Source organism: Ceratocystis lukuohia, assembly GCF_044167205.1.
Source record: "Ceratocystis lukuohia strain C4212 chromosome Unknown Supercontig7_pilon, whole genome shotgun sequence".
In the NCBI taxonomy this organism is placed as follows: domain Eukaryota; kingdom Fungi; phylum Ascomycota; class Sordariomycetes; order Microascales; family Ceratocystidaceae; genus Ceratocystis; species Ceratocystis lukuohia.
This window is the reverse complement of record NW_027263526.1, coordinates 307,438-379,202: the sequence shown is the minus strand read 5'-3', so window position 1 is coordinate 379,202 and position 71,765 is coordinate 307,438. Positions and strand designations below refer to the sequence as shown.

General features: G+C 44.7%; 8 protein-coding genes across 8 annotated transcripts in view; 3 read left to right on the top strand and 5 right to left on the bottom strand.

Annotated features, from left to right (window-relative positions):
• HOO65_070053 (uncharacterized protein) overlaps positions 1–2,472 on the bottom strand; it is a gene marked incomplete at both ends in the record, with an annotated part of 5,692 nt that extends 3,220 nt beyond the window's left edge. The window contains 2 exons of the mRNA XM_071004772.1: positions 1–2,186; positions 2,248–2,472. The exon at positions 1–2,186 is cut by the window's left edge and continues 610 nt beyond it. Coding sequence (XP_070856771.1) covers positions 1–2,186; positions 2,248–2,472 — 2,411 coding nt within the window. The remainder of the gene's footprint in view (positions 2,187–2,247) is intronic.
• A 15,759-nt stretch (positions 2,473–18,231) lies between these two features.
• On the bottom strand, positions 18,232–21,095 carry HOO65_070052 (Copia protein; the record flags this gene model as incomplete). The annotated part of the gene is made up of 3 exons (XM_071004883.1): positions 18,232–18,418; positions 18,526–20,554; positions 20,627–21,095. The coding sequence occupies 3 exons, from the start codon at positions 21,093–21,095 to the stop codon at positions 18,232–18,234; spliced, it is 2,685 nt and encodes an 894-aa protein (XP_070856770.1).
• A 971-nt stretch (positions 21,096–22,066) lies between these two features.
• HOO65_070051 (uncharacterized protein) lies at positions 22,067–23,356 on the top strand (the record flags this gene model as incomplete). The annotated part of the gene is made up of 1 exon (XM_071001235.1): positions 22,067–23,356. One exon carries the CDS (start codon positions 22,067–22,069, stop codon positions 23,354–23,356), a length of 1,290 nt encoding a protein of 429 aa, XP_070856769.1.
• Positions 23,357–24,951: 1,595 nt separating this feature from the next.
• Positions 24,952–26,688, top strand: HOO65_070050 (Copia protease; the record flags this gene model as incomplete). The annotated part of the gene is made up of 1 exon (XM_071001234.1): positions 24,952–26,688. The coding sequence occupies one exon, from the start codon at positions 24,952–24,954 to the stop codon at positions 26,686–26,688; it is 1,737 nt and encodes a 578-aa protein (XP_070856768.1).
• A 2,889-nt stretch (positions 26,689–29,577) lies between these two features.
• On the bottom strand, positions 29,578–31,953 carry HOO65_070049 (Vegetative incompatibility protein HET-E-1; the record flags this gene model as incomplete). The annotated part of the gene is made up of 3 exons (XM_071004905.1): positions 29,578–30,362; positions 30,447–31,176; positions 31,312–31,953. 3 exons carry the CDS (start codon positions 31,951–31,953, stop codon positions 29,578–29,580), a joined length of 2,157 nt encoding a protein of 718 aa, XP_070856767.1.
• Positions 31,954–32,022: 69 nt separating this feature from the next.
• On the bottom strand, positions 32,023–33,707 carry HOO65_070048 (Vegetative incompatibility protein HET-E-1; the record flags this gene model as incomplete). Its single annotated transcript, XM_071004998.1, has 5 exons — positions 32,023–32,435; positions 32,495–33,045; positions 33,108–33,389; positions 33,458–33,596; positions 33,653–33,707. The coding sequence occupies 5 exons, from the start codon at positions 33,705–33,707 to the stop codon at positions 32,023–32,025; spliced, it is 1,440 nt and encodes a 479-aa protein (XP_070856766.1).
• A 25,348-nt stretch (positions 33,708–59,055) lies between these two features.
• HOO65_070047 (Vegetative incompatibility protein HET-E-1) lies at positions 59,056–62,542 on the top strand (the record flags this gene model as incomplete). Its single annotated transcript, XM_071004841.1, has 7 exons — positions 59,056–59,110; positions 59,167–59,305; positions 59,374–59,655; positions 59,718–60,268; positions 60,328–60,379; positions 60,440–61,850; positions 61,910–62,542. 7 exons carry the CDS (start codon positions 59,056–59,058, stop codon positions 62,540–62,542), a joined length of 3,123 nt encoding a protein of 1,040 aa, XP_070856765.1.
• A 4,258-nt stretch (positions 62,543–66,800) lies between these two features.
• HOO65_070046 (Vegetative incompatibility protein HET-E-1) lies at positions 66,801–71,023 on the bottom strand (the record flags this gene model as incomplete). Its single annotated transcript, XM_071004805.1, has 5 exons — positions 66,801–68,315; positions 68,375–69,912; positions 69,972–70,522; positions 70,585–70,866; positions 70,935–71,023. The coding sequence occupies 5 exons, from the start codon at positions 71,021–71,023 to the stop codon at positions 66,801–66,803; spliced, it is 3,975 nt and encodes a 1,324-aa protein (XP_070856764.1).
• Between the last annotated feature and the right edge of the window lie 742 nt (positions 71,024–71,765).

Genomic DNA, 71,765 nt, shown 5'->3' with positions numbered 1-71,765 from the left:
CTGCCTCTTTCACCGCACAAAAATAAACACGTCAAAAGCATTCCAGCCTGGCGTCTCAACTGCGGATGGCACCTATATAGCTTGACGCGCTTCATATGTTCGGCTAAAGAAGCAACTGCGTAGGTAATTGCAAACCTCTCATCCTCGCCGTCAAAGCCTTGGTGTTCCATTGCATTTTTGCCTCGTCGGAAGCGGGGGCGAAGGTTTTGCTTGCTATCGTATAGGCGAGTCAGAACACGCAGACAGTAGACGGCGATTCTAAGGTTGTCGTCATGGTCATTCCGGATAGTTGGATCGTTGAAGGCTTCGTTGACTGCCTTCTCAATGAGACTGGCAGGATGAGGGTCCGTCTTGAAAGCCTCTTTGATACCTAGGATAAGCTTATCGTGCATATCGTACATGGCCGCGTTGCATGGTATCTTAGTTTGCCTGAAGCTATCGGCAAGCGTGAAGGACTGGCAGGATGCTCCAACCTGCCAGGTGAGGCAGTCTGAATCTGGGTCATGTTGGAATATGAGGTCGTATTCTTTCAGTCGTTCGGAGATGGCGGTGTTGGATTGGAGGCTCTGGGTTGGTGTTAGGCTTCTAAACAGAGCAAATGTAGTGACCTTGAGTGATGGCACAAATGCGCAGGTGAGCCACGCTATCATAAACTTGACATCACTCATCCGGTTGGTGTGAGAGCAGTTTCTCATAGTGTCGACAATTTTTAAACGGTTGCCTCCGAGATCTCTAATGGCACTCTCTATACGTTCCTGGTTAAAATAAGGGCTTTTGTGAAGCATGTTGAAGAAGTCGGTGATCTTGGAATAATCGCCCTTGGAGTTTTCGCCTAGGAGATGGCGAAACTCTTTCTGTTTGGCTTCAGACAAACTCTTGCCAACTTTCTTGAGCTCATCCCATTTCCCCTTGATAAAGGCCTTGCGTTCTTGCTTATTTTTAGAAGCTACGTCGACAACAACTGCAAGTTGATTCAACGCTTCAATATTGGGGGTTTCTTGGGGAAATCGTCTCGTCGTAAAAATGAACCGGGTATCGGAGCTTAGAAAGGGTTTAATGATGTCACTAATCGACTTCCAATCTTCGCTGGTGAAGCTGCTTTTGTTTTTCTTGGCGTAGTCGATAGCAAAAACGATGTTGCCGGGCCGAAGGGCAAGGCTCTGGGCTATTTTGCTCCAGATAAACTTGTGGTTGATTTGAGACTCTGGGAGTTTCCCATCTCCTTGCTTAAGCTGGCCAAAGAACTCGGCTTGATTGCTGTTGTGGGATAGATATCGATAGAGTAGAGCCTTGGTTATGTGAGCCACGTCAAAGGGGCGGGTGTCCGAGTTATCGCGGAAGTACGAGAACACCCTAAACTTCTTGTCTTTGAGGTGGTTAATTAGGCCTTCAAGGGCCCATGATTTGCCACAGGAGCTGTCCCCCGAAAGGATCAATATCTTTTTAGCTCTAGGCCCGGCTGCCTTTGGCTGGGGGGGTGCCTGTTGGCCCGACTTGACCGTGATAGAATTGGCGTCAAGGCTGGGAAATACGTCTTTCGCTTCACCAAGAAGCCAATTTAGAACCTTCCGGGATTCACTCGGAGAATAGCCAACGTATGGATTGTGGGAGTCAATTTCAAGATATTGGTAGAGTTGGTTTGAGTTAGTCTCAACCAGATCTTTCAACCTGTCGATATTGCGTCCCAAGTCCTTTGTCAGCTGATAGGTATTCATCAAGACTTCTACAGAATGAAAGTTGGAAATTTTGATGAAGTCGGCATGGATATTTTCTAGAGCTTCCTTCCATTCTTCGAAAGGCGCCCATATAGACGTCTTGACCATTTTTGAAGTAGGGTTTGGCGCGATTTTGGATATGATGTCTGTCCAAAGGTCTCTAAGTCTATTTAGACATGTGTCGTAGAGCTCAACCCAGTTCCGATCCTCTACTTGAGATTTGATGTCTATGGTTTTGATCTCTGAGGGTTTGTTGTTTGCGGTTTTGATGTCTGGGGATTTGGCGTCTATGGTTTTGGGGGTCTGGCTCTCAAATTCCCTGTTGGTTTTGATGATGGCATTGAGGGGCTCGAAAAGTTTAACAGTTTGGGTGAGGAGGTCTAAGAGGCATTGGTTGAAATGCATGAACTTTAGGGCAAATCGACCGATACTCTCAATAATAGAAGCAGCTGTCCCGGCTAGTGGGTAGAACTATCAGAGGCTGTTAGCTGACAAGCTAACCACGAAATCATTCCCATATCTGGAAACTCACACATCCACTAATTGTGACGACGACACTACAGATTGGCAAAAGCTGTTCAAGAATTTCTGCAGTCTGGTTTTTCCAATCGTTTCTTACTTCCTTACTTTTCAGGGTCTCGATCAAGTCTTGGATCCTGTTTGCGTCTTGGGTACATTTCTCCTCACGCTCACGCTCTGCAAGCTCGTTAGACTTGTTTTTAGGATCTGGCAAAGGGCCCTTAAGCCTATGTGACATGGTAGATAGTTTCCTTTGAACTTGGATGGACTTTTTTAGTTCTCGTTTCGTCTTTCGCTCCGGAAGTAAATGGAATTTAATAGATACCGGCTGTTGGCAAAGAATGAAGAGTATAAGAGCTATGATGGTTGAGACCGATCTAGTTAAAAGAAAAGTAGCGCGGGCTCCTTTAAAAAGATTCTTTTGCTAGCTTAAGATGGCGCGAGCAATGTAGCATTGTCCTTATCTGGAATTCTAGATTTAATGCCAAAAGGAGCTATGATCTGAAAGTTAGACATGTCATATATGGTTTTAGCGACAGTATAGTGGGGAAGGGGATAGTTGACTTGGAAGCCGGGCAACTTTAAATGCCTGTCAGGGCGTATCTATAGTTAGTCATGCGGCACATTATGGGCTGATTGTATAATACGTACGGCCTCAAATATTATGCAACATTTCATATTAGGGACTATTTGCTGTTCATAAAGGTATGCCAAGAGGTGCCTTTGTACATCACTGACAAAGCAATACTGAAACGGGAATACTAGGCGAGGAAGCGAGGATTACTTATTCAAGAAATAATCCAGTTCTCGAGTCGTCACGTCTCTCTAGGAGGATAACCTAGTGGGCGTGTCTAGCACGCTGGGGTGCTGTAGAGACATTTATTTAGGCACTGCTGCCTAAGGGAGGAAAACTATGCATTAAGAATATTCTGAGGTTACAATTTCGTACTCCTTGGTATCGCACATAGTAGGTCATTCTTGCCTTTTAGCAAGAGATGTGCTCACTCAGCTTATTGAGCCAAGGTTCTTGTATCTGGATCTCTCACAGACCAACGCCTGAACAGGTTACACAAACACACAACCCAAGTTAGCTTGTACGACCTCACAAAGGCCATCGTGAATTAGAGCAAACGTACTCGACGTAGAATAGGCCAGGTAGCAGTGACATTTTAAATATATAGCCCAGAGAGGACCTCTCGCCGATTTCATGTCCCAGAAGCCTCTTATATTGTGTTCCCGCCCAGCTGTCGTCTCAATAAGAGGCTTGCATCAGTTGCAGCCTAGTGAAAGACATGAAGGTCCTTCTTCTAAGGTCCATATGTTTGGTCTGGACATGGTAGTGATGCATATATAAATCGGCTGAGATCGGCTCTTCAAGCAAGAATTAGATAGACACAGAACAGCACCAATCATCACTTATTCTCCTCCTTCTAGGACATTCAGTACATTCTTCTAGTATCTACTGTTTGGCTGAAGTGAAAAGCTTGGTGTTTAGAGGATCGAAATATTGTTCATAAATTAGCATGTGATTCTAAGAAGCTACGTCAACAAGTAGAAAACTAAAACTCTTTTTGAGCTGTGAAATTAGGATAATACCCTAGATTGTAGATGCAGACCAGAGCCACTCACTCAAACAAGATAAACCCTGGGAGAAAAGCCTTGGTTTACGCTAGCTTAGGCAAGGGGCTTTGCCCTTGGCAACGGCTATAATACACTGGATTTGTTTTCTGTGCTGAGCTTTCAAAGGTAGTGACTATGTTCAGTCCCTGAGTGTGATGTTATTCTCTCCTATCAACGTATTTTCTTAGCGCATTACCATCCTCTAGTACTCTAGATCTCGTTACAGTTTATTGGCCATTTGTCTCTCGCAAACTACCCACCTTTTCGCCTTCCTATTCAATTCTACCATCCCGTGAATCATGTAATACGGTAAAGTGTCGATGTTTCCTCTCGCTGAAATTTCTTCCCAGCGAGAACCTATCAGAGCTCCTGGAAAGTTCCTTGTGCAAGGCTACTGTGGTCCAAGTTCTAGACTGTATCTAACATGGAAAGAACTCCCAGAACAATAGTTTGAAGCTACTTTCTGCTCAAGGACGAAGGAAAAAAAGTACCAAAAGCTACAGCGCCAGGACTTGTAATGGAATGAATTGGGACTACGAATAATTGCGGTAAGGGGACAAAATCTAGCACGAGGATAAAGAGTAACGAGTAAAGGCAAGGCCAAACTTCAGACAAAATATTGTAGAAATTAACCAGGGGAATAGCTCGATGTAGGGACCTTCCTGTTGTAATGCATTCACGGTGAAATTTACCATCTTGTGCATAGGACCTAGTCCTAATGCTAGATTGTTGCACAAGCTAACCAAGAGACCTAGATGAGGCGCTTGTGTAACATTTCAATGTGATGACCAGGGTCCACCTTTTATTCATGTAATGAATATTCTACTGGTAGCTACCCCAAGCCTTTTCTGCTTTTTGTAAAACCCTTTTAGGGTTTCATACTGGACCTTTTTGTGGGGCCTTCAGCCACACTGGTTTTTTTGGAGGCGTGGGGCGCGTGCCTAAAACGCTCCATAACGATTCGAGGGTTCGAGCTACGTGATAAAGAAAATGTTGCGTGGCGGACTATAAATATTAAGTGGCGTCCCATACATGCCCCTTCCCTTTTGTGGCTGAACACCCATGATAGGGACAACACCCTATCGTGAATCCTCATGAGCACCATACAAAAGGAATGAAGTCCAAGGACGTAGTGTAGAAGTAAAACCTTTAATAAATTAACTGATTCAAACGTTAAGATCTATTCTACAGAAACTGACCAATGACTTACTTGCCAACCGCGACACACTGGCAGCTGGAATGTATTGGGCTTCATTTGATTCATTCCATTTCTTACTCGGATGAAACATGTAGCTTAAAGCACTATTATCTAAGATCATGACTTTGCTGAGATCAGGCTTAACGGCGCTCAAGTCTTTGAGAAATGCATTTTGCTGAAACGTAGAGTGCTTGTGATAGAAGTGAGCAGCAAGACACTTGTGTTCTGATCTTGGCTAGTTGAAGACAATAGGATTGTACTACTTGCTAATCTACCGAGTTCTAAGTGCAAAATTAAAAAGCAATGCCATGTAATGGTTAGTAAAAAGTCCAGAGAAGGCTATAGAGCTAGAAAGAGAAGGTAGAAGCAGTTGCCATGCCCTTCATAGGAAATCGTCGCTGCCCGGTTGCTTATGCACATAGTACAAAATTAGGTGTTGTGGCCTAACAGCCGTTTCGACGCTCAAGCCCACAAAGACCGTGTTGAGACGAACTTCGACCATGTGGCGGGATTCAAGACGGTTGCCCTCAGATATGATGTGCATCAGAGCTGCGTCGAGATCGAGGATCAAATCCTTTTAGTGTTTTGATATCGGCCCTTCGAAATTGAGAAATGAAGGCTGGCGGTGAGGTATCAACGGTAGGCGCGGAGCAAGGGCTTGGGATACTTTGCTATAGAACTGCTAGCCTGAATTTTAGGGGGCTTGAATTGCGCAGAGATGTCGGCAGAAAGGCAATTGCCACTGACCTTGGCTCCAGAGACAGACGAGCTAGTCTTTATGTGTCGGCGCTCTTTGTGGGTTTCATCGCTAGCTTGTACATTTATGCAGATCGAACAAGAGGGCATTGAGATATCTTGGGGGCCATCACGCGAGCGGGAAGCTGCGGACCATCGGCGGCGCAACGGGGTATCGGAGTCGGAGGACATGCTGATGCTAGATTTGCGTTTGCTTGTGCCCAAAGTGCGGATTTGCGAGGACAAGGATGTCGAAGTCGATGTCGACATCTACCTCTATAACCCAATCTCAAACCTATGTTTCGTAAAACTGTTGATGGTGATAACCCTCACACTCAAATATATGTCCAACAGGTAACTGGCCCAATACCTCTGCAAGCACATACCAATAACAAGTGATAAACCTTAAGTCCAATGGGCCATCCATGTTAGGATTGAGCCTGTGAGAGGAGGTTACACGAGCCCCATAGAATACACGGACAGAATAGGCGCACAAGACATGCCTACAGAACAGCCTCACTGTGCCATGATAAAAATCTCTTGCTCATTTGGGCAACTTACATGGTTTCTTCCGTGTCCTCTTGAATGTTGAATCTCTGGACATCTATGAACCTGGTCCTGTAAAGTATCTACAGCTAACCTGTGATACTGACCAAAGCACTTTTGGCAGTGTGGAAAATTGCCAACCTTTGGGAATGCAGAGGCTTGAATTACATGGCCATTTCCTTGTTTAAGATTTTCCGGGCCCCGCTCCGAATTCGTTTAGAACATTACCTGATTCAATTTCACGAAATACCTAAGACCATTGTGCCTACATCATTAAACGCAAGTGATGAGTCTGGTCAGGCACTAGTGAGGGCAGTAGCTCATCAGGGTGAGGGTTTTCTCAGGAAGGAAAGGATGTAGAAGGACCACAGATCTACACATTTTCAGGTGGCTAGGATGCCTGGCCTCGAACGATGCAGATTTTATGACTGCAAGCAATATCATGGTCTAGATAAGTATCAATGTAGAAGGGAAATCTAGATGCTAGAACCTGAGGATAACCGTTGGTGTATGATGTTGCGTGGTGGTAGTTGTGGATGTAAGTGGTGTAGAGGATGTTACTGTCACGTGACATATAGACCCTAGCGGCAGTGTTGTCGCGTGTGGGTGTTGTTATGGATTGTCTTTTGTTAAACTTAATTATATTAAGGGAAGAGTTTTCTCTCACGAGCCACATCGTGCTATACATATCTACATAGTGTATTTACCCGATGTTGACCCGGATAGTGGCGGAATATCCACAACAGGTGTTACGCCTGCGTCTATGATACGGCAGTTGTAACCCTGCGACTATTGACCACAGTAAACAAGCGCTATAATCACTCACGTTGATGCATATAAATACGTGAGTCTCGTATGAATAGCTATCATAAAATGTAGGTCGATTCTCTGATTCTAAAAGCTTGATGAAGAAGGAAGCAAACTCTGTGACAAACTTCCGAAGCTGGCGCTTCGTAAGTCTATCTCAGAGCGGGGTCAGGGTCCGATTGTCATGTGACCCTGAACCCTAAAACCTACACGTGCTTAAACTAATAGCTGGGTTAACACCTGGTAAACCCTGAGATACATAGTTCTGGCATGGTCAATTAATTTCCAAACAAATCAATAAAAAGGAAAATATCAAGAATAATTAATACACAGTAACCCTTGACATGAGAAGTGCCTATAACTCCTCTTTTAAAAGTAGTCCTTGTGGCTTCCACTTCAGCGTCGGGTTCTGCTTTGACATCCAATTCCGCTTCCGTTCCAGCAATGTGCATTTTCCATCACATCAAAGCTCACTTGAGGCTCTCACACTAATTGTATACTGCAGAAAGACTTCCTTTAGAGGAGGTACTAGGCAGTTAGTGCTCTTGCTAGTTTGCAAGGTTCTGGTGTCTGAACCTTTTTGCTTCTATCGAGATCCATGTAGACAGTAGCCAAGGGGGTGAAGCAGATGAGATGAATGAGGTGGTATGTAAAGCTTGATTATCTTGTTCTCCTTACAATATCTCAAATTCGACCAAGTAGTGACTTCAATGGCCATAAAGGATCAAAATACGATAGACACCAACTGACCTATTGATTATGTACTTGTAAAGGTGCGTGAGCCACTCAAGACTGGCCTCGTTATTAGTCCAGTCGTTTCGGGTCGTCACAATGGCCCGATCGCTGGGAAGGTTACTTCCTCAGTACTAGCTGGCAAGGCGATAGTGGCCCACACCGATGATAAATGGCACGATTGATTAGGTTTCTCCATTGAGCTCCTGAATGACTGAAATCCATTCCTAGTTTCTGGGCGGATATGATTTTGGCTTTCCACACTTATCTGTGCCAGTGGCAACTATTCCACTCCGAGTCATGCCGGTAATAAAGCTAGCCTCATTAATGTTATAGATGTCACCTGGTTGAATACCACACTTTGTGATTGTATTCACCACAACTTTAAACCAGCTTTAGACAATAGCGAGTCTTCATACTTAGCTTACCGGTAGTCGTACTTCAGAAAAAGCAAATCTAGATCTTGAAGTGTTGTGTGATGAAGTTTGAAGCCCAACATGTGCTAACTGGTGGCATATGACAGCCTGCAAGCAAGCGATCAGCCGCTTCTTTTACACCACACAGATAGGGGAAAAGGTCTCACGAATCTAGGTCAAGAATGAAGTGAATAAAGATTTCTTTCTCTAGACCAGATGGCTTGCATGATTGAGAGATCATATAATCCTGGGCTTGAATACCCTTGTGTTGATGCCATGGTGTTGTTAGGTTGACTGTATGGATCACTACAGCACGTCAGACCTTTCATTCTACATCGTTTTGAAGGGCGTGAAGGGTGAGAAGTTTCTTAACTCCATATTTGGACTCTGATACACTAGCTTGTCGAGAATCAATTGGTCAAATAGAGAAGGTGTAGGTTAAGGGGCTTTTATTTCATCTAGGTATATCATCACATACAATAGTGGTATTATTGTATCCATGATCTGTGTAACAATTTGACCTGCTTTTGTGTAGGATCACGTAAATATTACTACATTAAGGCTAGGTTATACACTACATTAGTAATTCAACTACTCCAAGTCCACTGAATTCTATATGAAGAATTTCCTTGTATCGTATCTGAAATATCCATTTTCTCAATCCGTATTAATAATCACAATAGCCCCCAAAGCTACGATGCCAAGACCGGCGTAATGATAAACAAACCTTAGTAATTCTAGAACGAGCTACGTTACATGACAGAAAAGTAAGAATGAATTTTGGGCAAGATATTTTAAGGTTTTGGTCTATTAGTTAGCTAATAACTTATAACATAGACACCTTTATGAATTAAGCCGTACTCAAGAGGCTTGTTGTTAGTGTTTATGTCCTCTTTTGGACAATGAGACTATCAAGGGCTATGTTGCTCTACACTGATTTATGAGCTAGTGAAGACCATATACAATATGTGAAGCTTTGGGGTAGACGGTAGGAATAGAGGCGTTCGCATGAAACAGAACATTATATAGTGATGATAAGATGTTAAATAGTGCTGTAGATTCCCAAGCAGACAATCATTTACTCAGAAATCTATAGAAGTGTTCTTTAAGAATGCTCTAGAGATAAAGTACAGCATATTGGTAGGCTCTAAAGTATACTCTACCTTTAGTAGATATAGAAGGAACTGAGATCTGACAGATTCATTTCCAAATAAGGGTAAGCTACTTGTTTTGGTAGATACAAGGGATCAGAAGCTTAGTCGACTTGACGTGGGGTGATAATATTAATGAGATATCTATACTACAGGCTCCTTAGCATTTTATGTTTATTATTGGTGATATTTGGCCATCAGCAGTATTTCAGATGTATTTATAAGTCACCAAGATAGGTATAAAAGGGCATCGACATCTCGTCTTGTCGAGAAAAGCTGTAGTGTGTCCTCTCACAGTCTACACTGGCATTCATAGATCAAATCTATCTACAGTCTTTCTCAAGATATCAAGTCTCGAACTACCTCACAAGATTCACATTACTTCCAAGCCTTCCATTGGCCTCTCTACATTACTTTATTCATCTTAAATTTTCAAGTGTACGATTCCCTCCCTATACCATCATCTACACAACGTCAGACTCTAACATAGCAATTAACAGTTGACAAAGATGCACCCTTGGTCTATTACCCTTCTATTTGCCTTGGCTGGCAACACTATTGCATCTGCCATTAGAAACGATGTCGAGTCTCTCAAGCCAGACTCAAAGCTTGCTGTTAGAGAACTTAATTGTTGGTGGCAAAATGATATTTGCTACTGTATGTTTGGCGATGAAGTAAGCATTTATGATGATGAGAACTGCGAAGGAAAACCAACCATTTATTAGTTAGGATATTGTTTGTTTCTCATTCAATAATACAAATGTGGATTGGAGCAGAGTTTTAGAATGAAGAAGATTGTGTCAAGCATGAATGGTAATATGAGGTCAAGGTCAAGATGAGGGTTATTCAAGGCCAGGTAGATAATGAGTTGACTATAGTAGTATTAGTATGCAACTTGAAGGACAAAGCAGTATAGTTGTGTGAAACTCAAGTTGATAGGTATAATTATTGCATTCCTAGTCCTTAAAAAGTAGAAAACCTAATTATAGAAACAAGGACATTGGCAATTTGATTCACCTAAACTGAATATCACATACATTTCAATCCAAAACTTGAGGAGAAAACCAACTATGAACAATCACATTCGTTTCCTTGTTCAACAAATTCAAAACTCCCTCAGTAGATTGGAATTCACAGAGCCAACACCAGTGAATCACCTCACCAAACATAACACTGTCTACAATGCCAGAATTCTTCACTACAAATCAAACTATGAAATCCTCACGCTCCATATCCTCACACAGCTTCTGCCTTGTATCAAGCTGCGAAATGTAGGATCCAAGAGTAAACAATCCAGCCATTACAATACAACATAATTTGTCTGTCTTCCTCTATCTAGTAGGTAGACAGGTACACTTTCTGGGTTATAGGAAGGTTTTCCTCAAGGGAACAGTCTGTGAAGTCAGCAATCTAGAGACCTAAATTGGTGTTAAGAAGCATATTAATAGCTTTGAGATATGTGTTAGTCACACCATGAGAACAAAGGGGGCTACACTCTGCAATGCTTAGACTGTAATGGGTTAAGTGCAGATATTTCATACAAGCAAGCTCAGAGATGTTCAGAGATTCGACATTACAAAGGAAAGGGAAGAAACCATCCGAGTTGCCCAATGACCAAAAGGTTTTTATGATGGCGTAGTGGAGTTCTTCTGTGGGGGGTGTCTTATGCCCATTTAATGCGCGTGCATCCTGTGGGCTCGTGTACCCTCCACTCATGGGCTCAGCCCAAGCACTCAACATAAGGACAAACCCTGTGAAGGCTATACATACTTTTAGTGTAGCCATATATCCTCTGCGACCCTCCCTGCTCTTGATGTATAGAGGCGTTGTGCTTCCCTGATTCACTCGTAGTCCACTGTATGTGATACAACCTACCATTTCTATCATGATAGTTTCCATGTTTTTGTTATCACCTGTGAAATAAATGCCAATTTTCACCAGGACCACATGATTTAGCTGCAAGGGAACACGTTTGTGGAGTGGCAGCATGGAGAGCATAGATTAGGATTGGTAAGTTTGGTAGACACTGTTGATAGTATGAATTAGTAAGATGTACGGGATGTTCTTAGAAATGAGCGGAGGAAAACGAGTTTGTGATTTAGGGTTGATGGCTTTATATGTAATTATTGGTTAAAGTGCAGTTCCCAATTGATTTATATAGTCCTGATTGCAATGTATTGGCCAAATAAACAGGAGGGTTCCTATTCGCACCATAACAATTTCCTACTCGCACAGGTTAACACCTGGTAAACCCTGAGATACATAGTCCTGGCATGGTAACTTGATTTCCAAACAAATCAATAGAAAGGAAAATATTAAGAATAGTTAATACACAGTAACCCTTGTCATAAGAAGTGCCGAGAACTCTGCTTTTGAAAGTAGTCCTTGTGGCTTCCACTTCAGCATTGGTTTCTGTTTTGACGTCTAATTCCACTTCTGTTCTAGTAGTGTGCGTTTCCACTTCCACTCCAATAGCATGCATTTTCTATTACATCAAAGCTCACTTGAGGCTCTCACACTAATTGTATACTGCAGAAAGACTTCCTTTAGAGGAGGTACTAGGCAGTTAGTGCTCTTGCTAGTTTGCAAGGTTCTGGTGTCTGAACCTTTTTGCTTCTATCGAGATCCATGTAGACAGTAGCCAAGGGGGTGAAGCAGATGAGATAAATGAGGTGGTATGTAAAGCTTGATTATCTTGTTCTCCTTACAATATCTCAAATTCAAGCAAGTAGTGACTTCAATGGCCATCAAGGATCAAAACGCAATAGACACCAACTGACCTATTGATTAGGCACTTGTAAAAGTGTGTGAGCCACTCAAGACTGGCCTCGTTATCAGTCCAGTCATTTTGGGTCATCACAATGGCCCGATCGCTGGGAAGGTTACTTCCTCAGTACTAGTTGACAAGACGATATTGGCCCACACCGATGATAAATGGCACGATTGATCAGGCTTCTCCATTGAGCTCCTGAATGACTGAAATCCATTCCTAGTTTCTAGGCGGATATGATTTTGGCTTTCCACACTTATCTGTGCCAGTGGCAACTATTCCACTCCGAATCATGCCGGTAATAAAGCTAGCCTCATTAATGTTATAGATGTCACCTGGTTGAATACTACACTTTGTGATCGTAATCATCATAAGTTTAAACCAGCTATAGACAATAGTGAGTCTTCTTACTTGGCTCACCAGTAGTCGTACTTCAGAAAAAGCAAATCTAGATCTGGAAGTGTTGTGTGATGAAGTTTGAAGCCCAAAATGTGCAGACTGGTGGCACATAACAGCCTGCAAGCAAGTGGTCAGCTGCTTCCTTTACCCCATACATTTAGGGGAAAAGGTCTCACAAATTTAGGTCAAAATGAAATAAATAAAGATTTCTTTCTCTAGACCAGATAGCTTGCATGATTGAGAGATCATAAAAAGCCTGGGCTTGGATACCCTTGCGTTGATGCTGTGGTGTTGTTAGGTTGACTGTATAGATCACTACAGCATGTCAGACCTTTCATTCTATATCGTTTTGAAGGGCGTGAAGGGTGGGAAGTCTCTGAACTCCATATTTGAGACTCTGATACACTAGCTTGTCGAGAATTAATTGATCAAATAGAGAAGGTGTATGTTGAGGGGCGTTTGTTTCACCCAGGCATATAATATCACATACAATAGTGGTATTATCGTATCCATGATCTACGTAACACTATGGCCTGCTTTTGTGTAGAATCACGTAAAGGTTACTACATGAAGGCTATGTTATACACTACATTAGTAATTCAGCTCCAAGTCCACTGAATTCTATGTGAAGAATTTCCTTGTATCGTATCTGAAATATCCATTTTCTCCATCCGTATTAATAATCACAATAACCTCCAAACCCATGATCCTAAGACCGGGGTAATAACAAACAAACCTTAGTAATTCTAGAACGAGCTACATTACATGACAGAAAAGTAAGGATGAATTTCGAGCAAGATATTTTAAGGTTTTGGTCTATTAGTTAGCTAATAATTTGTAACATGGACACTTTCATGAATTAAGTTGTACTTAAGAGGCTTGTTGTTAGTTTTTGCCGACTTCTTGCAAGGCCTATATTAACAGTAGATATTAGGAGGACGTACTGAATGTCCTGTGAAGAAGAGGAAGAAGGAATAAGTGATTTTTGAAGTTGTTCTGTATCTATCTAAGTCTAGTCCGAGGGGCGGATCTCAGCCACCGGTTCATATATCCATCACTACCATGTTCTAGATCAAGCACATGGGCCTTGGCACAAGACCCTTGATGTCTGATACTGACCCTAAGATCTGGACGAGCTGGATTAGGGTCAGCAATCTTGGTAACCCTGACGTACGTTACTGACATATATGCCCAATCTAGAACATAGTAGTGATGGATATATAAAACAGCCAAGATCTACTCTTTAAACTGAACCTAGATAGACACAGAACAACTTCAATCATCACTTTTTCCTTCTTCCTTTCTCTACAGGACATTCAGTACGTCCTCCTAATATCTACTCCTAACTTTCGCTAAGCAACATGGTGCAATAACAGTTTGTAGCCCAGTATTTCTTTAGCGCCATGCCTAATCCTCCTGAATCTAGCGAAGCATAATGACCTATATGATAAGCATGTGTTGTGCATTTCGGATACCATCCCGTACATTGTTGTAGAATTGCTTGCCTTGATCCCCTCTGTCTCTTTCGTCAATCCCTGAGTACTTCGACTATGAGATATGTATACTTGGGTTTACAGCTATGTGTTCATTCCTGCGTTTTGACATCTTCCTACCTGTCCATAGCCTTGATTTTTCCCTTTGACTGTCATAAGTCGTGGTCCTAGTCTTTTCTCGCTCTATGATTAGTTGTATGACCTGTTGTAGATTTGCACTCCGTAGCCGCTAAATACGTTCTTATTGCTTAGAAAGCGGCCCCAAGGAATTGCTCTGATGTTTCTGTCCATGTTGGGGATCATCATTCTAGCACTCCAAAGCACGCTCCGGCCTCTGTAGCTAACCCTAGAAGTCAAGAAAGTCCACTTCTCTCCTTGCCCCCTCATATTGTAGGGGACAAATGAGCACTCAGTGTGCTGTTTGGACTATACCTGTTGTGAGGCCTACACCAGCCCACTAGCGTGGTTCCATCTCATAAGCTTAGAAGTCGGCTCATTGATATACCGTTAGATAGTCTTTCCTCCTGTTTTTGTTAGACGTAAACAATACAGCAACAATTATCCTTTTTCTTCCCAACTTACAATGTCTCTTTATTTCTAAGATCTGCTTGCATTGCACATCTCAAACAAGCCACTGTCACATGGTCCATTCTATGTGGTGCAACGAACCCAACTGAGATGCAGGCAGGATATTGACTCCAAAAGTAGGCGGTTGCAAAAAACCAAGGCTAAGTGCTGATCCATTGATGGCTGCATAATGTACCATATCCTTCTGTCACTGATTCTGGCCCTAGCTGCTACGTTTAGTGAGACTCCTGCTTGTCAATATTTGTTTGTTGCACAAACTCTTCCTTTCTCAAGTAGGTGTTTCTGCTCACTTCAATAGCTTTTTGTTTCGGTATATTCCGTGTACACTTTTGACATCTCTGTTGTCCTTCAAGGGGTACCTAAAATCGTAGGCTGTTCATAAATTTTCTTCATATTGATTGTATCAGCACTCTTGTCATGCAAGTAAACTCTTGCAGTTTCTTCAGGAACTGAGCTTTGACGTCTTCCACAGTATTTGCTACTAGAGAGTCACCATCTAGTGAGAGGGAAGAGTATGGGAAAATACTTCCGAGACTCCAACCAAGCCCCCTTTGAGGATAGCAGGCAGAGGCTGGCTATTGATAAGGCCGAGTGGATCTGACTGATTTCAACGTGAAGGTTCTGCTTTGCAGACGATAGAAACTCTTCAAGAAGCCATGCTGAACGTGACAAGCATAGGGAATGACCACTTGCCAGTGGAAATAAGCTGGGAGGACTTCAAGGTACTTGTTGCTCAGAGTCCCCGACAAGGTCTCGATGGAGTTAGTGTGGTGTATAGCAGCACGGTGTGGGTGTTACGCCTGCGTCTATGATACGGCAGCTGTAGCCCTGCAGCTATTGACCACTGTAGAATAGATCTTAATGATTGAATCAGTTGGTTTATTAAAGGGTTCAAGTCTATGCTACGTCCTGGAACTATTCCTTTTGTATTGTGGTGTCAATCATGTCACGTGATCAGCCACAATAGGTTCGGATAAGTGGGGCACGTATGGGACGCCACTTAACATATATACCGCGCCACGCAACAACCACAGTAAACAAGCGCTATAATCACTCACGTTGATGAATATAGATATGCGAGTCTCGTACGTATAGCTATCCTAGAAATGTATGTCGATTCTCATGATTCTCAAAGCTTGATGAAGAAGGAAGCAAACTCTGTGACAGACTTCCGAAGGTGGCGTTTCGTAAGTCTATCTCGGAGCGGGGTCAGGGTCAGATTGTCAAGTGACCCTGGACCCTATAACCTACAACGGTCAAGGGCGGTTCAGTTAGTTAGCCTTATTGAACCCTACAAGAGTTTTGAAGTTTATTTGGGGCACAGATTGAGCAGTGTTGTACTAGCTTAGGGTATTTTCCTCAATCTAGTACACGTAAGGCAAGACATGTGAGTCGATCAAACACCAAAGAGCGCTTAAAAACAAGAGTCCATTTGCTCTTTCTTTTTGCTGTGATTGCCAGGCATGAAAAGAGCAAGATCAATCCCCGCCTACAATTTCTTATGAGACGCAGGCGCAAGTACATTAAAATACATTGTAACAAAGATAGTAGCAGTAACATTACGATATCCATTGGAACTACATTCGTTATTGTAGGCGTACTTTTGAAGATGTTTAGGCAAAGTGATAGTGCCATTTCCCATCAAAACATTATGGTGGTTGTTAATGGACTCGGGCTTGCCAAAGCTTGCTAGAAGGCCTTGGCGAAGTTGAGGGCTGAGACCAGGTAAGGACTGCAAGTTGATATACGTTTGATAGAGGCTCAAGTAATCAAAGTCGTTGCGACCTACCGGCATGCTCCTGTCCTAAGACCCTTTCTCAGTAACGCCACAAAGAGAAGCTTGATTAGTCCAGCCAAAGGTCTTGCTTGCTACTCCAGTCACAACCGATAATCCCATGAAGGCTAGAGCAAATATTCACGATCAAGGAATTTAGTGATTCGGCGAGAGTTTTCTCAGAGTAGCGTAAGAAACATGCTAGAAATGCAGAGTGTCACAGCGGGTGTTACTGGTTGACAAGGCGAGGCAGTGTATCCAGTTTTGATATGGGAGGTGGCAACTGGGCTTGGCTGGCATTCTATGTCGGGGCTACCAGGATTGTTGCCCCTGACTATGTTCGGCCGAACATTAGCACGGTCCATTGTTTTCCATAATTGGCCCCCATTTTGCTTCCCATCGATCCATGGCTTGTAGATTGGTCTCCAAGATGACATCGATTGGTTCTGCAGTTGGTTTCCCAAAACCTGTCCACTTCACCCAAACTTCCCTACGCCTGCGTCTATGATACGGCAGTTGTAACCCTGCAGCTATTGACCACAGTAAACAGAACGCTATAATCACTCACATTGATGCATATGTATACGGTAGACTCGTATCTATAGCATTCCTAAAATGCATGTCGATTCTTCTGATTCTTAATGCTTGATGAAGAAGGAAGGAACCTCTGTGACAGACTTCCGATGCTGACGCTTCGTAAGTCTATCTCGGAGTGGGGTTAGGGTCAGACTGTCATGTGACCATAGACCCACAACAACCCACAGGACTATATGTAAAAATTGGTCCTTAAAGTTTATGTATTAAGTTAGGTAAAAAATCGTTTACCCCTCTCTCCATTTATCTTCGTCTCCTTTCCACAGATAAGAACCCAGTCTTATCTATTTACCCGAACTTTCTCCGGAGCACTCGTGGACGTTTTCTCAACATCCCCCCCACTTTCCCGGAGCTCCGGAGAAGTGGGTACGTCTGGCCATTGTATTTGTGGATCTCGTACTCCGATCATCAATCTGAATTCCGGCATTTTCTGAGGACCAAGCGGTTTTGTCAACCCGTCTGCCGCCATTTTCGCTGTTGGAATATATCCGATCTTAATCCGACCTTCCTTAATCCATTGCTTGATGGCATGGTGCTGTATGTCGATGTGCTTAGTCGCCTTCTTCACACCCAGGGATTTTGCAATTTTGATTGCCGCTTGGTTATCTCCTAGAACTAGGGTCTCGTCTTTCAAACACAGTGTCTGACTATTCCTAGTTCCAGTTTCAAAAGTTTCCAGGATTTTATTGAGTATCCTTCGAAGATGGATCCCTTCCTTGGCGCATGGAGTTAGTCCGATATATTCGGCCTCCGTGGTTGATGTTGCGATCGCTGCTTGTTTCTTAGAACTCCAGCTTATCGCTCCCCCGAGCCCAACGAAAATTAATCCGCTGACAGACTTCCGATCATTTGCGTTCGCATAGTCGGCATCGCTGTATCCAACGATATCCATCCCCCCTCGGCGTGCTTCGAAGCAAATAGAGAATTCGGCAGTATCACGCAAATAGCGTAACACCCTCTTTACTCCACCAAGGTGTCTGGGTGTTGGTCTCGCAGATGCCTGTGCAAGGCTTGACACTGCAAATGCTATGTCCGGTCTCGTCATCATGGCTGGGTACATTATCTTTCCCAGGATTGACTGGTAACTCTTCGAGTCCAAGATCTTCTCGTCCTCATGTGCTGGCTCAATGTCCCCCAATCTCCCACTGGCGTACGAATGGGTGACCTCCGGTGTTCATCGAACCTCGCTTCCTCCACCATCCTCCGGATGTACTGCCTCTGATTTATCCAGAGTCTTCTCTGTGGCCTGTCTCGTGATACTTGTATCCCGATAATCTGAGTTGTTTGGCCCAAATCCTTGATGACAAATCTCTTCGAAAATAACTGCTTGAACCATTTTATCGATTTGTCGTCCATCGCTGCTATAGTTATGTCGTCCACATAAAGCAAAACCAGCATTTTTCGTCCTGCATGATACAACAAACACGGCTCTGTGACTATGTTCTCAAATCCCAAAGATTTAAGGTACCCTGTGCAGTCCTCATTCCACTGGTATGCTGCCTGTTTCAACCCATATAGACAGCGATCCAGTTTTGCCACCATTCCATTGGGGCATTCAACATTCGCTGGAAGTTCAATGAAGACTTCCTCTTTTATCTTGGATTGCGCAAACGCATTGCACGCATCCACTTGATGGCATTCCATGTTGTACTGGCATACGGTCGCCAAAAACAATCTCAATGTCGCGCTGCTGGGAGTCGGTGCAAAGCTCTCAAAGAAATTCACTCCGTATTCTTGTCGAAAGCCTCTCACCACCAGTCTGGCTTTGTATTTCTCAAGTTTTCCATCGAGGTCATACTTCTTTGCAAACACAAATCGCGTATCGATCGGGACACACCCCTCTGGTTTAGGGACGAAATGCCAGGTTCTGAAGTCCATCAGCGCCTTCAACTCCTTCTGGATCGCTCCTTTCCATCCCTCACTCTCAGTTGGATGTCTAATCGCGTCGTCCAGTGTCATGGAAGGTTCAGACAGCGCTATCATGGCCCTCTGTTGCGTTTCATTCTCTTCGTGTATTCTGATCCTCTGCCTTGGCGGTTGATCCTCCTTCACGTCACCATCTCGGCTCAGTCTTCTCTTTGGTGCTTTCAGATTCATTGACTCGATTATGAACTTCAACCTTGCGTTGACCGCGTCAAGTTGTGTTGTGTCCGTGCCCGTTATAGCTTTTGTTTCCGAAAATGGTTTTAAGGATTGCTCCTCTCCACCATGGTCCTCGACTTGGCCTTGACACACCTCGTTCTCGTCAGTCATCTGGCCCGTGAGTTCTTCCTCTCGCAAACCTCTTGGATTGGATAATCCAGGTTCTTCGGACATATTGCCACTGTCCTGTCCTCCAAGCTCTTCCTTTTCTTGCTGCTTCTTGGGTTTCATTTTCTCGTAGAAATGCACTGATTCCGTGACCCGGACCTTCTCAGCATCAATATCCCACAGAATGTACCGACCGTCGACGTTTTCATCATATCCTAGTAGTAGGGATTCACTCCCCCTAGGACCATGCTTGGTCGTCGCCAAATGCCTAATAACTCGGCATCCCCATCTTCTCATATGGTCGGTTCTAGGCTCAATTCCGAAAAAGAGCGTATATGGGACACCTTGCGTGCTCAATGTCCTGTTTGCAATATACACCGTTGTCATTGCAGCTTCCACCCAGAATCTACTTCCCAAGCCTGTTTCCGATAACATCGTCCTGACGCCATCGTTTACCGTCCTAATAGCTCTCTCTGCTATCCCATTCTGGCTTGAAGAATCCGTAAGCGTATAGGTTGGTTCCGTCCCATTAGCCTTTCTCCATTTCTCGAAGATTTGCTTAAGTTCTGGTGCGTTATCGCTTCTTGTCCTCTTAATGGTTTTACCCATCTTGAGTTCAATCCCTTTTCGCCATTCGTCCAGAGCTCCTTGAACTTCACTCTTCTTCTTCAACGGCAGTAGCCATTTGAATCTGGAAAAGCTATCAACGACTATCGCGTACCACCGATGACCTCTTCTCCCAGTCTCGTGTGGACCAGACACATCCACTGATATGCTGTCGAGAGGTTCCTCTGCAGCTATCGACATTGTCGGACTCCCATGACTCCTTGTCATTTTTCCTTTTGAGCAGTCCTCACACGCGAAATCCTCTGGTCTCGGGGGTGTTTTGTCTGGGTTGATCGCCCTCAGCCTCTTGTCACCAACATGACCAAATCTTCGATGCAAATCGTCGTATGCAAGCAAACATGTACTGGTAACTGTGTCTTCCTTTCTCAATGGAATAGTGATTTTCTCTTTCCCATCGTCAATAATAACTTTCATGTCCTTGAACAAGACTGATTTCCCTTCCTTGAGCAAGGCCATTACTGATATCAAATTTTCGGACAATTCTGGCACATATAAGACTTTGGATAAATTGAGCTTCTCCTTCCCAACTCGAATATCTACTGAACCCATCTTGGATGCCCCAATGCAGCTCCCATCCGCCAACTTAACTGTCTCCTGTGTTCCCTTTGCGTTTTTCAACACTGTTAGCTCTTTCGTCATATGACACGAGCACCCGGAATCAATCACCCAGTTATGGCGTTTGGAACACTTACCGCATTGGTTCTCCTTGACAGCCAGCTTCGCTTTTTGTTGAGAATCGTCTTTCTTCTTAGCCCAACAATCCATTGCCTTGTGTCCTTCCTTGTTGCAGTTAAAACATTTCGGCCTCGACTTCTTGGTCGATTCTTCGTATTTTCTGATGGCCAACTTTTGCTCTAAGCGCTTAACAGCATCCTCTGCTTTTAACTCTTCTCGGTAGCATTCCTTTGCCACCTCTCGGTACTCCTTCGGGAGTCCGATCAAGAACATCTTGAGCACCATCTTTTCGCTCAATTGCTCCTCCGTGTAAAACTCCAAAATCGTCATTTTGTGGTAGTACCAATTCTGGAGCATGTTCATTTCCTTTCGAAGTTGGGTCCGAAATAGCTTCCCCAATCTCTCGAATTCCTGGTCGACGGTATTTGGTTCGCAAACCTTCTTCAGCAACTCGTATGCTTCTTTGACCGTACTCTTGTTGACCATCCTGACGAACCCCTCGCCCAATGAAAGTTTTAGCGAACGCATCGCTTGTTCTTCATCAGTCTTTCGCTTGTTCTTCATCAGTCTTTCGCTTTCCTAGACCTCCTCCATCTCTTTCCACACCCTCCATCGGACTCTCGTCGAGTAGGTAATACAACCCATCGTTCTTCAACTGGTGTAGGAAATTCATTTCCCACTCCGACCAGTTGTTCACTCCGAGCTTTTCCGACATGATTAAACAATCGTATGAAGATAAAATGAAGATAGAAGAAAAATTAAAAAGACTTGTTCTTTCAGAACACAATAAGCAACTATCTATGCTTTCCCAAGAACAAAAATCTGTTCTCCGAAGGTAATTCCATAGAGGCTCATAACCTGTAAAAATTGGTCCTTAAAGTTTATGTATTAAGTTAGGTAAAAAATCGTTTACCCCTCTCTCCATTTATCTTCGTCTCCTTTCCACAGATAAGAACCCAGTCTTATCTATTTACCCGAACTTTCTCCGGAGCACTCGTGGACGTTTTCTCAACATAAGGAATAGTTCCAGGACGTAGCATAGACTTAACTCCTTTAATAAACCAACTGATTCAACATTTAAGATCTATTCTACAAAAGGAATAGTTCTAGGACGTAGCATAGACTTAACCCCTTTAATAAACCAACTGATTCAACATTTAAGATCTATTCTACATCTTCCATCATGCACAACTAAGCTGGAGTCTTCAGGCTCGGGTTTACCCAGGGTTAACCCGACCGAAGGCAAATTCCCCACAATAACCCATCCTCCATGCAGTTCATCCAACACTCATCGTCGAAGTACTCAGGGGTGGACAGAGGAGAGAGAGAGAAATGAATACAAGCAATTCTACAACAATTAAGAGTGTCAACCTCTATCGAACAGTTAACAATTATTTATTTTACTTTCTTGACAAAAAAAAAAACAAACTTCTCTCCTACCTTTAACTACCGTCACAATGGCCAACTCGACAACCGATTCCACTCAACTACACTCAGTCAGAGACTGGCCGAAATTCGTGGCAGACCTCAAGTGGTTTGCAAAGGAGTGCAACGTCTGGGACAACATTGATCCGGCAGCGAACCCTAGAACGCCATGGGCGGAGGAACCGAAAGTACCATGTGCACCAGAAGATGTACCAGCGCCCACCCTCCCCCCAAACGCAACTCTAGTCGATGATGAAGACTGGGAGAACGTTACCAGAGCAGATGCGGAAGAAGAAGCCCGCCGAGCCCGCATGCCAGCACGAAAACGCGCTCAATTGGAAGAAGCAGAACCCATCCCCACTCGTGTAAGGCTTTCCAGCCATGAAAGGCTACTAGCTTGCCACGCCAGGACGATAGAAACCACCGGCCGCGCCTATGAGATCCAGGTCAATCAATTCAGACTTAAGTGGGATCTTTTCCGGGACCAGCGCGAACGCAGGCAAAAAGTAGGAGCTTGGATAAACAAGCACATTTCGCCTGCCCTAGCCACCCAAGTTAGGGAAGAATATTGGCCAGACAAGGTGGTCGACAAACTCATGGATGTCTTGAAGGTGACGACGGCGAATCTGGAAAGTGTGGCCTATCACATATACCGGGAGGCAATGAGGAAGCTCAATGTGCTTCCCAAAGACAACAACATCCATCGATGGATATCCGAATGGCAGGCAGACATCCAGTTCTGCCAACAGAACTATCCCTCCCAAGAAAACAGTGGACGCCGTTTATGGGATGACTTTTCGGACAACCTCGCCAAGACTTTGAACGGATGGAAGAATTCGTACACCGCCACTTATGAAGCGCAGTTAGCTCGAGGGAATATGGACATCGATGATGTGGTCGAAAACATCAAGGCGTGGCACGAACTTGGCGCAGGTGGGATAGATACAGACCTCGTCTTCACCTCCCTTGAAAGGAACAGATCCAAGAATAGTGGAGGGAGGGCAACAGCACAAAGAAACTTCTGTGTCTTCTGCAAGGCAAAACACCCTTCGAACAAATGTCGGCTCTGGGTGAAGGAGAACCGATACAAGTCCTACAGGGTAGACAAAAGACGCCAAGCATATGTGAAGAAGTACGTGGCGGTACCTGGCCATCCGCTGGCACTGGAACTCGAGAGAGTGGTGGCGACTGGAGGCTTCAAGATAGACCCAGAAATGGGAAAGGACAGATACTCCAAGACAGCCGGGAGGTGCGATTCGTCGGCGGGGCTAGAAGCGATGAGAGAAGAGGCGGATGAGAGGGCAAAGAAGAGATGCCCCTAGGAAGAGGGCAAGGGCCAAATAAAAGAGACATTTTCCTCCTTCTCTGAAACTGGCCTGGAGCTACTTTCTCAACCTCATAACCAAAGTGATCAAAGCGGCAGAAAAGCCAAAGAAGGGGTATTCACATCCGGAAGGGTGGGGTGATGGATCTCACTGCCCCGGTCTTTATTACAATCAACATGGCGATGCTAGGGGCCAACGCAGCCATACCCAACGTGGGGATAAGCCCGTCGCTTGACATAGCAGGGGGAGGACCTAGTCATGGCCACTGCAGAAAACGTACATCCCATGTCGAGCTCGATCCATGATCTGGAGCTAGGGGACATGTTGGGATCCTCCATGAAACGATGGGTACTTTGAGATTCGGGAGCCGGCCGTCACGTTTTCAACTCTAGGACACATTTTGTTGGGATGATGAGGGAAGTGCAAGCCCAGATCATTACAGGGGGAGATGTAGTGGCTACTTCGAGCGCAGGAACGGTGCGTCTCCCACTACATGGGGGCGACTTCCGGGCGCTAAATCTACTTGATGTGGCATACGCTCCAACATTCCCATGCAATGTGGTATCCTACGGCCTCTTAGAGAGGAAGGGTGCAATCTGGGATACGGAAAACAACTTTCTGGTAACAAAGAAAGACAGAGCGAAGCTGTGCCGAATAGTGCGATATGGAACGCTCTATGCGCTAGACACTGGTAAGTCAACACTAACAGCCCGGTTAGGACAGACCCAGAAACCCAGTTAGGGCAGACAAGAAGGGACAGAACCAAAGGGCCTGGTAAGTGGCAGAACCAATGGTCCAGTTACGGACAGACTCAGTCAGGCTGGATAGACTATCTAGAGACATTGAAAACCCGCTAAGTGACACCTGAAGCTGGGGGGTGGGATATCCAATTACGACACTAACAATGAATCTCAAAATATAGGCATCCAGGATGAAGATGCAGAAAGGACTACAAGTCTAGGCTCAAACCTCACATTCGCAGCCCTGGGTACAATGGAAAGTCAGAAGGATGACTTTGACTATACTAGTGCCGCCAGGCAGGCGAGAAACCACTTCGTTGCACCACCAGGGAGGGGAAAGAAAGCTACGACGATGAAAATCTGGCATGGCCGTACCGCACATCCCGCAGCAAGGGTGCTTGATCAGGCGCAGAAAGCATGTGAGAATATGCTGGTAACAAGTAGACTTCAGGAATCCGAATGCTTATGCGCAGGGTGCAGCACACTAGGTCAAGTATGCCCGATATGCGCTATGGTAAAAGGCAGAGCTCACCCAACAAAGCAGAGGAAGGACCCCCCACCCCAGCCATTTGAGAGAGTGGCAATTGACTTCACGGACATGAAGGGGAACCCAACCTACTCATCGATCATGTTCATGGTAGATAGGTTCTCTAGGTTTACCTGGGGGGTGTTGTCAGAACATGACTAAGCAGACATGGAGGAAAGGACACGTAATCATAAACCCAAGTATAATATCTCACAGTCGAAGTACTCAGGGGTGGACTGAGGAGAGAGAAAAACTAATCAATACAAGCAATTCTACAACAGGTGTGCCTCATGAATAGGAAAGCCAGAACCGTCTTCGAAGCAGTTATGATGCTCATAAGGAAACTTGATGCAGCACACGGACACAAGGTGTCTGTTTTGGAGGCCGATGGAGAGATCAGAAACTTGGGCCTGGAACAAAGCTTTAAGAATCACGGCCTCACGTTGCACATCTCGGCACCATATGCTCAAGACCAGAATGGTGGAGCTGAACGAGTTACGGCGGTAATCAAGACGAGATACAGAGCGATATCTGTTCACTCTGGAATCCCTGCTCTCCTATGGACGGAGAAAATGATGTCGGCGATCTATATCCATAACCGCTTACCAAGTGATACGATAGGCGGTGTCACACCCTACCAGCTAGTCTACAAGAGAAAGCCCTCGATCAGGCATCTGCGAGTCCTCGGGTCGGTAGTCTACTCGCTGAAATCATCCACCCTAAGGGGAGTAGGCAGGATGGAGCGCGACAACCCTAGAGCAGAAGTAGGATGCTTAGTTGGGTACGGAGAGACCACAGGGGTCTACCGAGTGTGGAACCCAGACACAGGGGCGGTCCAGGAGAGGAGAGACGCCGACATTGATGAAAGAACTCTCTTCTGCAAGCTGGCGGATTTTTCCCGAGAACCATGCAAGTACGCGGAGCATCCACCAGGACACAACATTTTGCCAATATCGAACACCCTACTGCGACAGGCTACGACGAACGATGATCTCGCGAAAGCGGTGAAAACAGGATCTCTAGCCTTTGGTCCAATGGTAGACTCCTCGCAAGAAGTCTCCAAAGAGCAGCACCTAGGGCCTCGGCCAATCCACATGAATGCAGCTCAGGGGGTGCTTATGGCAGCAGTCAAGTGGTACCCGAAGAAAGCAAAGAAAATGGCGAAGAGAAGGACCTTCCATAACCCCAAGACACTGGAAGAGGATAATTTCAAAGGAAGATGGCGAGACCGACACACCCATCCGATCCCCATGTCGGAAATTCCATCGACGCCAGCCCACTACAAGGAATCCCTAACTTGCTGGATGGCAGATGAATGGAAAGAAGCGCGTGGAGCGCACCTGCAAACGCATGCCAAGGCGAACTCATGGGATGAGATCGACTCAGCAAAGGCCGCAGGCGACAGGGTCCTCGACAACAAATGGGTCTTCTCCTACAAGACAGATGAATCGGGAACATATTTCAAGGCATGTAAGGTAAGACTTACGATTCGAGGGGATCAACAACCGAAAGATCCGTCGGCAGTACTGTATGCCACCACACTGTCGTCAGTATCATTGCGCATGATACTAGTCCTTGCCCTCAGGAAGGACATGAGTGTGACCCAGTGGGATGTATCCAACGCTTTTATGAATGCAACGCTCCCAAGGCCCATTTACATGAAAATGTATGCGGGTGGTCAGAAGGATTGCATCCTCCAGATAAAGAAGGCGATCTTTGGTCTCAGAGAAAGTCCATCGCTATGGAATGCTCTCTTCACGAGAATCATCACGGAATTAACGGACCTATGGCCAGTACCGGAAGATCCATGTCTATTTGCAAGCCCAGATGGAAAACGATTTATTGTCCTATGGGTGGATGACTGGTTGGAAATTCACGCCAAAGACCTGGAGTCAACCAGAATGGCGACAGAACAGGTCGCCGCGATCCGCTCAGTGGTTGAGTGCACGGGGGGTGGACCTCTATCCCTGTACCTTGGAGTACAATATGTTCGAACGGAGAACTACATCAGAGCGAATCAATATGCGTATATCGGAACGCTGTCGAACAAATGGTGGACCTAACTGCAAGATCGGAAAAGACGCGCGGCCGCATGTCCTATGCGGAACCATCGACTTCCAAGGAACCCAGCCGATAACGGTGATCTCAGACTTAAGAACAAATATCAGCAACTTCTAGGAGGACTTCTCTGCCTCAGCAATAACACCAGACCAGATTTGAAATTTAGTGTCAGCATTGCCTCGAAACATGCAGCGAACCCAGGCCAAACACACTGGGCGGCGCTACTCGACATACTGGAATATGTCCGGCAATCCAAGGACGCCTTTCTGGCAATAGAGGCAAAAGACACCACACTAGCCCCGACATTCCAGGTCTACTCAGATGCAAGCTTTGCAGACAGATCAGATCTCGGAAGTACGCAGGGGCAGTTAACTAAATTCATGTCGACAGTCATCTTCGCCAAAAGCAACAAGCAGACAGTCGTCTTTACCTCGACGTCGGAAGCAGAATTGATTGCGGCATCATCAGTGTGCAGGGAGGCAATGTGGATACGCCGCATTGCTAAGGCGATGTGGGTTCCTATTCCGCCAATGCTGAAGACACACTGTGACAACCAGCAGACAATCAGGGCAGTGACAAATACCCACGCTCCACAGACCTCAAGGATGAGGCATGTTGACCTAGCAAATGAATGGCTACGAGTAGAAGTCCAGGCAAAGCGCATAGCTGTCAACTACCTGCCAACATCGGAGATGCCAGCGGACGGGCTCACAAAGCCCCTACTGGACAAAGAATACACAGCCTTCAGACAATCCTTGGGGGTGAGGATCCCGGGTGAGGGGAACTAGAGAATGTGGTGCAGGATCTGAGGATGTGGAAATACTTGGGCTAGGATGAGAGTCATACTCTGAGTATATCGCTACGATTGAATCTTGCGAGGGGGTGTGTCAGAACATGACTAAGCAGACATGGAGAAAGGACACTTAATCATAAACCCAAGCATAAAATATCTCATAGTCGAAGTACTCAGAGGTGGACAGAGGAGAGAGAGAGAGAAATGAATACAAGCAATTCTACAACAATAAGCACCTCAATCTCTCGCCCATACGCTCGCGTTAATGGACCAAAGCATGCAACATCCAAACGCTGAAGCAAGTGTGATGATTGTGGTAGCATGGAGATAGTGATTATATTCTTCTCTTGCAGAATGTGTTAAACTGGGCTGACCGATGGCTACTATGGCCATCAATCAGAAACATGCGATACACACCGATTGCATGGCGGGCAGTGTGTATATCGAAATGATGAATCTAGTCCAAGAATGTCTCACTGTCAGTTCATCCATTCTCACTTGATTTTATCACCTAGTCATGCGCAAAGTTGCACTCGATGTACCAATTGGCAAGGTGGTAGGTCTCCTTGGCCACAACAAATGGCAGAATGCACCAACCCTTAGCATTCACTCCTTGAATCACTGTAGCCCATTCTCGATTGCTAGGATGGATCGCCGTTGACCTGCCACATCTTTCAGCATGTGTAACAACCATGGATGACGTGAACATGCCCATTGCAAAGCCGGTCTGTCTCATCGAAGCTGTACAAATTTGCATCCTGGATACCGTATCTGGCCGTCATGCTCTGGACAAGTGTGAACCATCCGTTTATTCTGTCAGGACCTTCGCAAAAGAGCCCTTTGGTCGTCGTATGCACGATTAAAACGCATATGGAGGTCTGTTTGTCGTTTTACCAAGTTCAAAGCCCAAAGCTTTCCAACGTGTTTTGAATCGCGTTTTTCCAGAAGGACATTCGCCGTATGTTCCACATCAATAAGCCGGGGCGTAAATCCTCGCAAATCCAAGTCAATGATGTATTCAAGAAGTGTCTTCTCTTCTAGCCCTGCCAACTTCATTGAACTGGAGCGGATATTTTTTCGAGCGCATCGCCCGTTCATTCGGTAAACGAGAATGGTTCTTGGAACATCATGAAGATTTGCTGCTGCCCTGGTGCTTATTTTAGGGTCTGGTTATAGCTTGAATGGCTGGCAATAGCCTTTATTCAATTGAACACGATTCCATTTGTCTTGGTAGAGTAATGTGTTGTAGAATTGCTTGTATTCCTTAGTCCCTTTCTCTATTATCAACGCCGGTATATAGAAGGTGGTGAAGTTGGAGAAGAATATAGTGGAGTGAGTAGATGTAGTTCACCCCGTATACCATCATAACCTTTTAGGTAGGCTCCTTTTACATCCCATGGATTAATGGAAATTCTATACATTTCACAGCATTGTGCCTTGTATCCGTAACATGTGGTAGAGAGGCTCAAGTGATTAAAGTTGGTGCCACCTACTGGCATGCTCTATTTACAAGACCCTTTCTCAGTAACGCCACAAAGAAAAGCTTGATTATTCCAGCCAAAGGTCTTGCTTGCTACTCTAGTCACAACCGATAATCCCATGAAGGCTAGAGCAAACATTCATGATCAAGGAATCTAGTGATCCCCGAGGGCTTACCGAGAGTGGCGTAAGAAACATACTGGAAATCCAGAGTGTCACGACGGGTGTTACTAGTAGATAAGTCTCGTTGACAAGGCGAGGTAGTTCATGCGGTGTTGATATGGGAGGTGGCAACTGGACCTAGGTGGGATTCTATGTCGGGGTTACTAGGATTGTTGCTCCTGATTAGGTTCAACCAAACATTAGGGCTAGCATGAGATACAATGGGCCTTTTTTGGTCTACACAAAGTCGTGAGGAACATCTAAATCGGTTGATAACATCTCTTGAATAAAGAAAAAGATAGACGAGAAACAACAACAATTCACAGATCCCTTGTTCTTGTCATTCTTGGGATATTCAGTATGTTCGACCAATTTGTAATATTAGTTCTGACTTTCGTGAATTTATGATTAAAACTAAGAACTTGATTTATGAAAATAACCGACAGATAAATAGAATCTAATGAAGGGTGGAATCTGCAATGTTATGGAAAAAATGGGAGCGGGTCGCTTTGATGCTAAAATGCTGATGATGAGAGATGGGCTTGAATCCTATGACTGTGACGTGATGAGAGGCGGAGACTAGCACAATAGTGTTAGATGAGAATGCTGATGTCTTGGGACGATATGATGGTGGCAGCCAAAGCACGCGTTGCTGATTCTGCATAATCCAAACATCATCCTCGCTAATACTATAGCTGTGAGATCGAGAGGGAAACGAGGGTGCCTTGTCGACAAAAAGTGGCGAAGATGATTGTTCAGTATTCAAGAACACTGATTGGTCCACTATGCCATGACGGCCCTTAAGGGTCTGCAGACACGCACCAGAAGTCGCATCCCAGATCTTGACTGTCTCGTCCCTTGACACTGATGCCAGTCGCTGGCCATCATTTGAGAAGACGACTGAATGCACAGGATAATCATGGCCCTCAAGAGTCTGCACACACACACCAGAAGTCGCATCCCAGATCTTGACTGTATAGTCATAAGACCCTGATGCCAGTCGCTGCCCATCATTTGAGAAGACCACTGATTCAACGGATTCGTGATGGCCCTCAAGAGTCTGCAGACACGCACCAGAAGTCGCATCCCAGATCTTGACTGTGGAGTCACCTGACCCTGATGCCAGTCGCTGCCCATCATTTGAGAAGACCACTGAATTCACAAAACGACTATGGCCTTCAAGAGTCTGCAGACACGCACCAGAAGTCGCATCCCAGATCTTGACTGTCTCGTCCCTTGACACTGATGCCAGTCGCTAGCCATCATTTGAGAAGACGACTGAATGCACAGGATAATCATGGCCCTCAAGAGTCTGCACACACACACCAGAAGTCGCATCCCAGATCTTGACTGTATAGTCATAAGACCCTGATGCAAGTCGCTGCCCATTATTTGAGAAGACCACTGATTCAACGGATTCGTGATGGCCCTCAAGAGTCTGCAGACACGCACCAGAAGTCGCATCCCAGATCTTGACTGTGTAGTCAAATGACCCTGATGCCAGTCGCTGCCCATCATTTGAGAAGACCACTGATTCAACGGATTCGTGATGGCCCTCAAGAGTCTGCAGACACGCACCAGAAGTCGCATCCCAGATCTTGACTGTCTCGTCCTTTGACCCTGATGCCAGTCGCTGTCCATCATTTGAAAAGACCACTGAATTCACAGAATCACCATGGCCCTCAAGAGTCCGTAAGCAGGCATCCCAATTTTCTTCCACCTGTGGCTTTGGCTCAATCCAGTTCGGTTCTTCATGACTATATATTTGCTTTGTCAGGCTATTTGTGGGGCTGAATATGAGAGCCAGCTTTTCCATTATTCTTGCAGCACTATAAATGCTGTGTAGAAGGCTGATTGCCTCTAACCACTGAAGGTACTTTTCTTTAAAGAAGGTCATGATCCTATCATTCACATTGACTCCATCATCTGCTGCAGACTCGCAAAGATGATCAGCCCAGAAGATGCAGAAATACTGAATAGGAGCCAGTGGATTAGTCTCAGGGACTGAAACCTCGTCAATCAGGCACCCAGGTGCCTTCAATCCGTAAATGTCACGCTGAAGCTTTTCGTGTAGGATCCCAAGTGATCGTAACAAGAGTCAGTGGTGTTGGTGTGGAATTCCAAACGGTAGGATCTCTTTCAATGCTTTATTCTGAAAATAGTCCTTCGCTGACTGGTGCACAAAAGACACAACATTGTTATGAATTGTCAGGAATGAGCCGCACGAGGCGATGATTTCTTCCACTTCCATTGTTCGCTTGTCTTCAAGTCCTTCGACAAGGACACGCAACTCGTCCAAAGTGAGAGGTCGGTACACAATCAAGACATAAGCAACAATATCTTTACAGAGCTGTGCGTCCTTGGACTCAGAGATGTTCATCATCATTCGCTGGTACAGTGGATCAAGCCCAGGTGGGAGGGACTTCATTGTATCCAGCATGTGCCAGTTTCTGACTTGTGAGTTGGAAAGCTCGTGGCAAACCAGGGCTGCCCAGAGGAAAGTCCCGTTCGAATTCGTCTTCAAATATTCGAGTATAGCCGCCTTATTCGCGTCATCGCATTTTTTCTTCTCTGTAAGTTGATCCACCTTGAACTCGATAAATGAATTGACTGCCTCAGAGACCGAATCTTGGTTTATTTCAAGGTGTATCTTGACTTTTTGCTTCGCATAATCTAAGGCGTCTTGAATATCTAGCCAATTACGGCTCGACACAATCCATTTGACTGGTAAGGGCTTGGTGATAAATTCGAGCAGGTTTGGTCGATCTACATTACACTCATCCAGGCCGTCGATAATCAGAATGACATTCTTGAGGCCAGAGTCGTTAACCATTGCAGTTAGTATGTCACAAAGGTCGTGCCAAGGAATTTGATTTTTGAACAGCTCTCTCTTGTAATCATACTAGTCTCGCACATGTTTGATGAGCCATGGGTTGCGGCGTGCCAGATGATAGATGAGGCCTCGCAGTACAGACGTAGCCGTATTGTGCTGATTGCTTGTAGCTTGGCAAAAGAAGTAGGACAGAGTCGATGAATTTTCCAGCGTCAACTCATCGATGATGCCACAAAGCAACATTGTTTTGCCCTTTCCGGGATCTCCTTTGATCCAGAGGATTTGTGATTCGCTTCCTTTTCGGAACTGTTCGAAGCTGTTGTGGCTAATGATCCATTTATAGGAGTCTTTGAGTAACCCCCCCTTTGTGCTTTCAATAGTTTTCTTGTCTGTGCCGGGATCGGCGATGAAGAGATCAGAGAGGCATTGCTTATCGTTTTCGTCCATGTCGTAGTTTTGTTGGCCTTCTGTTTGATCATTTCCTGCCACAAGAGTATTAGCTCAATAACTACACGAATTTGTAACAAAGGTCGAGTAATACCATTTGCAGCCAAAGCCTTGACACATTTAGCAACAAGGTCATCATTCTCCTTGAGATAGTTTTGCGTAAGTGCTGCGATCTTGCTCAATGCACTGGAATCAAGTAGAGTGACATCCATGAGACCACTTATAACGTCGAGTCGGTGATAATTCTTTGTGCCCCCATATCTATCTTTCAGGCGTTGGTGAGCGCCCTTGGAGCTTGACGCCATCTTTTCAAATGCCGAGGTTATAGAGCTTCGCAAATTCTTGATTTCAACGACATCGCCAAGGCCTGTGCCGAGGCTCACGGTTATCGTCTCGTGGCGTGGAAAAAGCTTTTTGGCCTCCTTGATGAGGGTCTCACACGGATTATTGTTGCCAAAAGCTGCATCGATGAATTCAATGCCATCTCGGCCAAGTTTGAAAGGCTTGAAAAAGGCTACAGCTGCGGATGTCGCCCTTGCAATCTCCCAAACCGTACATTTGCTAAGGCTTGTAGTAAGTGGAGGATATGTTGTGAAGATAGTCGGCAATGTTTCAACATTGTTCTTGGTCACGGCTAGCACGGCGCTACAAAGTAAATGTGAGATGTTGGATGTGAGTCCTTCTGGTTGGAAATGGCTACAACTTACGTCTTAACACAGTTTTCTTCGTAGAAGCACAAGTCGCCATGCGTACAATTACTGGGTGTAGAGGTTATTCTCCGTCTGCGCTGTTCGACACATGATGCCTCACAGCAGTTCTCCTGAATCGCAACTTTGATAGCAGCCTCCAGTTTCTTGTCTGAGAAGGCATATTTCCACCGCTTGAATATTGACCGCTCCTCGCAGAAGCCAGTCTCGGAAAGTTTCTTATATGCTTTAATCGATTCGTCAACATTCATTTTTAGCCGCCCAAGCATAATAGCGATGATGCTGCGATAATCTTGTTAGCAAATTAGCTGTAAGATAAAGGTAGAACTTGAACCTGGTAAAAGCCATACCCTCCAGTGCCTGTACCACCAATGAGATCAAACCTGTCACAGGGTTTTGGAACTTCACGTAGATTCTCTAAATGCTGGATACGTTCCATGATCTTTTCCAAAATCAGTAAGCTCGAAATCCCACGGACACCACCGCCATCTATACAAATCAGCGACATGAAAGCACATGAGTCTCACACGAATAAAGGGGCATACCGATAGAGAGGATTCTTTTTGGCGGCCCAGTAGCTTGTCTCGTAGATGAATCCATGGCTCTTTGGTTCATACTGAAAAGCTAGAGAAATGGGAGTCTGTAATCAGATAGAGGATAGATGTAGTAAAAAGAGCTGGGTGCCGAAAACGTTCTGGATGTATGGAATGGCTGTACTATGAATTTCGTGGTAAATAGCTTGGTAGAAAAAACGACAAAGGAGGAGAAACAGGAGAAACAAGAGAAACAGGGGAATCGGAAGCATACCATCAAGTGAGGGGAAGGACACCCACTCGCCCAGTTTATTACATATGCAAAGGTCAGGATGTTGTTGGCGATGATTGGCTCAATGTGCAGCTGTCGGTGGCCAACTACGTAGCGTAGTATTTTCACTCAGCAACATGGTGCAATAACAGTTTGTAGCACAGTATTTTTTAGCCCCATGTCCAAGCCGACTGAATTTAGCGAAGCATGATGACGTATATGATAAGCATGTGTTGTGCATTTCAGATACTATGCGGTACATTGTTGTAGAATTGCTTGTCTTGATCCCCTCCCTCTCCTTCGTCAACACCTAGGTACTTCAACTGCGAGATATGTATAGTTGGATTTACAGTTACGTGTTCTTTCTGTCAGAGGTAGGTAGGATAAGTAGACGGGGACGAGGTTTAACAGTGACAGAATATATTCAGAAAGCTAGTCTTAACAGACAAACGTAAAGGAGAGGCACAAGACGAGAACATTGCTCAGGGAGCAATATTCAGGAGACATGAAGAGTGAGGCGTGCCACAAGATAAATCTACAGTAGTGCTGGCAGGCAGCAAGTAGTTTGTGGGAAACAAGGCGCGGGGAAACAAGGTAGCTGTAGTTTTTAGGGTTCAGGGTCACATGACAATCTGACCCTAACCCCGCTCTGAGATAGACTTACGAAGCGCCAGCTTTGGAAGTCTGTCACAGAGTATGCTTCCTTCTTCATCAAGCTTTGAGAATTATAAGAATCGACATACATTTTCAGGATAGCTATTCATACAAGACTCACGTATCTATATGCATCAACGTGAGTGATTATAGCGCTTGTTTACTGTGATCAATAGCTGCAGGGTTACAACTGCCGTATCATAGACGCAGGCGTAACACCCACATAGCAATAAGCTATGGCAGTAAACAAGGTACCACAGGGCTAAAGCAGTGAACGAGGTAACACGAGCAGTAGCATACCATGACATCAACAAGGATCTATTCCTCTAGATCAGATAACTTGCATGACTTAGGAATTATATTTGCCTGGGCTTACAATCCCTACTGTTTGTGCCATGGTGTTGTGAGGCTGACTGTATAGATCGCTACAGCATGCCCGGCTTTACTTCTATATTGTTTGAAAGGCTTCAAGGGCGAGAGGCCCTCTAGTCTCATAGCTAATCTGTGACACACTGATCGGCTGAGAACCAATTCATTAAATCGAGAAGGTGCAAGGTGAGGCACGTTTGTTTCACATACTTATGAAGTATATGAGTGGTCGTATCTATACTCTGTGACACTATAACCTGCTTCTGTGCAGTATTACATAAACGTCACCAAACTGAGGCTTGGTTATATACTGCATTACAACTTCCGCTACTTCAGATGCGTTTGATCCTACAGGAAGTCCTTCGTCGTAGTGTATCTGAGCTATGGACTTTTTCAATCCATCTTAGTAATAACGTTAACCCACCTAAATTATTATTCCAAGACCAGGTTAACAGATGATAAGGGCAAATGGTATCTCTTAGTAAGTAGAAAAAGGACTGGGCTGCATTACATGAGAGATATATCAGGATGAGAATAAGGAACATGTCATGGTGAATACGAGACATAAGAAATTTACTTCGCCTTGCAAGTGATGATAATATTGACACGATATATAACATATGTTCACTAGCATTTTATCATGTGTGATGTTGGGTAATTAACAGTATTTCAGATGTATTTATAAACTAGCAACTAATACTTACAAGTGATGGGGTTCGTTGGGGATAAGCAATACAGGCAGGAATACAAATATCACAAATTCCAGTCGTCGTCTATAGCATATGGCAGATACATTGTGTATATAGAGAATCTGAACTGAGATGTCCCATTAAAGAAATGACAACTAATAGTAGGTACTAGGAGGACGTACTGGATGACCTTGAATGAGGAGTCAGTAATTATTATTGTTCTTCCATGACTCTCTGATTCGTCCCTGAAGAGCAGATGTTGACTAATTTATTTATGAGTGTTCCTATTCGCACCATGACAATTTCCTACTCGCACATGAAAATCTAATGCCCCGCATAACTACCAAGTACATAACTACCCAATAAAATAGTCATATATCTTTTTAAAGTGGGACCAAACTTGACACTGCAGCCTTTAGTGAAGATGAATTAAGTGTCTCAGTCTGTCTACGAAAGTCAAACAACCATCTCATAACCATCCCCTGTTGTGCAGTCGATTCCCGACCAAAGCTACCGCCATACAATTGCCTCAATATGGCGCCAACTAAGTCAATGGGAGGAAGGTGATAGCCTTCCGGCGATGGATCAGCAGGATATGGACACAATTCAAGGCAAAGGAAAGACGGAAACACGGCAAATGACACTGGCGATATCACCAAAGATGGCACCACAAGAGGTATTACAGGAGGTACTGCAGGAGGGACCACAGGAGGCAGAGGGAGGGAAGGAGGCTACATACAACACTCAGCGCAAGAGGCCCGCAGTAGACTTTCTTGAATTGAGGAGGAAAGGGATGTTGTAAAGTGGGGCTGGTACGACTATTTGATTGGATGGGCTTTTGTTAATTTAGGTATGTGATTGGTTCAATCACTTCGTGGTATGTGGGGCATTAAATTTTCATGTGCGAGTAGGAAATTGTTATGGTGCGAATAGGAACACTCTTGTTTGCCAGAACATGACTAAGCAGACATGCAGGAAAGCACATGCATCTCCAATCCCAAGTATCAATATCTCATAGTCGAAGTACACAGTGGTTGACGAAGGAGAGAGAGAATAAAATACAAGCAATTCTACAACAATATCCATCACCACCATGTCCACACCAAACACATGGCCTTAGAATGGACCCTTATGTCTGATACTAACACAGTAACCCTAGCGTTTGACCGAATTTGGTAAGGGTCAGCAATCCTAGTAATCCCCGACTCCAAGTTACCAACATGTATAGTGTAGATAATTCAACCACAACTTCCCGTGTTCTTGAATTATGACTGCCTGTATCACAATCTTCCAAATTGCCTTTCACTTCCCACTGCTGAACTACCTCAACTCTCAACTCTCAATACTGCCGCCCTCACCTGCCCATCAACATCTTCCCCCTTTTGCAACTAGACTCTTTTAGCTCTGCATCACTTGCTAAGGATCTCATTTGCCCATCAAAGGTTTTGAATCTCAGACTCTAATAACGTCTTCTTATGCATTACCACTTTTGCTCCCTTAGTTAATGACATCAGGGCTTCAAGAGATGTACACAGATTAGCTGCTCTTGTGACTTTTGATTCTTTTCTCAAGATATTCAAACTGAGGGCTACCTTCAAACACTGTCTTTAGGGTCCTGCGAACCCAAGGGCTAGGGAGAGACCGGCCTCCTTCTCGGCCGGCGGTCGAGTCCGTAGCTGTACATTGTGATTAGATATCACACTTTCCAGATCCAAAGGACTAATCCTACCGGCTCTGAAACACCTGTTGATGCTGCTATCTGTCGTAGCTGCTTGGTGTGCAGCATAAAAGGCTAGAAAGAAATCAGTGTTTGAAATGTGGCTCAATTTCTCGACCATAGGCCCTCTTGACTAGTCTAAAGCACCCGACATCAATAGGCTGAAGTAGGTGAGAAGAAACAACTGGCATACAAAGTGTGATGATGCGGTTTTTTTTCGCAATGTTGCTCAAAGTCGACTGAGTGGTGGCTATCATACCAATCACGCATAAGATGCCGATAGGAACTGTTTGATAGGGCCATTGTGTAGTGACTGGAGTGTTTGAGCCACTTGAGACGTGCATCATTGTCGGTCCAGCCATCATGAATCGTGGCAATACCCAGTCTCCTAGCAGGCTACTTTCTTAGTACGAGTCAGGGGGGTGAAATTGGCCCCCTACCACGATACATGGCGCAACTGCCTAGCCTTCAGAATTAATCGCTTGAGTAACGATAACCCATTCCCAACGTCCAAGCTGAACCGATCTCGCCTCGCCACGTCTTTGTGTGCCTGTGACGACAATTTCGCTTTCAATGACATCCATCACAAAGCTAGGCTCGTCAAAGTTGTAGATATCGGCAGTAACGATGTACGGACCATGTGTGGCTCGGATCCGCCCCCCATCGAATACCCACATCATATACTACAAGCCCCTCAACCTGGCCGTAGCGTTAGTCCGCAACGAAGATCATTTCGGAAACTGTAGAACAATGCCGACTTTCCGATTCATACAAAGGTCCTGGCTTCCAGACCATTATAAGTCGTTTTATGTCCCTTTAGTCTTCTCATTTACCTATTTTTTCTTCATTGGGCCACTATAAAATGGGCCATCATTGTATTCCGTGACGCCTTGCATTAGCTAGGCTGATACCTTATTTTGTGGCTGTGTTCTCAATGAGTGTGAACTAACTGCAAATAATGGCTGGATCTTCGTATTTGGTCCCCTTGTGATCACATCAAGGAATAAAACGCGCCTGGATGTCTGGCTGTCGCTTGACAAGGTTGGAAGCCTAGCGCTTGCCGACGGGTGAGGCGTTGCAGTTGATGAGTAGTTGGTTGGCCATTTTGTCCTTAAACCGCATGTAGTTGCAGGGGAAACCCTTGCGAACAAAGGTCGAGAACGGACGTCGTGACAATGGCCTGCTCCTCTACATCGGATAGTCACAGTGAGTTAGGGATGGTATTCAAGGGACAATGAATGCAATTCTGTCGGCAACGAAGGGCATGATGATCTGTGTGGCAAAATCTTGCGGGAGGTCACTAAAGGCTTTATTCCGGGTTGTTTTGAACAGCATGAAGACGGAGATTACTGTAGAATAGATCTCATTGTTTGAATTAGTTGATTTATTAAAGGTATTTCTTCTACACTACATCCTTAGACTTAACCATTTTGTATTCTGCTCATGAGGATTCATGGGGCTTCATGATAGGGTGTAGAATAGATTTCAAATGTTGAATCAGTAGATTTATTAACGGAATTACTTCTACACTAACGTCCTTGGACAGCACGCCTTTATATTGCCCGAGAGGATTCATGATAGGGTTGTCCACCCTATCCTGGATCTTCAGCCACAAAGAGTATGATTAAGTGGGGCATATGTGGGACGCCACTTGATCTGTTTAGAGCGCCACGCAACATTTTTTGATCGCCGAGAGATCGGTAGCTTTTTGGTGTATGCGCATGGTTTCTCAGCACCAGGTACACGCAAAAGTTTATCTACTCCTGTTCTTCGATGTCCTTATCGAGACACCGTTTTGCTATTATTGGGAACAGGCAGTGGGTTACCACGAGTAGTAATCCTCCATTGCCAGTTCTTCAAAGCATCAGGAGGCTTACACGCTCTATCACAGGTGAATGGCCGGATTTTCTTCCTAGTAGATCTCCCCATGACAAAGGCATGACAACGATCTAGTGTATAAGAAATTTATTGATTGTAAAAGTGACTCACGAGACTCATATTCACTTGCAGGTGGGAGATAATTGTCAGGTAACAAAGCTATTACTTCAATCCAGGCTTGATCCATTCTTGTGTTACCCACATCTCAATGGCTAACGAGCATTATTGCCGCGATTTTACGCGTTGTGTTGGCGATTAATGATGCCGAAAGCGGAAGCCGACGTACCCGTGGCCCAATTGGGCCCCCACATAGCTGCTGAGCAAGAAAAAAGGGAGTGCAGGTACCAAATGGGGGCGCGCATGTAGGCGGCGCCTGGTTTCTGCATTCGCTTACCAAGCACATTAAAAAGGAAAATAAAAATATCAAGCATAACACACAATAAACCCCTGCCATAACAAGCGCCCATTAACACCACTGTACAAGTGGCCCTTGCAGCTCACACTTCAGTGCTAGTTTCCTCCTGTTCGCCATTCATTTCTACTTCGGTATAGAATTTTGCATCAGTGTCCGTTTCCGTTTCAACATGAATTCCCGCTTCCGCCCCCAGGGATCGCTTGAGGCTCTCACACCAACTGCAAGCTTCAGATAGACTTTCTCTAGAGGAGGGAAACTATGGGCTTACTAGATAGTTGGTGCTGTTACTCGGTTACTTCGTTCTGGTGTCTGGATTTCTTTTTCCTTATTGAAATCTACGTAGACGATATCCTGCCTAGTGGGGAAGTGCAAAGCTGAAGCTAGCTGAGTGTGCTATGTTTCAATGTGGTAATGATGAAGTGCTTGATGTCCTTCCTCCGGTGTCATCGCCCCCCTTCTCTGTAGTTAGATCCTTTTTGCGGTCTGGCGCTGGCTTAGTATTTCATCCACTTGTTCATAGGCTTTGGCCTAGACCTGCTGTAACGTAACCTTACAGAACAATGTCTTTATTCTCTTGGAAGAAGATCTGATGACATCTAGGGTTGGCTTTGGAGGTCAAGCTTTATGTCTTGGAACTCATCTTTCAGGCTAACCTGACCGACATTGAGTCTGCAGCATGGTAATTAGGGTCTGAGACCTAAGAGGCTAGGGGGTCAGTCGTCTCCTCCTCGGGTCGTGTTGGAGTCTGTAGCGGTACATCAAGCCTGGAGGCCACATTTTCTATGTCAACAGCCCCTCCAAAAGCCCGATTTGATGTTTCTTGTCATAGTAGTCTGAAATACAGCGCGGAAGACCGAAAGCAACTGGGTCTTACAAGCGTAGGTTACCGAGTATTTGACTAAATGCCCCATTTGTCGACTGTAAGCATTCTCAAGCACACCAAAGCAGCTGGTGTCAAGGGGCTGAAACAGATGAGATGAATGGGGGGCAGTCAATAAGGCCTGATGATCTTGTTCCCTCATAGTATCTCTCGAATTCGATCAAGTAGTGACATTCATGGCCATTAATGATCAAGGGATGATAGACACCAACTGATCTATTGGTTGTGCATTGGTCAAAGTGCTTGAGCCACTCGACACTGGTCTGGTTGCTAGTCCGGCCATTTCAGATCACCACGATAGCTGGAAACGTTACTTCCCCAGTACTAGTTGGCAAGGTGATATTGGCCTACACGGATGATAAATGACACGATTAGCCAGCCTGCTGCATTGATCTCCTGAATGACGATAATCTATTTCCAGTTTCTAGGCTGTACTCATTTCGCCTGTCCACACTTATCTATCCCTATAGCGACTATTATGCACAGAATCAAAAGCTGATGTTGTAAACATTAGAGATACCACCTAATGCAATGTCACATTTCGGAATTATGCTCACTACAAGTCTGAACCAGCTATGGATACTAGCTGGGTCTTCACACTTAGGTTTCTGGTGGCCGAACTTCTGAAAAAGCAAATCTTGAGCTGCAGGTGTTGCGTGATGAAGTCTGAAGCCCAATATGTGCTGACGGGTGGCAAATGACAGTCTATAAGCAACGGATGAGCTATTTCTCTACACCAGACAGCCAGGCTGGAAAGTCTTATGAATACAGGCTAAGAATGACTTCAACAAGATTCTCTACCGCTAGATCACATAGCTTGCACGATTTAGGAATACTATCGGCCTGGGCTTAGATGCCGTTTTGTTGATGGCATGGTGTTGTTGGGCTGACTGTATAAATCGCTACAGCACATCTGAGGGTCAATTTTACATTTTTCAACAGGCGCAAGAGGTGAGGAGTATCCAGTCGACAGTAGCATTCTAGGTGGTTGAGGATCAATTGATCAAGGAGAGAAAGTGTAGGTTGAAGGACTTTTGTTTCACCCACTTATGACGTGCATGAGTGGTAGTATCAATGATCTGTGTAAGGCTATGACTTGCTTCTGTGCAGTATTGTATTACATAAAGGCTACTACATTGAGGCTAGGTTATACACTACATTGCTACTTCAGTTACTTCAGATGCACTGGATTTCACGGGAAGCATTTCAAGGTAGCTTTTAGGAGCTAATGATATCTTTGGTCCGTATTAATAATCACAACGACCCCCAAAGATATGAGACCAAGGCCGGGATAATAGGTGAATAGATGACAAGGGCAAATGGAACATCTTAGTAATACAGAAAGACCTGCATGTGAAGAGAAAAGTATATTTCAAGCTATGCCACATTAATTAGCTAATGATTTCTTTGCAATATAGACTCCTTCATAAAATAGGTTAAATCAGAAGCCAGTGGGTAATTCTTGTTTCACCTTTTAGACAATGACAGTATCAAGGTATATCTTTCTATACTGATTTATGAACCAGCAGAAACCATATACCCTAGGTGTATTTACTTAGCTGGCTAGTAGAAATGAACATCTTTCTACGAAACAGAACATAATGTAATGATGGCCAGACGTTGAATAGTCTCCTAGGTTCCTAAGCAGACAATCGTTCATTCGGATATCTACAGAAGTGTTCCTGAAGAATGCTGTCAAGGTAAAGAACAGTGTATTGAAGGGCTATGTAATGTACTCTACCTTGAGTAAACATGGAAGGCACTGAAATATGATAGATTCATTTCAAAGCAAAAGTACAGTATCTATTGTGGTAAATGCAAGGTATGAGCAAATTATTTGCCATTGCATGTGATGGTAACATCAAGTAGATATCTATTGCATAGGTTCAGCAGCACTTTATGACAGTTGACATTTTGTAATTAGCAGAATTGCCGACCTTGAGAAGCCACTAAGATATGTATAAAAGGGCGTCGACTTCTCGCTTTGTCGAGAAAAGTTGGTATCTGTCCTCCCACAGTCTACATTGGCTTTCATATATCAAGTCTTTCTACAGACTTTCTCAAGATACCTAGTTTCAGACTACCTCACCAGATTCACATCATTTCTCAGTCTCCTACCGGCCTCTTTTCATTACTTGCTTCATCTTAACTTTTCAAGTGTACGATTCCCTCCCTATATCATCTATTCAATGTCATGTTCTAACACAGCAATCAGCAGTTCGCAAAGATGCACCCTAAGTCTATTGCCCTTATTTTTGCCTTTACCGGCAACGCTATTGCAGCTGCTATTGGAAACAATGTCGAGTCTGCTAAAACAGACTCTAAGCTGATTGCAAGAGAGCCTGATGACAGGTGCTATTGGCTACGCATGTGCTGCTACTGCGAGTTTATTCCTGGTGAACCAACCATTTACGACGATGAAAACTGCGCAGGACCTCCTCATTGGTAGTTAGGATTTCGATCATTTCTGATTCAATATTACAATTGTGTCCTAAAGTCAAGTTATATAATGGTACAAGATTGTGTCAACTACGAAATGAAGTCAGAGTCAAGGCTACTCGAGGCCAGGTAAACGATGAGTTAACTGTGACAGTCTTGGCATGCAACTCAAAGGACAAAAAAGTAAAACGCACATGTCCACTATGAATCGACTTCTTTCTCCCGAGCGTAGCCTTCCATTTCGTCAACTGATTCTTCAGTCATTAAATATGACAACCACAAGTACTGAGCCTAAAATGCTTCTTGCAATTCACGACCTTCACACTAACCCAAAACTAAGCATCTGAAGCACAGCAAATCTCTATAAAATCCCTGGAGATAGGCTACGTCGCCAGTAGAAGCACATTCCATCGCGACATGATTGAATCTCCTAATCCTATCAGGTATCTGATCTTAACCAGGAGATCAATATTCAGTGTTTTCTGGATCTCGATTGGCGAGGATTTCTCTTCCGGCTGTGCGGTGTCAAAGCAATGGCTGGTCAGTTGCCTGCTGACTGCGACACGCTACCAGTTGGCACGAATTGGGCTTCAGACTTTGTCAGGCAACAACCAGGCCACAAGAGACGCTTTTCTTATCACAAATGTGGCGACTAGAGAACCAAGTCCAAACATCTAGCCATGATCCGTAGTTGGCGCTTGCTTGTGGAGAACACAATTGTAAAGTATGGCACATGGTTAGATAATTTCTGCAACGTTGGTGAGATTGGTTCTGTATAGGTGTATTTCAGAACGGAATGGTGGTCACAAGCATAGATAGGTGTCGGAAGCCAAAGTTGGTGCATCATAGAACTTAGCAATAGATTAGTGCCACCATTCAAATGATTAATATAGATGGTTGTGCAATCCCACTATTTATCATCAGTGCAGACAAATATCACCTCACTACCTGGTCAAACATCTTGAACAGGTCAATGAGATGCCAAGTCAATGCCAGAGGACAAAACGAACCTGACTATAGAGAAGAGGGGTAATGACATTATAGAAAGGAAATCGAGACAAGGGGTATATAGACCTACCATAGAGTTCTGAACCATGCTCAGTAAGTAGAAAGAAAAGCAAACACAGCTTGTATAGATCAAAGGATCATATCCAGGACACCCACTGCATACTCTGTTGGATGAAGCAGAGGCAATCCTATCATGTCTAAGAGACAGAGAAAGAATAAGCCAACTACACTATCTGGTGGCCAGAAACAGTGGACCACAGGACACAGTGGGCAGGGCACCGATGATGCTGTAGACCTAGCAGATTAGACACCTCATCCAAGTCTACCAGAACCCAGGGCATGTGGGTATATCAAGATGAAATGAGTGCAGAAACAGTGTCATGTAGAAAGAACAAGGTTTCATTGCATTTCCCATACCCTGATATGCTCAATAGGTATCAGCAGGCTTACCAGTGTATTTATTCGGCTTCTATCTCATGTTAACTTGGATAGAATTAATAGATTAAGAGTTTATTAGTGAAAAACGTGTTGTTTTAGTCAGCCTTGAACATCAAGTATAAGTAATACATGGCCTGCAGCACAATTACTGCATCACTATGCATACTCGTGAATGTCCAGTTGATTGATTGTCACATGCGTTGTGCACATCACTATGTACACACAACTCTGGGGATATCCCCTTCTATGAAGCACTTGATCTTCTAATGAGAAATATAGTGTTGTAGAATTGCTTGTATTGATTGGTTTTTCTCTCTCCTCAGTCCACCCCTGAGTACTTCGACTATGAGATATTATACTTGGGTTTATGATTACGTGTCCTTTCCTCCATGCCTGCTTAGTCATGTTCTGACATATAGGAACGTAGATGCTTGTATTTCATTGGCGTTTGTTTGTGTTAGATTGATCATGCCCCTGTGTAGGACTCGTTACCTGATTCCACTTCATGAAATACTGAAGTCCATTCTCTCTACTTTGGTAATGCAAGAGTACTGGGTCTAGCTCAGAACTGCTGTGGGTAGTATTTCATTAGGGTGAGGGTTTTCTCAGGTGCCTGGCATCGTACTATGCACTTTTTATGACCAAACCCAGTATTATGATCGATACACGTATCATTATGGAAAGGAAATCGAGATGCCAAGACCTGTAAATAACCACCATTACGTGATGCTGCATGGCAATAGTCCTAGATGTAGGGGGTGTAGAGGCTGTTACTGTCTCATGACATGAAGACACTAACCACCTCTGCCGCAGATAATCTACTGCTAGCCAAATTAACACCGGGTAAACCCTAACATACTTGGTCCAGGCATAATTATGCCATGGCATGGGGTGTTAAATTGATCTCTTTTTGAGAAATTCCTAATTTCCAAAAGCTTTCCAAATGGCCTACATCTGTGTCGAAAACATGACTAAGCAGACATGCAGGAAAGGACACATAACTGTATACCCAAGTATTTATATCTCATAGTCGAAGTACTCAGTGGTTGACAAAGGAGAGAGACAGAAATGAAGACAAACAATTCTAAAACAATCCGCAGACATTTTTTGTGTCATGTCTGTACTCATAACGGTTTGTGGTAGGGTGTGATCCCTCTCTTGGTAGGTGTGGGCCTTGATTTTGAGGAACTCGGGGATATATGGCATGCACTCACCATGTATAGAGTGCTCACGCGACAGGTGGTAACTTAGCTGCTGAAGAAATCAATCAAGAAGAAAACTACGAATAATAACGCATGGTAGCCGCTGTTGTGACAAATGCCCATAGCTCCACTTTTGACACCAGTCCTTGTGTCTCCCGCTTCGACTTCCGCTTCGACTTCCGCCTCGGTTTCCGTTTACACTTCCGGATTGATTTGTATTCTCCACCACATCTGGGCACTTGAGGCTCTCGCATGTAGATGGACTTTCTTTATAGGAGGGGAACTATGGGCTTCTTGGGGAGATAGTGCTGTTGCTAAGTTGGGAGGCTCTGGGGTCTGAACCCTTTTTCTCCCATCGAAACCTAGGTATACAATAGCCTGCCTAGTGGAAAGGTGTGAAGCCATGGCAAGCTAAGTGTGCTATGCTTCATAGAGGTAGAGATGAATTACTTGATTTCCATCCTCTACTGGCATTGACCCTCTTCTCTGTAGTCGGGCTTTTTTAGTTTTCTGGCACTGGCTTAGCATCTCTTCCATCTGTTCAGGGCCTTGGCTATGACCTGCTGTAACGTGGCCGTACAAAAGGTCATCTTTATTCCCATAGAAGGAGACCTTAGAGCTTCTAGAATTGACTTTGGAGAGGAACTTTTATGTCTTGTAACTCATCTCTAAGCGTAATCTGACTGGGCTTGGGCCTCAAGCACGCCTTTTTTTGTCATAGTAGCCTAGAATATAGTGCTGAAGACTGAAAAGATCTCAGTCTTGGAAATATGGGCTACAGAGCATCTAATTAAATGCTCTATTTTTCGACTATAAGCATTCTTAATAACAGTAAATATTAGGGGGACGTACTGAATGTCCTGTGAAGACGAGGAAGACGGAAAAATGAGTGATTATTGAAGTTGTTCTATGTCTGTCTAAGTCTAGTCCGAGAGGCGGATCTCGGCCGGTTTATATATCCATTACTACCTTGTTCTGGGTCGAGCACTTGGGCCTTGGAAGAAGACCCTTGATGTCTGATGCTAGCCCTAACGTTTGGGCGAACTGGATCAGGGTCAGCAATCTTGGTAACCCTGACTTAGGTTACTGACACTTGAGCACACCAGAGCACCTGAAGCAGATGTGATGAATGAGGTGGTAAATAAAGCTTGATGATCTTGTTCTCCTCATAAGATCTGACGAATCTAGGTCAAGAATGAAATGAACAAGGATCTATTCCTCTATATCAGATAGCTTGCATGATTCAGGAATTTTAATGGCCTGGGCTTAGATGCCCTGCTGTTTGTGCCATAGTGTTGTGAGGTTCACTGTATAGATCGCTACAGCATGCCAGAGCTTTAATTATAAATTGTTTGAAAGGCCTGAAGGGTGAGAAGCACTCTAGTCTCATAGCTAAACTATGATACACTTATCGGCCGAGAATCAATTCATCAAATCGAGAAGGTGCAAGTTGAGGCAATTTTGTTTCACGATCTTATCAGGTAGATGAGTGGTCGTATCTACACTCCGTATGACACTATAACCTGCTTCTCTGCCGTATTACATGAAGGTCACTAAAATGAAGCTTGGTTATATACTATATTACTACTTCAGCTACTTCAAATGCTTTGGATTCCACGGGAAGTCCTTCATCGCAGTGTATCTGAGCTATGGAGTTTTTCAGTGCACATTAGTAAATACGATAACCCACCAAAACTATGATGCTAAGACCAGGTTAATAGATGACAAGGGCAAATGGAACGTCTTAGCAAGTAGAGAAAGGGCTGCATTGCAAGAGAGAAATATCAGGATGAGACTGAAGAACATGTCGTGGTCAATACAAGACGGGAGAAAGTTACTTGGCTGTGCACGGGATGGTAATATTAACGGGATATATAACATATGCTCACTAGCATTTCATGATACGTGATGTTTGGTAAATGTCAGTATTTCAGATGTATTTATAAGCTAGCGAGATACGTATGAAAGGGCAGTGACATGTTCTTTTGTTGAGAACAGCTGGTGTCTGTTCATAACCAGTCTACATTGGCATTCATACATCGAATGTATGAATGTATGTACGGCTTTTCTCAAGATATCATGTCTATGACTACCTCACCAGATTCGCATTATTTCCAAGCCTTCTACTGCCCTCTTTCCATTTCTTTATGGATACTAACGTCTTAAGTGTATGGTTCCTTTCCTATATTATCTCAGCAACGTCAAGCTCTAACACAGCAATTAGCAGTTGACACAGATGCACCCTTGGTCTATTGCTCTTTTCTTTGCCTTTACTGGCAGCACTATTGCAGCTGCTATCGGAAACGATGTCCAGTCTGCCACAACAGACTCCAAATCTTGCTGTTCGAGGTCTTGAGTTTTGGTGGAATGGCGATATTTGTTATTGTGATTTTGGTGGCGAAATAAGAATTTATGATGATGAGAGCTGCGAATGAAATCAACAGGGCTAGTTAGTTAGAGCCTTGGTCATTTCTGATTAAATACTACAAGGATCGGTTGAAGTAGAACAACAGAATGGAAAAGACTGTGTCCAGCATGAGTGATAACGCTCGGACAGAGTCAGGGTTATTCAAGGCCCGGCAGTCAAGGAGTTGACAGTAGTATCAGCATGTGACTTGAAAGATAAAAAGACGCAGTTACGTTTGTTTATATTATTTAATGTCCATCTACTGGTTTTCCATGGCAATACGGTGGCATATTCTGGACAGAAGTGGCTAATAAGATGTTATCCTCTGACAGTCTGTAATGTTTAGTTTGCGTGTGTTTACTTCACAAAGCCCCTACGACTTTCTTAGGGTCTGGCCTTGCAACTATGAGATTCTTCTACTAGACATTCCTTGAGGCCTTCAATGCTAGGTAGGTTTCTAGGACTGGTTACCTGGTGCTTTTAGTTTGTGGTGCCCTTCCTGTTTGGTAGTCTAAGAATCTCATGGCTATCAGCCAAGGTAGTGGCCATAGCAGAGTATGTTGGCTTTGTCCTTTATCTAGTGAAACAGTTGCTGCATTTCACGATAGGATCTGGCCATTAGGAAAAAGAACTCTCTAAGCTCTCTCCAGATCCTCTGCGACATCTCCCCATACTCTTGTCCCTTTTATGTATGTTACAGGACTTATAGATAATCCACAGTTTACCAGTTAGGCTGAATTCATCGTCAGATGAGGTAGAAAGGAAAACCCCATCCAATATGGTCGTCAACAGTGTCCCTTATTTTATCTTCTGCAAGGTCTTTGGCCATTTCTGTCTGCTTTCTTACCTCGGTGTTAGGGCTGAGCCTGTGAAGTGACAGCTGACAAATCCCACAAGACATATCCAGAAAACATGCCACACGGCCCAGCCCCCTCCTACTACTGTATCATGAAAACTCTTCAATCATTTGAGTAACTTAGATGGTTGTTTCCTTTCCTCCACGATGTTGAATCCCTGATTATCTCCCAACCTGTCTACATGATCAACTGTACACTAACCCGTGACACTAGGTTTAGCCCCTCATCATTTACCTATCCAGATGGTAACAATGTGTTCCCCTCTTATAATTCCCCTTTTTTTCCTCTCTTCTATTAATTCTCATCTAGTGAGCTCTCTCACTCCCCTTTTGTCGGTAACCTACGTCAAGACTACTATGATTTCTAACCCTAACCGAGTTTGGTCAAACATGAGGGTTAGTATTACACATCGGTGTCCTTTCCAAGGCTTTATGTTTAGTCTAGACACAGTACTGATAGATACATAAATTAGCTGGGATCGGCTCCTCAAGCAAGAATTCTATAGACACAAAACATTATCAACAATAACTCAACCCTTCCTCTTCCCATTCTAGGTATCAGGATAACATCTTGTGACATACAGTCGACAACTGCAAGTACACAGGAAAATTGTTCTCGTCTATCCTTTGTCAAGGGTAGGGGTCCAATACAGTCTACAGCAATTATTGACCTAGATGCTCTAGCAGAACTTCCTTGCTTGTACACAAGGTGTTGGAGCTGTGAGAACCAACTTAGCGAGTAGTCTGAGCCTTAGTGAAGACTTAGGTGCGGGAGCGTGTGTAAAGTTGATCTTGTATTCTCTGAGTGTTCTATCTGCTAACGAGTGATGGTACGAGCTACTTAAGTATCTGGAAGTGAACCCCTTCTCCAAACCATACCTGTCCTTGTGACTGAATCTCCAACCATTAGTTCACGATTAGTAGTTGGAGTATACGATTGTGACGTATGAAGAGTAGTCACGAGGGAAAGATGTGACATGGGTGAATTGCGCTCAGACCCATCCCTGCGATCACATGCTTGTAGTAGAGCCGAGGAAATGCTGCCGACGGAAGCCGAATTTTCACAGGAGCTTAGTGTCTTAAAGCTTGGCCTAGAGTCATTCTGTGTAACAGTGTGTAACAGTGTGTAACACAGAGCTGTGAATTATGCTTGGCTTGAACTAACTGCAGTAACTGAGGCAGGGAAGCTAGGGACAAAGGGGCTAATGGGGGCATGTTATGGAGATCTTTCCCATATCTTCTTTTCGTGGTGATCTTGCCTTGTTATTCGTAGTCAAGCTATTCCTAAGTCTACAGGGCTTGTTTCTATTATCAGTGGGGGCCTATGCCTAGTGCCTTCTACTTGTTCAGGCTCAGACTTAGCCCGTCCCTAGTTCTTTCACACTAGGATCCTTGGTTCATGCCTGGCCCTTAGGGTCCTTTGCCCAATAGCCCGCAATGGCAGTTAAGCCACTAGTGTGTCGAAGGAACCTGATCGCCATCTAGGGCCTGTGACATGCCCCACTTGTAAAAGCACACAGGCAAACGTACATGCACTGACATTACCAAACGACGGGAGGATTTTAAGGTGGTACGAGATCAGCATATTAGAACTAAGGTTCTCCACTAGCTCTCACTAGTCTTACTCCACTACTTCTTTGTCCTGCTTTTTTTGTTGTAAGTGATACGTAATGCCTGAGCCAAAACCATGGACTGCACAGCCATGGGCAGTGGTAGATTACTGCAGAGCAAGGGTTTGAAGTAATACTTGCAAGTGACGAAGTTGGTTGGGGATAAGGAATACAGGCAGGAATAGAAATATCACGAATTCCAGTCGTCGTCTTATAGCAGATGGCAGATACAATGCATGTATTGAGTATCAAAACTGAGATGTCGCATTAAAGGAAGGGCAACTAATAGTAGATATTAGGAGGACATACTGGATGTCCCAGAAGGAGGAATAAGTGATTGTTATTCTTCTTCTATGACTATCTGATTCGTGCCTGAAGAGCGGATCTTAACTGATTTATGTATCTGTGAGAACACGACTAAGAAGACATGCAGAAAAAAACACGTAACTGTAAACCCAAGTATAAATATCTCATAGTCGAAATACTCAGCGGTTGACGGCGGAGAGAGGGGAGAATAACATGCAAGCAATTCTACAAAATCATCCCTACCATGTCTACACCAAACACATGGCCTTGGAATGAACCCCAATATCTGATGCTGACACAGTAACCCTAACGTTTGGCCAAATTTGGTAAGGGTAAGCAATCCAGGGAATCCCATCTCAGGCTAACAATGTCTTGTGCATCACCATAATCGCCTGAAAGACGATGGCCCATTCCCGGTTTCTAAGCTAAACCGACCTGGCCTTTTCATGCCTTTCTATAGATGTGACGACAATTTCACTTTCAATGACATCCATCATAAGGCTAGTCTTCTCAAAGTTGTAGATATCAGCAGGAACGATCTATGGATCATGTGTGACTCGGATCCGCCCTTACCGAAACACCACATCCCTCAGCCTGGCCCTAGCTTTAGTGCACAAAGAAGATCATTTCGCAAACCATAAAACAATGCCGGCTTTCCCATTCACACAAAGGTCCTGGCTTCTAGACCATTGTAAGTCGATTTATGTGCCTTTAGCCTTCTCATTTATCTATTTTTTTCTTCACTAGCCCGCTATATAATGAACCATTTTGGTATTTCGTGAAGCCTTGCCTTAGCTAGGCTGATACTATATTTTGCAGCCGTGTTCTCCATCAGCGTGAACAAACCCTGATAATGGCTGGATCTTCGTATTTCGTCCCCTGGTAGTCACACAGCCACATCAAGGATTAAAACGTGTCTTGATGTCTGGCTGTTGCTTGACAAGATTGAGAGCCTAGCGCTTGCCGACGGGTGACGCGTCGCGGTTGACGAGCAGTCGGTTGGCCTTTTCTGTTGCGTGGCGCACTATGTAGAATAGATCTTAAATGTTGAATCAGTTGGTTTATTAAAGGGTTCAAGTCTATGCTACGTCCTGGCACTATTCCTTTTGTATTGTGGTGTCAAACATGTCACGTGATCAGCCACAATAGGTTCGGATAAGTGGGGCACGTATGGGACGCCACTTAACATATATACCGCGCCACGCAACACACTATCCATGTTAAGTGGCGTTCCATACATCCCATTTCTTCAAAGCCAAGACCCACCCTCTTGTCGCTGAACACCCATGAAAGGGTTGACACCCGATCATGAATCCTCATGAGTACAATACAAAAGGAATGAAGTCCAAGGACGTAGTGTACTGTAGGAGAAACCCTTTGATAAATTAACTTATTCAAACAATAAGATCTATTCTAGAGTTTCTTCAACGCCACGTAGTTGCAGGGGAAACACCCCTCGCAAACCTAGGTCAAGAACGGACGTGACAACGACCGGCTCCTATAGATTGGATAGTCTCCGTGACTTGAGGATGGTATTCCGCGGACATTGAATGCCATTGTGTCGGCGACAAAGGGCATTATGACCCGTGTGGTACAATCTTGCGGGAGCTCGCCGAAGACGTAATTCCGGGTTGTTTTGAATGGCCTGAAGATGGGGAGTACTATTAGCCTGATTTTTTGATTGTGCCATGGTTTTTAGTCGATATATAATGGATTCAATGCAAAGAGGAGAGAGAGATTGGTAGATTTTTGTTGTATTCACATGGTTGGTGCGTTCGCTTACGACACATGTTAAAAAGGAAAATAAAAATATCAAGCATAATACACGATAACCCCTGCTATAACACGCGCCTATTAACTCTACCTGTACAAGTGGCCCTTGCGGCTTACACGACGGCGTCGGTTTTGTCTTGAACGTCCGTTTCCACTTTGGCATCGAATTCCGCATCGGTGTCGGGCTCCGTTTCACCAAGAGTTTCCGCTTCCGCTCTAGCCTGCATTTTTGATCATATCAGGGATTACTTGAGGGTCTTAAACCGACCGCATGCTCTTTAAAGGAGGGAAACTATGGGCTTACTAGATAGTTGGTGCTGTTGCTCGGTTACTCGGCTCTAGTGTCTGGAGTTCTTTTCTCTTACTGAGATCCATGTAAGCAATATCCCGCCCAGCGGGGAAGTGCAAAGCCGAAGGTGGTTAAGTTTGCGATGTTTCAATGTGGTCATGATGAAGTGCTTGATGTCCTTCCTCTACTGTTGTCACCCCTCTTCTCTGTAGTCAGATCCGTTTTGCTGTCTGGCACTGGCTCAGTATCTCATCCACTTGTTCAAAGTCCTTGGCCCTGGCCTACTGCAACGTAACCTTGCAGAAAAATATCTTTCTTCTCTTGGAAGAAGATCTGATACGGCTCGAATTGGCTTTGGAGATCGACTTTTATGTCCTCTAACTCATCTATCGGGGTAATCTGACCAACGTTGAGCCTCAAGCAGGGTATTTAGGGCCTGGGGGCTAAGAGGTTAGGGGGTCAGTCGTCTCCTCCTCAGGTCGTGTTGGAGTCTGTAACTGTACATCAAGCCTGGAGGCCACATTTTCTAGGTCAAGAGGAACAAGTACAGCCCCCCCCCCCAAGGGCTGATTCGATGTCTCTTATCATAGCAGCCTTAAACGCAGCGCAGAAGGCCGAACGCAACCAGGTCTTGGAAGCATGTCTAACGGAGTATTTAGCTAAATGCTCTATTTGTCGACTGTAAGCATTCTCAAGCACACCAAAGGACCCGATGTCAAGGGGCTGAACCAGATGAGATGAATGAGGCGGCAAATAAAGCCTGATGATCTTGTTCTCCTCATTGTATCTCCCGAATTCGATCAAGTAGTGACTTCCATGGCCATTAACGATCAGGAGACGATAGACTCCAACTGATCTATTGGTTATGCACTGGTCAAAGTGCTTGAGCCACTCGAGACTGGTCTAATTACTAGTCTGGCCATTTCCGATCACCACAATAGTCCGATAGCTGGGAACGTTACTTCCTCAGTACTAGTTGGCGAGGTGATAATGGCCTACACGGATGATAAATCACGATTGGCTAGCCTTCTGCATTGATATCCTGAATGATGATAATCGATTTGTAGGTTTTAGGGTGTACTGATTTCTCCTGTCCACACCTATCTATGCCTGTGACAAATATTCTGTTGAGAATCAAAAGCTAGTGTTGTAAGCATTGTTGATATCATCTGATTTAATGCCACACTTCAGATCTGTAAGCAACTGATCAGGTAATTCTCTCACACCACACAGCCAGGGTGGAAGTTCTCATAAACATGGGGTAAGAGTAACTTCAACAATGTTTTCCACCTCTCGATCACATGGCATGCATGATTTAGGGATAACAACGGCTCGGGCTTAGATGCTCTTCTGTTCACACCATCGTGCTGCAAGGTTGACTGTATAAACCGTTATGACATATCAGAGGCTCAATTTTACATTTTTCTCAAGGGCCTGGATGGTGAGAAGTATTCCAGCCTCATAATTAGACTATAAAATGCTAGGTGGTTGAGAATCAATTGATCAAGTAGAGAAGGTGTTGGTTGAGGGAATTTTGCTTCACCCACTTCTCACAGCATCAATGATCTGTGTAACACTGTGACCGGCTGCGGTGCAGTATTACATAAAGGTTACTACATCGAGGCTAGGTTATACATCACATTACTCCGTCGGTTACTTCAGATGCACTGGATTCCACGGGAAGCAGTTCATTGCAGCTTATCGGAGTTGACGGTATTTTTAATCCATATTAATAATGACAATAGCCCCTAAAGCTATGATGCTAAGACCGGGATAATAGATGACAAGGGCAAATTGAACATTTTAGTAAGATAGAAAGACCTGCATTTGGAGAGAGAAGTATCTTTCAAGCTAATCCCTATTAATTGGCTAATCATTTATTTGCAAGATAGACTGCTTCAAAAATCAGGTTAAAATTACAAGCCAGTGCGTACTTCTTCCATCATCTCTTAGACAATGTGACTATCAAGATATTTCTTTCCATACTAATTTATGAGCCAGTCGAAACCATATACCCTATGTGAATTTATTTGGCTAGCCAGTAGCAATGAAGAACTTCATACGTAACAGAACATAATGTAGTGAGGATTGGATATCAAATAGTCCTCTAGACTCCTAAGAAGACAATCATTCATTCAGATACCTACGTAGTTATTCTTCAAGAATGCCCTCGATTTAAAGAACAGCGTACTGGGAGGCTATACAGTACTCTGCCTGAGAAAACATGGAAGTCACTGAAATATGATAGATTCATTTCTAAGCAAAAGCATAGTACCTATCGTGGTAAATACAAGGGTTGGGAAATTTATTTGTCGTTGCATGTGATGATAATATCAAGTGGATATCTATAACGTAGGTCCAGTACCATTTTCTGATAGGTGACATTTTGTAATTAGCAGTATTTCCGATTTCTTTACAAGCTACTCAGATTTCTATAAAAGGGCGCCGATATCTCGTCTTGTTGAGAAAAGCTGGTCTCTGTTCTTCCACAGTCTCCATTGGCTTTCATACACCAAATCTATCTACAAACCTTTTCAAGACATCTGGTCTCAGACTATCTCACGAGATTCTCACTATTTCCAAGCCTTCTACTGGCCTCCTTTCATCACTTTACTCATCTTAACTTTTCGAGTGTACGATTCCCTCCCTATATCATGTCTACAATGTCAGGTTCTAACACAGCAATTAGCAGTTCGCAAAGATGCACGCTTGGTCCATTGCCCTTATTTTTGCCTTTACTGGCAACGCTATTGCAGCTGCTATTGGAAACGATGTCGTGTCTGCTAAAACAGACTCTAAGCTGGTTGCAAGAGCTGATTCGAGGTGCTGGTGGGAAGGTTCCAGCTGCTGGTGTGAGTTCATTCCGGGTGAACCAACCATTTACGATGATGAAAACTGCGAAGGAATTCCCAAGAATTAAGTAGATAGGATTTCAATCATTTCTGATTCAATGTTACAATTGTGTCCCGAAGTCGAGTTAGAAAATGAACAAGATTGTGTCAAGCATGAAATTGAGTCAGGGTCAAGGCTACTCCAGGCCAGGTATACGATCCGTTGGCCATGATAGTCTTAGCATGTAACTTGAAGGATAAAAAGGTAAAACGTACATGTCCAGTATGCGTTGCACCTCTTCCTCCCAAGTGTACCTTTCCATTTGATCACCTGACTTTTCGGTCATTAAATATGAAACCCAGAAATTTGAGCCTCAAACGCTTCTTGCACTCCACGACCTTCACAATAACCCAAAACTCAGCATTAGAAGCTTGACAAACCTCTACATCATTTTTAGAAATAGGCTACGTCGTCGGCAGAAGGGCATTCAATCGCGATGTAATTGTATCCCCTAACCCCATCTGGTGTCCGATTGTTACCAGGAGATCACTATTCTGCTTCTTCTGCATCTCGATTGGTGAAGATTTCATTTCCAGCTGTGTCGTGTAAAACCAATGGCTGGTCACTTGCTTGCGGACCGTGACATGCTACCAGTTGGCACACATTGGGCTTCAAACCTTGTCAGGCAACAATTAGGCTCCAGGAGATGCTTTTTTTATCGCAACTGTGGTGACTAGGGAGCCAAGTCCAAACATCCAGCTATTATCCATAACCAGTCTATGTATGTAACTCTAACCTTTCTGCCTTACTCTATTCATCCAGTAGGTAGAACGGCAATCTTTCTAGGATCTAGAAAGATTTTTCTTGAAGGGAGCAACCTGTCAAGTCAGCAGCTTAGCTACATAAATTAGTGTCTAGAAGCATATTCAGAACCCCTGACATGTGTGAATCACATCATGGGATTCCAGAAGGGCAACACTTTGCAATCCCTGGATGGCCCATCAGGCTCCACGTTTATCGGTTATTATTAGTATTCGCTAGCAGAGGCATTTGGTTAGAGACCTGTTGGACATTGTATTTAAACATGATGGTTTTACTGTCGATAGTTCACTAATAATGAGTATGATATAGGGTTATCCTGGTAGATGTCGATATACTTCGATTTCGTGCTTGTCACGAACCCTAAACTTAGGCCAGGTTCCTTGGTGACACTAATGGAAAAAGCTCCATCGTAAGTCAGTGGCCCGAAAGGCGAGTATCAAACTATACAGGAGGCTGACAGGCTCCAGACAGGAGACCGCTGGACCCGACACGGGAGGCCGATGGATCCAAGCCGAGCATGGGAGCAATGACCAAGGATCCAACAGGAAGAGCAGCCTATAGGTAGCAAGGCAAGCTCACCAGATAAGAATATGGGGGTAAAGTCCCCATAGAACGTCTTCGTCAACTCCCTTTTTTTTGATTTCCCCTTCCAGGTTATCAACGTTAGTTCTAGCTGTAATCATCTCTATTTCTTTCTTGTCTAACGTTACACAAAAGGTAACCCCACGCCGGACCTGGTGATATCCATACAGCAGCAAGCATGTTGATATGTTTGCTGAGCAGGACGGTACTGCGTTCAAGCCGAACTGAACAATAGACAACAGGTTCAGCCAGGCAAGCCTTTTGGCATTAAGTTTGGCCAGCTCCGCTTTGACCTGCATTCATTTATTTTGCCAAAAGATTAGTAGCGAAGTTGTAGTCAACCTCTCAATGTTCAGTCGCTTACAAAGATGGTCCCAGACAGCATTGGTGAATTATGGATGAGAGAGAATTGACTTGGAACTCCATAGTGCCTACAGTAACATCAGAAAATGGTCTCAGCTACATATACAATTTTGAGATATTGAACTAGGACAAGTATGATACTTTTGGTCAACTGGTCTACTATTGTCAATGCATGTGTATATGTGATAGTTCCTACTTTTACAAGCCCTATTAGCGCTATCAAGTCGAATACCATCTTAAGCTTGGACGAGTTTGTGACTTGTAGAGCCCTCAGTATTGTTTCTTTGTTGTCTCATCAGATACTGGTGCTAGAATAGACTTTGCAGCTGTGATCGAAGCCGTGGATGGCGTCAACGTAGTGAAGCCAGAAGAATTCGCAAACGAGTTCAGCCTACATTGCCTTCTTACCAGGGTGTGAAACCCAGGAGAGTCATGAATGTTCTGGGGAGTTTCTATGTGAGGCCAATAGGGCCACGGGTAGATGCACACTACGGGGCCCAATAGGTGGGCAATGACTGAAGTCTCAACATGATGAATATCCCTTTCTTTCTACATTCCTTTGTACATGAATCAGCCACAGTATTGGCCGGCGAGAGAGGTATACTCTGGGTGTTTTCGAGTTCAAACGTCCCCTAGGTGTGGGTTTTGGGTCCAGGGTCACATGACAATCTGACCCTGACCCCACTCTGAGAAATACATACTAAGCGTCAGCTTTGGGAGTCTGTCACAGAGTTTCCTTCTTTCTTCATCAAGGATTAAGAATCAGAAGAATCGACATGCATTTTTAGGATCGCTATACATACGAGTCTACCGTATATATATGCATCAACGTGAGTGATTATAGTGTTCTGTTTACTGTGGTCAATAGCTGCAGGGCTACAACTGCCGTATCATAGACGCAGGCGTAACACCCACATATACGTCATTATTAACAGTCAATATTAGGACGGCGTACTGAATGCCCTGTGAAGAAGAGGGAGAAGGAAATAAGGGATTATTGAAGTTGGTCTATTTCTATCCAAGTCTAGCCCGAGGAACGGATCTCGGCCGGTTTATATATCCATCGCTACCACGTTCTGGATCGAGCACTTGGGCCTTGGAAGAAGACCCGTGATGTCTGATGCTAACCCTAACGTTTGGGCGAACTGGATCAGGGTCAGCAATCTTGGTAAATTCATGAGGATTGGACATGGCGCCAAAAAATAGTTGTGCTACAATCCGTCATTGCATCATGATGCTTAGTGAAAATACTACGCTACATACGTAGTTGGCCACCAAAAGCTGCACATTAAGCCAATCATCGCCAACAGCACCCCGACCTTTGCATATGTAATAAACTGGGCGAGTTGCTGTCCTTCCCCTCACTTGATGGTAGGCTTCCCATTCCCCCGTTTCTCTTGTTTCTCTTGTTTCTGTTGTTTCTGTTGTTTCTCTTGTTTCTCTTGTTTCTCCTCCTTTGTCGTTGTTTCTACCAAGCTGTTTACCACGAAATTCATAGTACAGCCATTCCATACATCCAGATCGTTTTCTTCACCCAGCTCTTTTTGTTACATCTATCTTCTATCCTGATTACAGACTCCTACTTCTGTAGCTTTGCAGTATGAACCAAACAGTCATGGATTCATCTACGGGACAAGCGACTGGGCCGCCAAAAAGAATACTCTCTATCGGTATGCCCCTTTATTCGTGTGAGACTCATGTGCTTTCATGTCGCTGATTTGTATAGATGGCGGTGGTGTCCGTGGGCTTTCGAGCTTACTGATTTTGGAAAGGATCATGGAACGTATCCAGCAATTGGAGAATCTACCTGAAGTTCCCAAACCCTGCGACAGGTTTGATCTCATCGGTGGTACAGGCACTGGAGGGTATGGCTTTTACCAGGTCCAAGTTCTACCTTTATCTTACAGGCAATTTGCTAACAAGAATATTGCAGCATCATCGCTATCATGCTTGAGCGGCTACAAATGAATGTTGACGAATCGATTAAAGCGTATAAGAAACTTTCCGACACTGGCTTCTGCGAGGAGCGGTCAATATTCAAGCGGTCGAAATATGGCTTCTCAGACAAGAAGCTGGAAGCTGCTATCAAAGTAGCAATTCAGGAGAACTGCTGTGAGGCATCATGTGTCGAACAGCGCAGAGGAAGAACAACCTCTGCACCCAGTAATTGTACGCATGGCGACTTGTGCTTCTACGAAGAAAACTGTGTCAAGACGTAAGTTCTAGCCGTATCCAACCAGAAGGACTCACATCCAACATCTGACACTTATTTCATAGCGCTGTGCTAGCCGTAACTAAGAACAATGTTGAAACATTGCCGACTATCTTCACAACATATCCTCCACTTACTACAGGCCTTGGCAAATGTACGGTTTGGGAGATTGCAAGGGCGACATCCGCAGCTGTACCCTTTTTCAAGCCTATCAAACTTGGTCGAGAGCGGATTGAATTCATCGATGCAGCTTTTGGCAACAATAATCCGTGTGAGATCCTCATCACGGAGGCCGAGACGCTTTTTCCCCGCCACGAGACGATAGCCCTGAGCCTTGGCATGGGCCTTGGCGATGTCGTTGAAATGAACACTTTGCGAAGCTCTATAACCTCGGCATTTGAAAAGATGGCGTCAAGCTCCAAGGGCACTCACCAACGCCTGGAACATAGATACAGGGGCACAAATAATTATCACCGACTCGACGTTAAAAGTGGCCTCATGGATGTTACTCTGCTTGATTCCATTCCATTGAGCAAGATCTCAGCACTTACGCAAAACTATCTCAAGGAGAATGATGACCTTGTTGCTAACTGTGTCAAGGCTTTGGCTGCAAATGGTATGACTCGACCTTTGTTACAAATTCGTGTAGTTATTGAGCTAATACTTACGTGGCAGGAAATGATCAAAGAGAAGGTCAACAAAACTACGACATGGACGAAACCGATAAGTAATGCCTCTCTGATCTCTGCATCGCCGATCCCTGCACAGACAAGAAAACTATTGAAAGCACAAAGGGGGGGTTGCTCAAAGACTCCTATCAATGGATTCTCAGCCACAACAACTTCCAACAGTTCCGAAATGGAAGTGAATCTCAAATCCTCTGGATCAAAGGAGATCCCGGCAAGGGCAAAACAATGCTGCTTTGTGGCATCATCGATGAGTTGACGCTGGAAAATCCATCGACTCTGTCCTACTTCTTTTGCCAAGCTACAAGCAATCAGCACAATACGGCTTCCTCTGTACTCCGAGGCCTCATCTTTCATCTTGCACGCTGCAATCCACAGCTCATCAAATATGTGCGAGAAAAGTATGATTACAAGAGAGAGCTTTACAACACTGAAACGTCCTGGCACGATCTTTGCGACATACTAACCGCGATGGTGAACGACCCGAGCCTCAAGAATGTCATTTTGGTTGTTGATGGCCTAGATGAGTGCAGTGTAGATCGACGAAAGCTGCTCGAATTCATCACCGAGCCCTCGCAGGCCAAATGGATCGTGTCGAGCCGTAATTGGCTAGATATTCAAGACGCCCTAGAAGATGTGAAGCATAAGGTCAAGATACACCTTGAATTAAACCAGGATTCAGTCTCTGCGGCAGTCGATTCGTTTATCGAATTCAAAGTGGATCAACTTACGCGGAAGAAAAAATGCGATGACGCGAATAAGGCGGCCATACTCGAGTATTTGAAGACGAACTCGAACGGTATTTTCCTCTGGGCAGCCCTGGTTTGCCACGAGCTTTCCAACTCACAAGTCAGAAACTGGCACATCCTGGATACGATGAAGTCCCTCCCACCTGGGCTTGATCCACTGTACCAGCGAATGATGATGAACATCTCCGAGTCTAAGGATGCACAGCTCTGTAAAGATATTGTTGCTTATGTCTTGATTGTGTACCGACCTCTCACTTTGGACGAGTTGCGTGTCCTTGTCGAAGGACTTGAAGACAAGCGAACAATGGAAGTGGAAGAAATCATCGCCTTGTGCGGGTCTTTCTTGACAATTCATAACAATGTTGTGTCTTTTGTGCACCAGTCAGCGAAGGACTATTTTCAGAATAAGGCATTGCAAGAGATCCTACCTTTCGGAATTCCACACCAACACCACAGACTCTTGTTACGATCACTTGGGATCTTGCACGAAAAGCTTCAGCGTGACATTTACGGATTGCAGGCACCCGGGTGCCTGATTGATGAGGTTTCAGTCCCTGAGCCCAATCCACTCGCTCCTATTCAGTATTTCTGCATCTTCTGGGCTGACCATCTTTGCGAGTCTGCAGCAGATGATGGAGTCAATGTGAATGATGGGATCTTGGCCTTCTTTAACAACAAGTACCTTCAGTGGTTAGAGGCAATCAGCCTTCTGCACAGTATTTCCAGTGCTGCCAGAATAATGGAAAAGCTGACGACCTTTTTGGTAAGTAACTTTGCGATAACAAGAAGGACTGCGATGGAACAGTGATTAACAATTTGTAGCACAAGAAAGCATCGCAAGATCTCCAAAGAATTGTGAAAGACGCTCAACGATTCCTCCTCTCCTATGGGGGAGTTATTGAAACTGCGCCACTGCAGGTTTATGTCTCGGCTCTCATATTCAGTCCCACAGATAGCTTGATAAGGCAAATATACAGTCATGAAGAACCAGACTGGATTGAGCCGAAGCCACGGGTGGAAGAAAACTGGCATGTCTGCCAACGGACTCTTGAGGGCCATGATCATCCTGTGAATTCAGTCGTCTTCTCGAATGATGGCCAGCGACTGGCATCCGGGTCTGCGGACAAGACAGTCACGATATGGGATGCGACTTCCGGTGCATGTCTCCAGACCCTTAAGGACCATCATGGTGTAGTGGACCAAACAGTGTTCTTGAATACTGAACAATCATCTTCGCCACCTTTTGTCGACAAGGCATCCTCGTTTCCATCTCGATCTCACAGCTATAGTATTAGCGAGGATGGTGTCTGGATTATGCAGAATCAGCAACGCGTGCTTTGGCTGCCACCATCATATCGTCCCAAGACATCAGCATTCTCATCTAACACTATTGTGCTAGTCTCCGCCTCTCATGACGTCACAGTCATCGGTTTCAAGCCCATCTCTCATCATTAGCATTTTAGCATCAAACCGACCCACTCCCTTTTTTTCAATAACGTTGAAGATTCCATCCTTCATTAGATTCTATTTATCAGTCAGTGATTCTCATAAATTGTAGAATAGATCTCAATGTTTCAATCAGTTGATTAATTCTACACCATGTCCTTGGACTTCATTCCTTTGATGTTGTGCTCGTGAGGATTCATGATAGGGATGTGTGGGCGTTCCGCCCGCGTCTATGATACGGCAGTTGTAACCCTGCAGCTATTGACCACAGCTGTCGGTAAGTAGAGTTAGAGTCACTATAATTGTCGACCTTAATTAGATTTGCCTAATTGTTAGAGTCAGTCGCTGACATTAAAGGTCTTGTACACGATTGTTTGTTTGGGCAATACGTTGTAATGGAGACTATATAAATCGGGTTGGAACTGCTCTCCATGGTGCCACTCCACGAACGGATCCCCTTGCGGCTAAACCATTTGGTTCTGGTGAACATTGGCTTGTATTTCGCAGGTGACAACAAAAACATGGAAACTATCATGATAGAATTGGTAGGTTGCATCACGTACAGTGGACTTGCAGTGAATCGGGGAACCACAACGCTTCTCTACATCAAGAGCAGGGAGGGTGGCAGAGGATCTGTGGCTATACTAACAGTATCCTTAGCCTTCACACGATTTGCCCTCATGCTGAGTGCTCGGGCTCAGCCTGTGAGTGGACGTTACACGAGCCCACAGGATACACGCGCATAATATGCGAACAAGACACCGCTACAGAACAGCCCTACTACGCCATGACAAAAGCCTCTTGGCCGTTGGGCAACTCGGATGGTTTCTTCCCTTGGATGCTACATTTCACAGATTTTTGCAAGGCAGAAGCTGTTTGAGGATATGGAGAGTGAGGATATCATCGTTCGATTTGTAGCGAAAACCTTTCCTATTGTGCAGGGTGTTATGTTTGGTGAGGCGATTCACCGGTGTTGGCTCTGTGAATTTCAATTTGCTGAGGGAGCTTTGAATTTGTTGAACAAGGAGACGAATGGGATCTTTCATAGTTGGTTTTCTTCTCAAGTTTTGGATTGCAATGTATGTGATATTCAGTTCAGGTGCATCAAATTCAATGTCCTTGTTTCTACAATTCGGTTGTATCCTTTTTTGAAGGACTAGGAATGCAATAATCATCTGTATCAACTTTAGTTTCATATAACTATACCTCTTTGTCCTTCAAGTTGCATACTAATACTACTATAGTCAGCTCATTGTCTACCTAGCCTCGAAAAGCCCTGATCCTGACCCTGACTTAATTTTTCCATTCATGCTTAACACAATCTTCTTCACTCTAAAACTCTGCTTCAACCCACAGTTGTGTTATTGAATGAGAAATGAATGATTGGTTTTCCTTCACAGTTCTCATCATCATCAATGCTTACTTCATCGCCAAACATACAATAGCACATATTATCTTGCCACCAACAATGAACATCTCTAACAGCAAGCTTCGAGTCTGGCTTGAGAGACTCCACATCGCTTCTATTGGCAGATGCAATAGTGTTACCACCAAAGGCAAATAGAAGAGCAATAGACCTAGGGCGCATCTTTGTCAACTGTTGATTGCTGTGTTAGAGCCTGACGTTGTGTAGATAATCATATAGGGAGGGAATGGTACACTTGAAAATTTAAGATGAATAAAGTAATGTAAAGAGCCCAATGAACGGCTTGGACATAATGCGAATCTTGTGAGGGAGTCTGAGACCTGATATCTTGAGAAAGACTATAGATAGGTTTGATCTATGAATGCCAGTGTAGATTGCGAGAGGACAGACTACACCTTGTCGCAGACCTAGTGGTTCGCTGAGATGGTATGCTTTCCTCTCTCACTTGAACAACTGAAGCAGCCTCTGATTCTGGTCCTGGCTCCTTTGAAAAGCTGTCATTCACCACAACAAACTTCTTTTCGCTTTCTTTTTCGGAAAGACTTTCTCTAGCCACTAGAGTTTCACATAGTGTTCTCAAATGCTTATTGGGATTAGGTAACGCCTTCCTTATCTTCCCTCATTTCAGACAGGCTAGTTGCTCCTCCAGACCAGCAATCGTCATGGAATACACCGTCAACGTCTGCTGCTGCACTTCAAACCCGTTGGCTATCACGTTATACTGTCTCTGCGTCTTTGGTGTTCTATAAGGCCCAAGGTCACGAATGTGGTGGCTAGATTTTGATGCATCATATGACCCGAAATATGTCGCCCGCTCTAGATTTGTCTTCGAACTGTCATTCAGCCTATGCTCTTGCCAGGCCCATAACGCAGGCACAAATCTGATTGTGGGCCAGGGCGTACCTCAGAGACTCCTGGCGAGGAATCCAGAAAGCCAATTTTTCTTCTTGATTCTTGAATAACCGTTAACTAGGCTATATTTGCTCTTTCACAGCCGCCTGACCGTTAAGTCTGTCGATTAGAGTGGTTCGAGGCACTGCCCGTCTGGGAGCGTGAAAAGCCTTTATCGGTGACATCCAAGATAGCCTCCGCCATGTCATCTTCTGTATATTTCCTACTAGGCCAAAATGAATGCGTTCTGATGGTGCTGTGAGAGGCTATCAGGAATAGTATTGGGAAAGAGCGGCGAGGATATTGGGGATTGAAGTGGTAGTATTTCCTTGGTACTGCCCGCGTATATAGAGTCCCCAACTTGGCAGTTTGAGAATAGAGTTAGGAATTCCAACCAATTCGATACTTGATAGAGGAAACTACATTTCAATAATATTCATTCTCGTCGAGATGTGTGTGAATGAAAGTGTTGAGTTTTGGTTGGCGATTTTCTTTTTTGCCTGTCGAAAGGGTGGTGTTGTTGTAAGGGTGGTAGTGAGTGGTGATGTCTGATGCCAATACAGTAACCCTAACGTTTGGCCAAGTTTGGTCAGGGTTAGGAATTCTAGTAATCCCGCCTTGGGTTACCAACAATGTTCTCCAGATATTTCAACAGCAATTTGCCATGTTCTTGAATTATGACTAGCTATACCACATCCTCGACATTGCCTTCCACTTGCCGCTGCTCAACTTCCCTGACCCTCAACTTTCAATAATTCCGTCCTCACCTGCGCATCAACATCTTCCTCCCCTTTTGCAACCCAGACTCCAATAGAGTCTTCTTATGCATTACCGCTTTTGTTCCCTTAGTAAATGACGCCAGGGCATCAAGAATAGACGCAGGTGAGCTGCTCTTGTGACTTTTGATTTGATTTCCAAGGTATTCAAACAGAGGGCTACCTTCAAGCACTGTCTTTGGGGTCCTAGGAACCCAAGGGCTAAGGAGAGACTGGTGTCCTGCTCGGCCGGCATTGGACTCCGTAGCTGCACATTAAGCTTAGACATCACACTTTCCGGATCCAAAGGAATAATCCGACCGGCTCTGAAACTGCTAGGTGGGCAGTATAAAAAGCCAGAAAGAAATCAGTATTGGAAACGTGGCTTATCGAGCACCCGATGAGATGCTCGGTTTCTCGGCCGTAGGCCCACTTGGCTGGTTCAAAGCACCCCACATCAATAGGCTGAAGTAGGTGAGAAGAAAGAGCTGGCATACAAAGTGTGATGGTGTAGTTGTTTTCGCAAAATTTCGAAAAGTCGACTGAGTGGTGGCTTTCATGCCATTCAAGGATAAGAAGCCAATAGAAACTGTTTGATAGGGCCCTTGTGTAGTGATCGAAGTGTTTGAGCCATTCAAGGCCTCTACCATTGTCAATCCAGCCTTTATCAGTCGTGGCAATAGCCCAGTCTCCCGGCAAGCTACTTTCTTAGTCTGAGCCAGAGGGGTGATGTTAGCCCACTACCACGGTAAATGGTGGAAGTGCCTAGCTTTGAGCATTAATCACCTGAATAAAGAGGTCCCATTCCCAGTTTCTGAGCGGAACTGATCTAGCCATTCCACTCCTTTCTATACCTGTGATGACAATTCCACTTTCAGTGACATCCATCTTGTCAGTAACCTAAGGATTGCTGACCCTGATCCAGTTCGCCCTTACGTTAGGGTTAGCATCAGACACCAAGGGTCTTCTTCCAAGGCCCAAGTGCTCGACCCAGAACAAGGTAGTAATGGATATATAAACCGGCCGAGATCCGCCTCTCGGACTAGACTTAGACAGACATAGAACAACTTCAATAATCACTCATTTTTCCGTCTTCCTCGTCTTCACAGGACATTCAGTACGTCCTCCTAATATTTACTATTAAATCTGCGATGTTATGGAAAAAGTGGTAGTAGATCGCTTTGATGCTAAAGTGCTAATGATGAGAGATGGGCTTGAATCCTATAACTGTGACGTGATGAGAGGCGGAGGATAGCCCAATAGTGTTAGATGAGAATGCTGATGTCTTGGGACGATATGATGGTGGCAGCCAAAGCACGCGTTGCTGATTCTGCATAATCCAACCGCCATCCTCGCTAATACTATAGCTGTGAGATGGAGAGGGAAACGAGGATGCCTTGTCGACAAAAGGTGGCGAAGATGATTGTTCAGTATTCAAGAACACTGTTTGGTCCACTATGCCATGACGGCCCTTAAGGGTCTGCAGACACGCACCAGAAGTCGCATCCCAGATCTTGACTGTGGAGTCTTCTGACCCTGATGCCAGTCGCTGTCCATCACTTGCGAAGACCACTGAAAACACATCAGCACCATGGCCCTCAAGAGTCTGCAGACACGCACCAGAAGTCGCATCCCAGATCTTGACTGTAGAGTCAGAAGACCCTGATGCCAGTCGCTGTCCATCACTTGCGAAGACCACTGAAAACACATCAGCACCATGGCCCTCAAGAGTCTGCAGACACGCACCAGAAGTCGCATCCCAGATCTTGACTGTGGAGTCAGAAGACGCTGATGCCAGTAGCTGTCCATCACTTGCGAAGACCACTGAATTCACAAGACCACTATGGCCCTCAAGGGTCTGCAAAAACGCACCAGAAGTCGCATCCCAGATCTTGACTGTCTTGTCCCAAGACCCTGATGCCAGTCGCTGTCCATCACTTGCGAAGACCACTGAAAACACATCACCAGCATGGCCCTCAAGAGTCTGCAGACACGCACCAGAAGTCGCATCCCAGATCTTGACTGTAGAGTCAGAAGACCCTGATGCCAGTAGCTGTCCATCACTTGCGAAGACCACTGAAAAAACATCAGCACCATGGCCCTCAAGAGTCTGCAGACACGCACCAGAAGTCGCATCCCAGATCTTGACTGTAGAGTCAGAAGACCCTGATGCCAGTAGCTGTCCATCACTTGCGAAGACCACTGAAAACACATCAGCACCATGGCCCTCAAGAGTCTGCAGACACGCACCGGAAGTCGCATCCCAGATCTTGACTGTCTTGTCCCAAGACCCTGATGCCAGTCGCTGTCCATCACTTGCGAAGACCACTGAATTCACAAGACCACTATGGCCCTCAAGGGTCTGCAGAAACGCACCAGAAGTCGCATCCCAGATCTTGACTGTCTTGTCCCAAGACCCTGATGCCAGTCGCTGTCCATTATTTGAGAAGACTACTGAATTGACAGCACGACTATGGCCCTCAAGAGTCCGTAGGCAAACATCCCAGTTTTCTTCAACCCGTGGCTTTGGCTCAATCCAGTCTGGTTCTTCATGACTGTATATTTGCCTTGTCAAGCTATTTGTGGGGCTGAATATGAGAGCTGAGACATAAACCTGCAGCGGTGCAATTTCAATAACTCCCCCATGATAGAAGAGGAATCTTTGAGCGTCTTTGACAATTTCTCGTAGATCTTGTGATGCTTTCTCCTGCTACAGGTTGTTAATCAATGTTTAATCACAGCCCCTCTCGATATCGCAAAGTTACTTACCAAAAAAGTGGTCAGCTTTTCCATTATTCTTGCAGCACTGGAAATACTGTGCAGAAGGCTGATTGCCTCTAACCACTGAAGGTACTTGTTGTTAAAGAAGGCCAAGATCCCATCATTCACATTGACTCCATCATCTGCTGCAGACTCGCAAAGATGGTCAGCCCAGAAGATGCAGAAATACTGAATAGGAGCTAGTGGATTGGGCTCAGGAACTGAAACCTCGTCAATCAGGCACCCGGGTGCCTGCAATTCGTAAATGTCACGCTGTAGCTTTTCGTGCAGGATCCCAAGTGATCGTAACAAGAGTTTGTGGTGTTGGTGTGGAATTCCGAACGGTAGGATCTCTTTCAATGCTTTATTCTGAAAATAGTCCTTCGCTGACTGGTGCACAAAAGACACAACATTGTTATGAATTGTCAGGAATGACCCGCACGAGGCGATGATTTCTTCTACTTGCACTGCTTGCTTGTCTTCAAGTCCTTCGACAAGGACACACAGCTCGTCCAAAGTGAGAGGTCGGTACACAATCAAGACATAAGCAACAATATCTTTACAGAGCTGTGCATCATTGGACTCGGAGATGTTGATCATCATTCGCTCGTACAGTGGATCAAGCCCAGGTGGAAGGGACTTCATCGTATGCGGGATGTGCCAGCTTCTATATTTTGCGTTGGAAAGCTCATGGCAAACGAGGGCTACCCAGAGGAAAGTACCATTTGAATTCGTCTTCAAATATTCTAGTATGGCTGCCTTCTCCGCGTCGTCGCATTTTCTTCTGCGCGTAAGTTGATCCACTTTGAATTCGATAAACGAATCGACTGCCGCAGAGACTGAATCCTGGTTTAATTCAAGGTGTATCTTGACTTTCTGCTCTGTGTCATCTAAGACGTCTTCGATATCCAGCCAATTGCGGCTCGACACGATCCATTTGGCCTGCGAGGGCTCGGTGATGAATTCGAGCAGCTTTCGTCGATCTACACTACACTCATCTAGGCCATCAACAACCAAAATGACATTCTCGAGGCTCGGGTCGTTGACCATCGCGGTTAGTATATCGCAAAGATCGTGCCAAGGCGTTTCAGTTTTGAAAAGCCCTCTCTTGTAATCATACTTTTCTCGCACATGTTTGACGAGGTGTGGATTGCAGCGTGCCAGATGATAGATAAGGCCTCGCAATACAGAGGTAGCCGTATTGTGCTGATTGCTTGTAGCTTGGCAAAAGAAGTAGGACAGAGTCGATGAACTTTCCAGCGTCAACTCATCGATGATGCCACAAAGCAGCATTGTTTTGCCCTTGCCGGGATCTCCTTTGATCCAGAGGATTTGTGATTCGCTTGCTTTTCGGAACTGTTCGAAGCTGTTGTGGCTAATAATCCATTTATAGGAGTCTTTCAGTAAACCGCCCTTTGTGCTTTCGATAGTTTTCTTGTCTGTACAGGGATCAGCGACGTAGAGATCAGAAAGGCATTGCTTGTCGTTTTCGTCCATGTCGTAGTTTTGTTGGCTTTCTGCTTGATCACTTTCTTCTTGATCATTTTCTGCTATGCGAGTATTAGCTCAATAACTACAACAATTTGTAACAAAGGTCGAGTAATACCATTTGCAACCAAAGCCTTGACACAGTTAGTAACAAGGTCATCATTCTCCTTGAGATAGCTGTCCGTAAGTGCTGCGATCTTGTTCAACGCACTGGAATCAAGCAGAGTAACATCCATGAGACCACTTATAACGTCAAGTCGGTGATACTTGTTTGTGCCCTTGTATTTTGTTTTCAGGCGAAGGTGAGTACCCTTTGAGCTTGATACCATCGTTTTCAATGCCGCGGTTATAGAGCTTCGCAAATTGTTGATTTCAACGACATCGCTAAGGCCCGTGCCGAGGCTCAGGGCTATCGTCTCGTGGCTTGGAAAAAGCGTCTCGGCCTCCGTGATGAGGATCTCACACGGATTATTGTTGCCAAAAGCTGCATCGACGAATTCAATACGCTCTCGACCAAGTTTGATAGGCTTGAAAAAGGCTACAGCTGCGGATGTCGCCCTTGCAATCTCCCAAACCGTACATGTGCTAAGGCTTGTAGTAAGTGGAGGATATGTTTTGAAAATTGTCGGGAGTGTGTCAAGATTATCCTTGGTTACGGCCAGCACAGCGCTAAGAAATAAATGTGAGATGTTGGATGTGAGTCCTTCTGGTTGGATAAAACTAGAACTTACGTCTTAACACAGTTTTCTTCGTAGAAGCACAAGTCGCCATGCGTACAATTACTGGGTGCAGAGGTTGTTCTTCCTCTGCGCTGTTCGACACATGATGCCTCACAGCAGTTCTCCTGAATTGCTACCTTGATAGCAGCCTCCAGCTTCCTATCTGAGAAGGCATATTTCGACCACTTGAATACTGTGCTCTTCTCGCAGAAGCCAGTCTCGGAAAGCTTCTTATACGCTTTAATCGATTCGTCAACATTCATTTTTAGCCGTCCAAGCATAATAGCGATGATGCTGCGATAGTCTTGTTAGCAAATTACCTGTAAGATAAAGGTAGAACTTGAACCTGGTAAAAGCCATACCCTCCAGTGCCTGTACCACCAATGAGATCAAACCTGTCACAGGGTTTTGGAACTTCAGGTAGATTCTCTAAATGCTTGATGCGTTCCATGATGTTTTCCAAAATCAATAAGCTCGAAAGCCCACGGACACCACCACCATCTATACAAATCAGCGACATGAAAGCACGCGAGTCTTACGCGAATAAAGGGTCATACCGATTGAGAGGATTCTTTTTGGCGGCCCAGTAGCTTGTCTCGTAGATGAATCCATGACTGTTTGGTTCATACTGGAGAGCTGGAGAAACGAGAGTCTGTAATCAGGATAGAGGATAGATGTAGTAAAAAGAGCTGGGTGCCGAAAACGTTCTGGATGTATGGAATGGCTGTACTATGAATTTCGTGGTAGATAGCTTGGTAGCAAAAATGACAAAGGAGGAGAAACAAGAAAAACAAGAGAGACAGGGGAATGGGAAGCACACCATCAAGTGAGGGGAAGCACAGCAACTCGCCCAGTTTATTACGCATGCAAAGGTCAGATGCTGTTGGCGATGATTGGCTCAACGTGCAGTGCAGCTTTTGGTCGCCAACTACGTAGCCTAGTATTTTTGTCAGTAACCTAAGTCAGGTGTAGGTTTTAGGGTTCAGGGTCACATGACAGTCTGGCCCTGACCCCGCTCCGAGATAGACTTACGCAGCGCCAGCTTCGGAAGTCTGTCACAGAGTTTGCTTCCTTCTTCATCAAGCTTTTAGAATCAGAGAATCGACATACATTTTTAGGATAGCTATTCATACGAGACTCACGTATTTATATGCATCAACGTGAGTGATTATAGCGCTTGTTTACTGTGGTCA